The following is a 72,089-nucleotide window of genomic DNA, read 5'->3' as shown; positions in this document are numbered from 1 at the left end:
GAATAGTAATTGAAGACAATGTCTATAAAGATGGTCTAGAGAAGAGGATCCTATATCTAAGCAAACTTGAAGAAGAAAGGAGAGAAATTGTAGACCATATTACACAACATCAGATGCAAGTGAAAGAACTATTTGATAAGAGAACAAGACCGAGGAAATTCATGGTAGGAGATACTGTGCTACTTTGGGACAAGAGAAAGGCTCTGAAAGGAATGCATAAGAAGTTTGATGCTCTATAGAAAGGTCCATTCAGAATTCATCAAACATTTGAGAATAATTCTTTCAAATTGGCTTATGAGGATGGTGAAGTACTTCCCTTGACTTACAATGGTCAGGATTTGAAGCTCTATCAAGTTTCAAATTGAAAATAGGTAACCCCTGTAGTGTGTACTATAGTTAGGTTTAGTGTCTTGTGTGTGCCTTAGTTAGCCTTTTTCCTTATTTTCTCTTTTCCTTGCGCCTTGTTTTGTTTTAGCTTTTGTTGTGTTGCCACCTTTTATATCCTATTGCAAAACTAGAGCTTTTGAGTTCCTGACTTGCGTATACTCTACCTAAGTCCCCAGTCAGAGCTAGCTATTGCCCCACCTTTTACCATAGTCCAATTTTGAAAAGTGGAGGATTTAACTCGTATTGTGTATGGATCAGTCGAGTTAGTTTTTTCTTCCTTCCTCAAAGTGTTAAGTTTCTCCATCGGGTTTCCATCTTTTGTCTTTTCTCGCATTATATAGCCGAGTGGGTATTCCTTATTTTCATGAGTAATACGGGTAGTCTAGATCCTTACTCGATGGATATTCTTGAATAATTCTACATCAGATTAATTTACTTGCAATTCATTTTGATCCAAGTGTAAAGAAATTTGAACTGGCAGAGAATAAAGTTTCTTCTTCTCCGTAGTGGGTTTTCGCACCCTGAAAGTGAAACTCTGCAAGGATCCATAAATGCTATTTGTAGGCTAAAACAAGGAAAGGTAAGCCATATTATTGATGAATAATTCAAATCTTATCATGTTTTCATAGAGGGAATCACTTAGAATTCACCAAGATGATTAGAATAAGCATCGACGGAAAACTCAAAAATAGTTTCTCCTTTGGCGAGTTTCGAACCAAGAAGTAAGTTTTTCGAAAAGGCCCAAATAGAAGGGTAATGTTACTAGTGGTAAGGCCCATGTTTGATCCAAATAGGTATTCTAGGGATGTGATCCAAATTGAAAGCGTCATCAAACATGTAGCTACTATGGAAGATTATTGGGTTGATTGCTGAGATGAGCTAGAGAGTCAGGATCGCACCTTTGCTAGACTTAGAATAGATCAAATCAAGACCTATGGCATCAACTTGGATGTAGAAGGGCTAGAAGATGATGGTAAAAATATGTATAGTAATACATATTTGACCAAATTGAGAAGCATTCCAATCATCTCTAAGCCATGTGTAAATATAGAAGAAGATATTGATGTTATGATGGCCCAGATCATCAAGAGAACTAGAAAATGGGTTGAGTGGATAGCAAAAAAGAGTTAGAGCAAGAGCAAGCCTACTTAAGCTTCTCCAGCTATTGCTAATCCCACTTCCTCTAAAAGTGCCACACCCAATGCTACAACTTTAGCTACTCAAGGGCCGGCTCAATCTGTAGGAGGAGGTGATCAACCCTCGAAGAAGAATATTCCAATAGCTCCCACTTGCCAAGGAGGTTCTCTACCAGTGATTGGAGCTCACGCTAGTACTGAAGAAAAAGGGATAGAAGAACCAAAAGATGGAACCACCACTAAAACTTTGCCTCCTCACACTACCCCAATTCCATCTCCACATGTTACCCAAGTTTCATCTTCTCATCATAGCCCTACTCCATCTGCAGGTGCTTCTCTTTTGAAGCTAACTAATTCTCCTATCTATATAGTAGAAATTGGAGATGATAAGAGTAGCAGCAGCGAGTCCACTGAATCTAATGAAGCTACAAAGAGAACTTGAGAAGAAGAGAGCATCCCAAGTTCATCTCGACTTCTCTTTCAAGATCTGAAGAACCCCTTCTCTACAACAACAGTACCAATGACTCCAATAAAGAAGAAAATGTTCAGCATAGAGTCACTTGGAATGGCTTCTAAGGTGATTGGTGGAGAGTCCTAGCTTGAAGAAACCTTAGAAAGAAAAAGAAAGATCAAAGGTGAAAGTGTCCCTACAAAGGATGTTGTGTCTCAAGTGGTATGCTCTAGGTCAGCCATGATAAAAGCTAAGAAACAGAAAACTTTTTCCATACTTGGGCAGGATCTAGATACTGAACATTTGACTATGGAGATTGAAAAATCAAATAAAGTAGGGAGGATTGAGGATATGACTCCTGAAGACTTCACTCTACATTGAATTGATCTTGGAGAGGCTAGGCATGATACAAAAGTTGGCTTATGGAGATTGGGCAATGAGGTAATAGAAGGTTAGTTAAAAAGCCTCAAATTGTCAAAGATTAAGATGAAAGTTGAGATAGAGGAACTCAAAAGATTCATCTGACAGCTAGTTGTCCCATTGGCAACCATTACTGGTGTGTCTACTACTGAGAATCCTATAGCAAAAGAGGTGGAAGCATTCATCTCATAGCTTCAGAAAGATAGGCATTTTGGTCGAATTGGGAAAGAGTGGATTGATAAACTCAATGCAGATGGAGTTGCTCTGATTGATCAAATTGGGAATGTTATCCTTTGATTAGAGATTGAGAAAGATAATATCTTGTCTAATCAATGCACTTTGATCGCAAAGAAGGTATGATGTGATGAGTGTATTTCTCTCCTGAAAATGATTACCCAGATGAAGGCAAAGGAGGCAATTTCAGTAAAGATTTTGAAGAAAGGAATTGAACCCCTGTTTGAATAGCTCTAGGGTTTGCAATTCAAGCTAGAGATGATTTAGGAAGATGAAAAATGACTCAAAGAAATAGAAGATAAAGTGAAGAGAACTCAATATAGGGCATTTGAAATGATGAAGGGATTACACACTGATCCACAAACTAGTGGTCAAGGGAGAGCCCTTTTTGGAGTAGAGATAATGAAGAACAACTTCTCTATGTATTTAAGTAACCTGTTAGGAATGGCTTCAAGTGTCCAAAATAGGTTGACAAAGCTATAGACACTGGGTGGATGCATACACATAGCTATTGAAGAATTGACAGGACATCTAAATTCTTTGAAATAATTGGCTCGAGAACACTCCAAATGGCTCTTAAGATTCACTAATGTACATGTGCCTAGTCATGAGGAATTAGTTCCCACTATAGTCGCTACCAAGGCATATAGGGTGACAGTTGAAAAGGGGAAGAAGTCTAAATGATTCGATGATGCCTCCTTTTCACTTTCTTTTGTGACTTCTACCAATTTTGGTAAATTTTGTAATATGACAAATTGGCATCTTTCCATTTGTCATCCTCAAAAGATGAACTAATTAAAATTCCTATTGTAACGGTCATCTCTCAACTCTATATGTATGAAGTTGAATGATTAATGAAAAGTCGAAAAAAATTTGGTGTGAAGTACTATTTGTTGTAGAGACAATTGAATGGTATTTTATTTTCAATCATTTTTCATTCCAATACGTATTGTGATTAGTTAGTATTTCCTTTCTGTATTGCAGAGAACTAAGGAAGAATAGAGTTTCATTCCCCTATTTTCCAAACTACCCATGAATGTAATAAGTATTGTTATAATTCATTCGACAAAAGGATTCTGTTAGTTTTTTCCTGATTCATCAATTGTATTTCAGATTTGAGTTTGACTTAGTTTAGCATTAGTTGATTATGCGAATGGATTTATGGATTCATAAGATGTGTGGGGACATGAATTTGTTTCAGTATTGAGAAGTCTTTCTTTCCTAAATTAAGTTCTAGTTAGGCTTAATTTGGTTTGCCTCTTCTGTTCTCAGGTTAAGAGCGTACCCCACATTAGTTTTAGGAACAAAACATAATTCCTTGGACATCATTCACATAGGGAGCTGTACCTACCAATTCAAAGAGAAGCCAGTAATTATAGAGTGGCTTTTCAACAGTTGTATTTAGATATTATTCCTAATTTGAGGCATTAAGAGTCATATTTTCACAAGAAACAAGAAAGTATAAATATGTTTGCCAATAGGATGATAGTATTTGTCGATGATCTAGATAGTTGCAAAGAAAATATTATTTTATGGGTATAACTCTAATAACCCATTTTTTTTGCACTTACAGTTGCTATATTGATGAAATATTAGTCTCTAGCCTATTGAATTTCTTAATGACTTTATATTGGTAGGTATTATCAGAAATCAATCTAGTTTTGGCCAATTACAAGATTAATGTTATTTTGAGAATGGAAAGTAGCATTATTGAAATGGAAATATTAGGAAAGTAAGGTAACAACAATAACAATAGCAAAGATAATAAGGAGTTGGTAGAGAAATATTTAAGAAAGATAGTTCGGCTACCACTACACCTACCACACCATAGTGACATAGGGTCCAGTGACTTTTTGAAAAGGAATCTAGGTGTGTGGAAAAGTATTGAAGGATCTTCCAATAATAAAGCTACTCATGGGCATGATAAAGTGGATTCAAAGTTCAAAATTGCAACTGCAGTTCCAGAAAGATTTAACATAAGTGAATATTTCTGACTCTAGATAAGTGGGATTAATCACATTTTAAATTTACACCACATTAAAAAATTAATTCTTTTTCTTTCAAATTAATTTTTTTGTAGGTGGAGAAGGAAGAAAGTGATATTTTGAAGAATCTATAGCTAAACTTAAAAGAGAGCTCGCACATTCAGGGGAAAATATTTCAGCTACAATTTTGTTAAGCTAAACATGAGAAAATGTGATAATAATGGTTTGAGTAATGTCTTTAATATTTCCCTTAATGTGAAAATATTGCTTCCTTGAATAGATACTCATACATCCCAACAAGGATAAGGACAAATGGAAGAACATGGAGCAGTTGAGATTAAAGTAGGTGAATATATGATTTATATGAACATAGAAATTTAGGTGATGATATGTGCAATGTAAGAATACATAATTTACTATCCATTTTTATTAAAAATCTTTCTTATAAGAAAAAGACATAGGAATTGAAGTAGTAGCAAGTGAGAGTGAAGAGAAACAAGGTGCAAGACTTGAATTTAATAATCTCTATGATTATATTAATTTTGTTTTTTCTAAGTTTTCCAATTATCCATGGTGCTTTTGGTATATGATGCTTCTATTTAAATATCAACAACTATACAAGGTGATTTTGCATTATTCTTGAACTGTCATAGCTTCTTTAAAAAACTTCAAAAAAAACAGGTTGGGGAAAAATATAAAACCCTTTATTCCTTTCTCAATAGCAAACATTTTTAGCACCATTTTCAAATTTTCTACAAGATGAATATAAACTATTTAAGGAAATCTTGCCATCATATTGTACACAATTAACAAGTTTCTTATTGTTATCTTTGTTTAATATAGCATGGTACACAACATTTATGAAATGTACAAATAATTCAACATCCATTTTTATTCAAAATGTTTCTTTGTAAGAAGAAGGCTTTGGAAATGAAGAAGAAAAAATTGAGATAAACAAACAATCGAATAGAACAAATGAAGAAGGTATAGTATTATATCTAATATTTTATTTTTCAACCATGTAAGGAGTTAGTGTATCTAATATTTTATGTTAAATATTTAAATAATGCTTTTCAAATCACTTTCTTCTTCAAGGCCAATGTTGATATATTGGATCCCAGACATATGAGCATGAAAGCATCTATAAAGAATTTGCAAAAAAGGAAAATGATTGGTGTTCAAGTTGTATTGTTGGTGATCTCTTTAAAAAAGGTATAGAACAAGGCCCTCAGATAGGCCATTTTTTGCATAGCTATGAAATTTTGAGTGTCTATTTGCTAAAAAGGATATTGGTAGTCTCAATAAAAATTAGAGGGAGAAAGCTCAAAGCACCAGATTAAGGCCTTATTTTTTTTGTGTAGACTGTGTCTATATAGTTTCAAGATTAATCAAAGTAACTTCATAATATTTTAAAATTGAATTAGTAAGCATCTCATGTTTTGATGTCTTTTCCTTATAAAATTATTGAATGAGGACAATGAAATTGAAGTGTCCTTTTTGCCCTTAAACATATTTCTCTTCACTTCCTCCAGATATTCATCCTTAGCATCTTTGTGTTGCATCTCATCATCCTCTTCCTTTGTTTTCTCTTTTCTCACACCTCTTGTGTGTGACGTATATGTGTAGTCCTTAACGATTTGATGGTAGAAGAGTGAAAATTTCTTATTTGCATTTTCTAGAAACTTGATTTGTTGGTGTGCCTATGGGTGAATTATATTTTTTTTGAGTCTATCAAAATGTTCTTGGTAATAAGAGTGTTTATATTAGTCAATGAGCTCAATCCTTTTTGAGTTGTATTCAATTCACTATGATAATCCATATTCTCCTCCTTGATCAGGCTTTCCTCCTCAATAGAAAAACCACACTGACCAAGTTTTGTAACCACATTTCTTTTCATTAAAGATGTCCTTTCAATTTGAAATTTGTCCATGCCAATTAGCCCCTTCTAAAAAGAGAACTCTGAGACATGCATTAAAAGTAATAAAAAAATTTAATAACTCAACTATCCATTGCAATTGTGATGCCCTTTTCTGACTGCTAGATGTCACTTGCATAGCACAATCATCGCCATTATGATGGAAATTCCCAATGGCTGATCATTCCTTCTATAGCATAGTTATTGCATTGATGTCACAATTGCAATGACTAATTAGAAGCTTATAAAATCATAATTACAATGGCATATTTTGACAATTGTGATGTCCTAAACATGACCTCTTATTTCTTTCATCTTCCAAATTGTGACAATGTTAGCCATATTCACCATTACAACAAATCCCCTCACTATCATAATTTGCAATAGAAAAAGTTGGACACCTGTCCAAGCTATTTCATGATTTTATTGATAGGGAGATGATAAGACATTGCAATTGCGATGACCTACTATTACAATTCAAGTCCAAATGTAGTAGTGTGGGTATCCTTCTATATCAAGAGGGAGGTTGGCATTTCATTAGAGGCAAAATTTGATAAAGTGGAATGCTTTTGACATAGGGAGTAGATAGATTATATATTTAGTTGATTTTTTAAGATCTTGATCATATATATTCAAAGGGGGTAGACCATGTTGAGATGGATTCTGCAGTGATCAAGAAACTATAGAAGTAAAAGGACTGTGAATCATGGATGTTATTGATGAAGTTTTTGGGCTTTGTACACATCGTGAGGAAGTGAGAATATCTAAATGATTATCACTTGTATTTATTAATTATATTGGAAGGAAATGATCTTACAATAACTTAATCTTCTATTATGGTCGATATTTTATGGTGTCTAAGAATCCTCTCAATGTTATTTATTTTCTTCATAGGGTAATCCAATCTACCTTTCATCTTTTCATCTGATCCAAAATACTCAAAGACATCTACAATGTTGAATATAGGAAAAATATCCATGTGTTCAAGTAATTCAATTTCAAAGACATTTCCACTGTCAAACTTCCTTAGAGTCTTACAAGGACCAAGCTTCTTCTTTTTCAACTTATTTTTGGTACCAACTAGAATTCTATTTTTCTTCAAGTGAATCATCACCTTATCACCATCTTCAAAACATTTAGGCCTCTTCTTCGTATCTTCTCTCTATTTATATCCTAGATTACTATCTTTTAGATTCCTTTTAACTTCCTCATATAGATTTTTCATTAAATTTGTAATTTCTTCAACTTCATCTCTTCTCTTTGTCTCAAGGTTCAGATCCCTCATTTCAGTAGTTCCTTTAGGACTCATTCTAGTAAATATCTCAAAAGGTGTCTTCCCAGTGCTTCTATTTATAGAATTATTGTATGTGGTTTCTACTTGTGCCAAAATAAAATCCCAATTAGTAAGCTTATCTCCAACCAAACATCTCAATAGGTTACTCATAATTTTGTTCACAAATTTAGTTTGTCCACCTGTTTGTTGATGGAATGTATAACTAAACTTTAACTCTGTATTTAGCTTCCTCCACAATGTCCTCTCAAAGTAACCAATGAATTTAGTATCTCTATTTGAAACAATAGTTCTTGGCAATCCATGCAATATTACCACTTCCTTAAAGAACAACTTAGCCACATGTATAGTATCAAATGTCCTCTTACAAGGTATTAAATTAGTTATCTTCAAAAATTTGTCAACTACCACTAAAATAGAATCATTCCCTCTCTGAGTTCTAGGGAAACTAAGAACAAAATCCATATTGGTATCTTCCCAACACTTATTAGGTATAGGAAATGGTGAATATAATCTCAAATTCTAACTAGTATCTTTCATTCTTTTGATAAATTCTACCATTTCTTACTATTTTCTATACATCTTTATATATCTGCAGCCAAAAGAATATGTTAGCAATCATCTTTTTTGTTTTATCAATCCCAAAGTGTCGAGCAAGTCCATCACTATTCTTTTATTCTATGGCGTTCTCTCTCATAGATCCTCTAGGTATGCACAATTGAATTTCCTTAAACAACATTTATTCCTAAATGAAATAATCAGTCCACTTGTCCCTCATCATATGTTCTTTACAAGCTTTCCAAGTTTTTATGAAATCAAGATCAGTTTCATACAAATAATTCAAATCATTAAAACCAAGAAACTCAATTTTCATTTATATTAACAAAAAAATTCTTTGGCTCAAAGCATCAGCAACTTTCTTTGACTATCCACTCTTGTGTTTCAAAGAAATGGAAAGGTTCTACAAAAACTCAAGCCATTTCATATGTCTCTAATTCAACTTATTCCAATTTCCTAAATAATGCAAAGCTTTATGATTAGCATACAACACAAAATCCTTAGGCATTAGGTAGTGTCTCCATTTCTTGTAAGCTTGAATAATAGCATAGAATTCTTGATCATGAATTGAGTATTTTCTCTTGGCATCATTCAACTTCTCACTAAAGAGTGCTATGAATCTTCCTTCTTGATTAAAAATAGCTCCAATAGCACTTTCACTAGCATTACATTCAACTTGAAAAACTTTATTTAAATCGAGCAAAGCTAGGTTAGAAAATTTTGCAATCTTTTATTTCAATGTTTCAAAACTCTTTTGTACTCCATGTATCCATTTGAAATCCTTTTTATCTCCTTTCATATTTTTAGTCATAGCATTACAAAAATATTTGAAATTTCTAATGGTGTTCAAACCATCAGCTAAAATAACATACTCAAGTGTAGACCAATCAAGAATAACTTTCAGGATCCATCTTCAAACCATCAGTTGAAATAACAAAACCAAGATACCCAATTTATTCCTTAATAAATGAACACTTCTTTAGGTTAATCAAAAATATCTCCTCTTTCAATCTCTCCAATACTTTTCTAACATGCTCAAGATGCTTTTCCTTAGTCTTAATAAATTTCAAAATGGCATTTGAATATATAATTAAAATTTTACACAAGAATCTCTTCAAAACCTCATTCATCAATCTCATTAAAGTACCAGGTGCATTAGTTAAACCAAAGGGCATAACCAACCACTCATACAAGCCTTCATTAGTCTTAAAATAAGTTTTCCATTCATCCCCTTCTCTAACTATGATTTGATGAGCCACTTTTCAAATAAATTTTGGTAAAAAACTTTGCTCCACTCAAACTATCCATTATGTCATCCATCCTAAAAAAAAGTGAATCTATATTTCAATGTTATCTTGTTTGGCTCTAGAATTGTTGTACATTCTACATTACCCATTCTTCTTAGGTGTTAACACAAAAATTATTTCACAAGGACTTAAACTTTCCCTAATCAAACCCTTCTCAAGAAATTCTTACACTTGCCTATTCAATTATGTCTTTTCATCAGGTGTCAATCTATATTGTGCTTTATTAGGGAAACTAGCTCTAGGTATCAAATCCATACAATGACTTATACTTCTCACGGGTGGTAAACCATTAGGTACATTATCATAAATTATATCTTGAAATTTCTCTAGCAAGGATTTGATCTCAGGTGCATACTCTAACTCATCATGTTTCTCAGTCTTTCTAGGAACCAAAGCAAAACAAACATTTTGTTCTTTCATCTCTAGCAAATTGACTTCCTTCAACAAACATACTTTCACTGTGGTATAGTGATTCTCCTTGGGTTTATCTACCAATGGAAACAATATTTGTTTATTTTCATCTACCCAAATAGTATATTGATTCAATCTACCATGATGTAAAGCTTGTCTATCATGGTGCCAAGGTCTACCCAAAATAATATGGCAACAATCCATAGGAATAATATCATGCAATACTTCTTAATGATAATTCCCAATTTTTTTATTCAACAATGAATTTGTCACTTACAAGTAACTTATGTTCCTTCAGGATCCACACAACATTATAAGGCGTGGGATGTCCCAATCTCTATAACTACAACTTCTTAACCAACTCCTTAGATGCCAAATTATCAAAATTTTCACTATCAATGATTATCTTGCAACATTTTTCAGCTACCTTACATCTAGTTTTGAACAAACTTCTCAAAATAGGTTCTCCATCAATCTCCTCATTCCACAAGATTCTTCTTAGCATCATATTCTCACCATTTTCAAGTTCATTAGGTATTTCAACTTCTTCACAAGCTAAAGAGCTTTTGTTATTACCTCCAATCTTCTTTCCAGATTTAGTACATTCAAAGGCCCTATGTCCTTCCTATATGCATTAATAAAAAACACCTTTAGACCAAGATATTTCTTATATTTTCACAATTATTATTCTGAGTGTAACAAGTATAGCTACCTCCAGTGTAGTTTCTTCTTCTTTGAGGAGGTTCTTCTTTCCATTCTAATTTTCATTTATCTTACACTTCATTGTTAGATCCTTTACCTTGTCCATATGTTCTACCTCTTCTTCTCTAAAATCTATCATGTCTTCCTCTTTGTCTCTAATCATGTTTCTACACTAATATTTCTTTAGCCTTCAAAGTGTAAGGAAACTTGCAAAAAAGAATATAACTATTTCCACATAACTCATAATAGATCTAAAATTAATATAGAATTAAAAATCAACATACAAGAGAATAGGCAACATACCCACAAAAATTGTGACATAATATATACCCTAGGAAACCCTCATTTAGGGAAAAAACTAGCCTCCAAAAGCATCCATCACCATGTATTATTCATCAAAAAAATACCATTGCAATACAACCATGGAAGCCTTCAAAGCCATAGCCACCACCAAGCAATCCATGTGAACAATAATGAATCAACACATCCCATCCCATGCTTCCAACCTTCACAAATTTCCTCTTGGCTAACTTGTCAAACCTTGTCCTGCTCAACTCTTTTTCCGTTTTTGCCTTCTTCTTCTCACTCTCTCACACCAACAACTACCCTTGTGGATGCTTATATAGTAGCAAGTCCCACAAAACTACCAAGTGGTATTACATAAACCATGTGCTAAAACCATGTGCTGCCTAACTCATTCACCCTACATTTAATATTGAAAATTTAATTCTTTTCCCCAATATGAAATAATTACATGAAATATTATCACAATGTTACAATACAACTGATCGAGTATATCCCATGGAAATCTTTATATGTTGCATGTTCATCTAGGTGCTCCTAGATACAAAATTACTAATAAAATAATACAATATAATAATATTATGCAATGTGTGCAACACTCATTATCTCAACAATCTCCCACTTCTTGTACACATTGCATAGGGTCAATCTATAGCCACATAAATAAACAAGGGAACAATCCCTCCTAGCACATCCACCATCATGGATAAAAGTACATGAAGTGCTCCAATATAGTACCCACAACAAAATCAAAGTATCTAGCATCTCAAACATGAATGATCTCACCTCCTATTATGCCACTACCACTAGACATACATAGGAGCCATCCAAAGAGAAAGCCATCAAACCTATCGCATTAGAAGATCATAAAATATTGTACCAACTGAAATGCCAAGCACAAAAAAACCAATCCAAAGGTAATAACATGTATATGTAGTTGTCAAAATATCCATAGCTGAAATATCACCCACAACAAGTTCCAAACCCATACAACTATCCATATCTCCAAAGATATACCAAGTGAATCTAACATCATCAACATATCCAATCTGTAACCTGCAATCACAAGTCTCGAGTGCAATACCTACCACATATATACCAAGAAGCTCTCATTGCAAAATATAATGTCAAATCTATAACCAATCCACTCACAACATCTCAAAGAAGTGAATCCATGTAGTCTCAAGGACATCCACAATACATAAACCAATAACCTACAAGAACAACTCTCATAACCAATCTCCAATGTTCTCCCAAGTTCTCCACAACCAACAAAAGAAAGAGATAAAAGAATAACCATGTCATCTCTCACATGACACACATGAGCACAAACCAATGATCACAATCTCTAACCAATCTCAAATCCAATGTAAGAAAAATTGAACATCCAAGAAGATAACCAAGACCAAAGAGAAAATCATGAAAATCACAACCTATATCATGTCATTCTACACACATCTCCAAATGTAATCTGTACAAGTTTGATCTCCTCCATAAAACCCCAACCATGAAACCTCAACAAAACCCAAACCATACCATATAACTAATCATGGATGTAAGCCTCTCACAAGAAGATCAAACTCATAAATCATTCCTAATCCAAGGAATATGTCGAATATAAAAAAATCTCTCAAACTCAACCAACATAACAATATATGCACATGGAGATAACCAATGCTAATCCATCTCTCAAATGAACCCTCTAGAACTAACTCATGCACCATAGCTCAATATCTATATCCATGAAAGACAAGCATAAGTATAATGCACTTGAGAAAACAATGGGCTATCCCTCTCAAGTAGCAAATTGCTGAGTAGACCAAGAGTGGGGTATGACCAAGAAGTTCTCACTGCAAAAGATAATGTCAAATATATAACCAATCCACTCACAACATCTCAAGGAAGTGAATCCATGTAGTCTCAAGGACATCCACAATACATAAACCAATAACTTGCAAGAACAACTATCATAACCAATCTCCAAGAGAAAAAGGAATAACCATGTCATCTCTCACATGTCATACATGAGCACAAACCTATGATCACAATCTCTAACCAATCTCAAATCCAATGTAAGCAAAATTGAACATCCAGGAAGATAACCAAGACCAAAGAGAAAATCATGAAAATTATAACCTGTATCATGTCATTCTACATACATCTCCAAATGTAAACTATACAAGTATGATATCTTCCATCAAACCCCAACCAAGAAACCTAAACAACACCCAAACCATACCGTATAACTAATCATGGATGTAAGCCTCTCACAAGAAGATGTGTAATGCCCCGCCCGGAGATCTTTGGAAACAAGGATTCAAATCAAGCCAAGATTTTTTTTTACAAGTATGAATGCATAAGACAACATCATACAGGGATCACAAAGATCACAACAAAAGACTTCAACACAATCTCGGCAACCAACAAATCTCCAAACGCTACTACCAAACTGACACACCCAAACAAAGCCAACAACCAACACAAACAAGATGAGGGCACAATAAATGACCACTCATCAACAAAACACCAAGCTGGGGTAAAATATAGAATCCTGAAATTTGACTAAGCCTAAAATCCTGAAGCCCTGAAAATTGGCTAAGTCTGGATTTCTGAAGCCCTAAAATTTTCTAAAATCTATAACTTATCTCCGAGAGGTCTGAAACTTATCTCAAAAGATTTTTCGCATATATTTAAATATATCTTAAGTATAAGGAATTAAATATATTTCAACTTATGCTTAAATGATATATTTTAAACCCCAAGAGACAACAATAGAACATGACAAATTGCATTGAACGAAAACCACCAAAATACAAAATGCAACAACATAGGGTCGAAGAATGCCCAAAAGGGTATCCAAAACCACTCTCAAAAAGATCGGATCACGAAGAAAAGTGCTCGCTAATAGCACGCGCAATTTTTTCACAAAAACCATGTGACACTTTTTACTAAGGGAGGGCGACACTTCTCCTTAAGGCGTGCGACACTCTTCCAATGTCATACGACATTTCTCAAGAAGGCATGTGACACTTTTCAGCATTGTATGAAATTTCTTCAGAAGGCGTGCAACACTCTTTCAGTGTTGTATGACATTTCTCAAGAAGTCATGCGATACTTTACAGTGTCGTACGACATAGTTTGCATGGACGTGTGATACTTTTTAAAGTGTCACACCATGCTGAACAAATGTTTCCCATAGAAAACAAAGGCACTTCCAAAACTCAGAAAGGGGAAAAAGAGACCAAAGAACCTCCACACCAAGGAGTACTAAAACCACATCTTGAGGCATGAACACTCGAGTGAAAGAACAAAACAAAATGAAGAGCATCTATCCATCTAAACTATAGCAGCAAAGAACACACTAAAATAAACATCACAGTGAACATAAGCAACATCGCAATTAACTGAACAACCAAACTAAGTATGTGAATCCTCCCAACCGTCAATAGCATCATAAGACCATCATGGATCCTAGCCATCCCCTGTGCGTAACATCCCAAGCCACCGACCAGATCGTCGATACTGTCGTATAGGGACGTCACTACTAAACATGCAACAATATAAGCATAAGGAAATCTAACATGCTAGTAGTAAAGCATAAGATATTCCTATAGTAGATAACATCACCTATCACATGCTAAACAGCAATAAGCAACAGATATGCTAATACAACAATTCACAGCATCTAATCATATGCTAAACATCATAATAAGGGAATGTGTCAAATAAAATAACATCATCTAAATATGATATACAAGCATCCCAAAGAAAGCGTAAATCACAAGAAAGCCTACTCTGGAACTCGAAGTACCAAGTCAAAACATCCAGCAAGGGTTGCACTAGGACAAGATCATCTTTGTACACCAGTCCCTAGTAGTGGTGAAGGTAGCTACACCTTCCAACCACGTGGCACCCATAGGTCCACACCCGCCATGCTGATGGAGATAAAGATCCAACCACAAACACACATAAAGCACAACATCCAAAGCTAACATTCATGCCAAACAATATGATGGCTGCAACCAAGAACCTAAGACAATGCAAGGAGTTCAGGTTCTGGTCAGACACTCAATAGGCTACTATGTAGGGACTAGCATCATGGAGAGTTGCTTGGCATTAAAAAGCCCAAGCTTGGATCATGCGTTTCAACTCCCCAACGGAGGGCCCCGCACACACATTTTATTATCTTAAGTTTTACTACCAGTCACTCATTTTTTTTAATTATCACTTATTTAAAACTTCCTATCCTCCACCAACCCTATGGGACTAAGGTCACCAGGTTGTGAGATAGAAGCCCCCTCCATATGCTACCCTACCCTACCCATGCTCATCCTACAGCAAGTTCCTATGGGCATGCATACTCCCATCCCAACACCAATGATCATAACTTTCAAAAGTACCACGGAAGATCAAGCCTCGCAAGTCACTCGACAAATGTACACGGACGTACTCGTGTGTGGTGCACCACCATCACAAAGATCATAACACAAGGACAGGAATGAGAACACAATGCAAAGAAAACACCCAACTAAAAGCAACATGGGAAGGATGGATTATACACAAATCCCAAAGCCAATAAAACCATACATCATGAAATCACTCAACCGGCCTCAATCCAAGAGTATGGATTCTACGCGAATCTCAATGATGCAACAAGACCAAAAGTCATGAACTTACTCAACCGGCCTCAATCCGAGAGTATGGATTCTACACGAATCCTAGTGCTCATGAAACAAAAGCAAAGGTCCAATAGAAACCATAACAGGTATAAAATCACTCAACCGAACACAACGTCGGGAGTACGGATGCAACATGCATCCCAATGCAACATAAAAGTGCAGAAGTGGTCTGACTGATATCCAAACAGATCATCCAAGTCCACGACCCACATTGTGCCAAGAAAACTCAAGAAAATAGGGCAGCACACAAAATGAGGTTAAAAACCCAAATTTTAGAAAAATTCAAAATTAAAACCCATTTGGCCTTTGAGTTCAAAAACCTTTAAAATCCAAAAATAAATGAAACCAAACACTGTATGCAAAAACGACCATCATAACGATGTAAAATCTCAAACCCTCATCCCAAAAAATAGAGAAATTTTCATACCCGCCCAACCGGGTAGAACTAGCATACAAAAATGGAGGGGAACACTAGTTCTCATCCTCCAAACAAACGACTACCAAAAAGAGAAGCAAAAATGGAGCAAAAACAATAAAATAGGAAAGCCCTACCTCACAGCCAAAAGGGCAAAATGAGAATCTGAACCATAAGATAAATATCCCACAGAAGTAGCTGAAAATAGCGGCAATCCAAGGTTTCTCCGAGCTAGATCCAACAAGCTCAACCTCGTGATGATCCCATGCCCATAGCTCCCACAACGAACAAAATAATGAATCCTCATGAAGAGGATTTTGGGTTTTACTCTCCAACTTTCCAATTTGAAAGTGAAAAGTGAGGAATTAAATTTCTCTCTGGATACTTATTCACTTTTCGAGTGAATAATCGATTAGGGCAAATAACCAGCCAACCCAGTTAAACCCCGAATCAACCCAAATGAAAATAGGCTATTCCTATAAATAGGAATTCATCTATGGAAAAGCTGCCAGAAATTAAAATAAATTAATTCAAAAGTTCAAAAACCCAAAAACACATAAATCTCCTTAACAACTTTTGCGACAATGTGAACCTCTAAATGCACAGACAGGCTTACTGGTCTAATCACATAATGCAAGTGAGTTCAGATTTAATAATCACTGAAAGGTTTAAATTAAACATTTAATTAAAGATACGTTGACCATATATGGATGACATTGGTAAATATGAAAGGCTGAATCACTAACTCCACGTGCCACTGCCAGGGATATAAATCCTACACACTAAACAACATGATCAAGTGCAATTGCATATAATAACATAGCCGAAGCAATAAATGCATTAAATCACCTAATTTAACCATTTATTTAATTATATTAAAATAATCTATTTACATCACTCATGTTTGCATAAGGCATAGCAACACAAGAATGAAGTAAATAACCATAGCATTAAATCCATCACATAATAAAATCAAAGGTATGTCCAAATGCCAGATAACCAGATATCATCATAAAACACACTGTCATCTCAAAATGGCATCATCATCCAATATGATTAACTGAATAGCATAGTAGTCTAAAATCCATGATACTGGAATCAAAGTGTAACATCTAACCTTCAGGTCCTCTCAAATGTAAACATAACATGAGTAACAAATATCTCTCTAATCAGAAATATAACAAGGTAAATGTCTGCAACACATAACCAAATAATATCACATGAACAATCCATTCAATTACTTATGCATTTAATAATGATTGATTACTCTACATTAAAAAGGCACTTAAAACACATAAGCAAACACAGTCAAAAAACATGACTAACCACTACTACAAGAACTTAGTCCAATGTAGCATGGTAATAGTACACAGTGCAATCTCTGCACACATCTTAGGGTAATCACAAAACAACCTCATGATACCACCTTGATCTTGGTAACCACTAGCACAAACCTCAGTGAACCAAAAATCACATCATAGTCTCAAAGATTAGTCAAAAGCATAATCAAAGCAATTAATAAAGAAACATAAATCCAAACACCTCAACGATGTAGACCACTCAGGGTCACAATCATGATCCCATCACAAAAAAAGATCATCAAGGTTGCATCCATCAGGACAATTTACAAAAGTCAAATGGGAGAGGCACTACAAGATGAAACTCATAAACCATTCCTAACTCAAGAAATAACCATTCCTAATCCAAGGAATATGTCAAATATAAAACCATCTCCCAAACTCAACCAGCATAACAACATATGCACATGGAGATAACCAATGCTAATCCATCTCTCAAATGAACCCTCCAGAACTAACTCATGTGACATAGCTCAAGATCTATATCCATGAAAGACAAGCATAAATATAATGCACTTGAGAAAACAATGGGCTATCCCTCTCAAGTAGAAAATCGCCGAGTAGACCAAGAGTGGGGAATGGGAATGCTCATCAAAATATACAAGTCTTCAACCAAGACTCATATAATAATAATCTCCTCTTAGGTCCATATCAGGTGAATGCCCCTCAAACTTCTGGCTGAAATCATCAACCGTTCCAACAAATACTTCTCTAATCCAAGAGAAAGTCAGCATCACCATTATTTCTAAGTATCCATGAGCGCTTATAGCCAATCAATCCACGCCAACTTTAAATTAAACATAGAAATATCATGAAGTATCCAACTTATGATCAACTGAATACCAAGAAACTAAACTAAGATCATTGTCAAAGTTCCAACCATGGCCTCAGGAACATAAACATGACAACATGATCTAAATCATCTCAATCAAAAAGATAACATGCTCCATATAACCATACTATAACATGTCACAACTCTAAATGCGTATCAAGAGTATATTATGACATAAATATTTAACCATCCTAACACCAAGGATAGTATGTCAAATGAAAGAATAAACAACATCTTTACCGAGAACCCTATGAGTCCTCAAGATGCAACCATCTTCATACACCATGAAGAAAACCATCTCCACATATCATGAAGAACCATCTCCACACACCATGAAGATAACCAAGAACTCCATAAGTCTTCAAGATCTAACCATCTTCACACACCATGAAGTTAACAAGTGCACCGTACAAATATCAAAGATGCTTCTGCAGCAACAAGATCTAAGACAAATCTCCAACATCTACAAAAACTCAATAAATATATCAACACCAACAACTCCCAGTCAACTGTGGTACCGCATCACCCATAACATCATAAATCCATCTCCTACATGAAGATCCTTTAGATCTACACTCACAACCAAAGTGTTATTTTCAAGTGAAACCAAGATCTCCAATCCCAAGAAGATACACACCAAACTGGGAACTAATCCTATATTGTCACCTCATCACTACCAGAAGCTCCCACTAAACCATGTATCCATCTATCCATGAAATCATGATGAAAAAACCATCCTCTAACCATGAGAATCAACCAAGGCATCAAACCATCAAATAACTCAAAGTGCACATCATGAGCTCCTCAAAAAAAACCAAATAACCATAATCCTCGACCAAGAAGATATACCACCATAACCAAATCAAGAGTCCAAACCAATGAATATCAAGGATGTACTTGTATTTCCAATCATGTTATGCCAAAATCCATAGCACCATGATCACATCCATGAATTGAGCAACTAACTCTCCAAGTGTCCAACCTATCAGCATAAAATAGTCAACCACAATCCTCCACCATGACTAAACCTAGTAACAACTTCTCATCCCTTCTACATGAAGAAATAATAGCAAATCATGTGACTTAGGGCATATGATGAAGGGTGCTCCCCTTAAAACCATAAACTCATAACAAAAACAAAGAAATAACCGCCAATGCAAGAAAAAAATATGGGGTTCTTATTTGTGCCACAAATGCGAAATTATAGAATTCTCAAGTACAATATGCTAACCCACATGGGTGCCTTCATTACAATAATCTTTAAGACAAGCTATGAACTATCACCCACATCTCTTCTAGACAATGTTTAGGCCTTTCTTAAATAGGCAATTTTATGTCACTCCGGAAGGTTATAGGCATTAAAACTTAATACCTAGTGCTGAAAAACCCTTAAAATATATATAGAGTTGACCAAATACATCTTCGGCAATTATTTTAGATATTTTAGGTAGCCCAACTTTGAAAGGCCATAACTCATGAACCGTTGCTTCAATTGGCTATTATAACCACTTTTCAAAAATGTCAGCTCCTAATCTACAAGCTTAGAACCACCCTAGTGCCCTTCTATTGAGTTTTTGGACCTCATCTAGGCACTCTAAAGCCTCCAACTATGAGTCTGAAGATTTTTCTACAAATTTTTCCACCAAAAATCTATAATAACTTCTTTGATACTTATGCTTGAGCAATGAGACTTTTATGGTAGGTTTACAACTCTAAAATGAACCTTTCTATAGAAAATGAGAACATTTTGAGCTCATATGATGTACTTACTAAAAATAGCAAGTTCCCATAAATAGTAACCACCATATCTACTAGTCCTTATTAAAACAAAAAAGACTAAAATACAAATATTTTTGGGGTGATGCAAGATTGCTCTTACACCCAAGATGCTCCTTCATCATACACCCCAGGTAATTTGAGAAGTGACTTTGTCACGTCTTAGGGGTTCAAAAGAAAACCAAAATAGTTAACCTCCTCCTTTGCTATCCATGATGAATCCTCTACTAGCCTCCCTTTTCATTTCACTAGGTATTCCTCATCAGTTATGTTCCTTGTTTCCAACATGATTGTCCAGTATCTCCTTAATCTCCTTTGTAGCCAAAGTAGTTGCTAGAATACTCTATTGCGCTTCTACAACTTCATCACCATCACCTCCTTCATAGTACTCTATCAAATCTAAAATATTAAATAATGGTGAAATATTCAATTCAGCAGGCAACTCCACTTCATAAGTATTTCCATAATCATGCTTTTGCACTATCTTGCACAGGCCAAACTTCTTCATCTTCAGCTTATTCTATGTACCCACTGAAAAATGTGCCTTCTTCAAATGAACTATGACTTCATATCTAATCTAAAAAAATTTATAATTCCTCTTCACATCTGCCTTAGCCTTATAGTGTGTATTCATCTTTATAATATGTTTCCTCACCTCCTCATGGATGTTCTTTAGATGTTTAGCAAAATTTTATGCTTCAACACTACTAATCTCTCATTTATCCAACTACCTTAATTCGAAAGCATTTCTAAGACTACTCCCATATACAATCTAGAATGGTGATTTACCAATACAACTATTATTAAAATTATTATATGCAAATTCTATCTATGGTAAAATCAAATCCCATCCTTTGGGCCTTTCTCCAACCAAACATCTCAGCAAGTTTCCCAAACTATGATTCACAACTTCTATCTATCCATAAATTTGTAGATGATGTGATGAACTTCACTTCAAATTTGTCTTCTACTTCTTCCATAATGTATGTCAAAAATACCCAATAAATTTAGTATCTCAATCTGAAACTATACTCTTTGGTAGGCCATGTAGTCTCACCATTTCTTTGAAAAAAAAATTTGCTACATGAACAGCATCATTAGTCTTCTTACAAGGAATAAAATGTGCCATCTTTTAAAACTTGTCAACCACCACAAAAATAGAACCATGCCCACATTGAGTCCTCAGTATGCCAACAACAAAATCCATCCTAACATCCTCCCATGACTTTTTTGGTACAGGTAATGACTGATACAATCTTGTATTCTGCTTCACTCTTTTCGCCATCTGACATACTTTGCAACTCTTTCCAAACTTTTTGAAATCTTATTGCAACTATGGCCAATAATAATTCTCAGCAACCAAAGCTATGGTTTTATCCCTATCAAAATGTCTAGCCAATCCTCCACTATGCTTCTCCTTGATGAGATTCTCTCTCATTGAACTTCTAGGAATGCACAATTGGCTTCCTTTGAACAACATACTATCTTGGATCATGAAATCCAACCACCTTGTCTTGTCAAGTGTAACTAGCTCTATACAAGCCTTCCACACTTCACCAAAATCAAGATCATCTGGATATAAAGTACTAAGTTCCTTGACCCCAATCACCTCTATCTGCATTTTGTTCATCAAAAGTTATCTTCTACTAAGAACATCTGCAACTTTGTTAGACTTTCCACTCTTATGTTTCAAATTAAATGTATAACTCTACAAAAACTCAACCCACTTTAAATGCCTTTGGTTCAATATTCCTTGACCATTCAAATATTGCAAAGCTTGATGATCAATATACAAAACAAACTCCTTAGGAAGAGGATGGTGTCTCCATTTCTTCAATGTTTGAACTATAGCATAAAATTTTTGATCATAAATATTTTTTGCATCATTTAACTTGTCATTAAAATAAGCAATAGTTCTACCATCTTGGCTCAAAACAACTCCTATTGCAGTACCACTAGCATCAGAGTCTACTTGAAAAACCTTGTTAAAATTAGAAAGTGCTAAAATAGGCTGCTTAGTAACTTTTTGTTTCAACAGATTAAAACTCTTATCTACTCATATAGTCCACTTAAACCCTTTCCCATCACCTCTCATTATTTTAGTCAAAGGTACACAAATACTACTAAAAATTTTTATGAACTTTCTATAAAATGTAGCTAGTTCATGAAAAGATCTTACCTCTATCACACTCCTTGGAGTAGGCCATTCAAGGATAGCCTTCACTTTCTCTAGATCTATTTTTAGACCTTCTACTGAGACAACAAATCCCATGTACACCAACTCCTTTAGAAAACTACTCTTCTTTAGGTTTATCAATAACTTTTTTTCCCTCAACTTATTAAACACCTTGCGAATATGGATCCCTCCAATGTCTTACTAAAGATCAATATATCATCTAAGTAAACAATGACAAACTTACCCAAAAATTCCTTCAGTACCTCAGTCATGAGCCTTATGAAAGTGCTTGGTGCATTGGTTGGCCCAAAAGGCATGACTAACCACTCATACAGTTCTTCTCTTATCTTGAAAGCAATCTTCCATTCATCACCTTCTCTAATACAAATTTGAGGGTATCCACTCTTTATATCTATCTTTTTGAAATACTTAGCTCCACTCAAACAGTCCATAATATCATCCATCCTTGGCAATGGAAATCTATATTTGATTGTGATCTTGTTGATAGTGTAAGAATTTTGCACATCCTCCATTCTCCATTTTTCTTTGGTGCTAATACTGCTATTACATCACATGGACTTGGACTCTCTTGAATCAACCCCTTCCGCAACAAGTCATGAACTTCTCTGTTTAACTCTTCACTTTTTGTTGGTGTCATTCTATGCACTACTTAATTCAAAAAATTGGCTCCTAGAACTAAATTCTTTTGGTGATTGATCTTCCTGATTAGGGGCAATCTATTAGGTACATTATCTGATACAATATTATAAAATTATCCCAACATATCTGTAATGTCCGCAATACCTCCTCTACTTCTTCTTTACTATCTTTTAGAATTATAGAAAAATACGCATGCTCACACTTCATACCTTTGAGAAACTCTTTTCCATCAAAAAAACATATTCTGACAGCACTACATACCTTTTCTTCTTTATCCTTCAATAGTTTCAACTTATATTTCACTCCATCCTTGGTTAGAGTGTAGGTATAATTTACATGTCCATCATATGCATCATGCATGTGCATCATGTGCATTATGCCATATCTTCCACTATGACCTCTTCCACTATTCTTATTGTCAAAATTCTTGCTCACTTTCTCCTCAACTCTTAGGAAAAATTGTTATGCCTCCTCAATATTGTTCATTCAAACTAGACTCAGCTTGTCCTAAATGCTTGGCCTTAACCCATTAAGATAATGGGCGACATTCTCCTTATCAGCTTCTGCATGGCAATTCTGATGAGAACTTGGTAGAACTCTTTGGTATACTCTTGAATAGATTTTTCCACTTGCTTCATTCCTTACATCTTCTTCAATAGATCAAGCTCATAATCCATAGCAATGAATTCTTACTTCATTTTAGCTATCATCCAATCCCATCTGGTGATTTTTTCCTTTCCCATTCTATTTTACTCCAACTAAACCTCTTGTTGCCAGATCTTTGCATGTCCCTTCAATTTTGCCTTCGTAAAATTTACCCTATCTGAATCCTCAATATATTCATACTCAAAGTACTTCTCTAATCCATTGATCCAATTGATCAGTTATTCTAGGTTAAGATTCTTGAAAATGTGGGAACCTCAAACTTAGGTCTTTTTCCAATCTTGGAGATGGTCCTAAAAAGCCTCTCTTCCTCTAGGTTTAGAATTGCCTCTGCTCTGGCATTTTCTTCTACTTCGTCCTCATCCTTACTTTCATCTCTCATAGGAAGGTCTATTCCTCTTCACATTTGTTCTTCCAATGCTTGTATTTTTCTTTGGAGGGATCAAAAACCCTCAAGTGTAACACCTATAGCTCTTTCACCATGCTCTCTTTGTGGAGGCATTTTCATGCTTTAGCTGAAACCCTAGTGCAAATTGCCTCACAATTGGCAATCCATCTACACACTCATTCCAAACCACATTCCTAGTATGAACTGCCTCACAATTGACGATCTATCCACACACTCAAGAACTCTAGCTTTGGTACCACTTGATGAAAGGTGATCCCCTTAAAACCATAAACTCATAATAGAAACAAAGAAACAACCACCAATGTGAGAACAAAATATGAACTTCTTATTTGCACCACAAATGTAGAATTACAAAATTCTTAAGTATAATATGCTAACCCACATGGGTGCCTTCATTATAATAATCTGTAAGACAAGTTGAAAACTATCACCTAGAGTTGCTCTAGAAAATGTTCAGGCCTTTCTTAAATAGGCAATTTTATGTTGCCCAGGAAGGTTCTAAACATTGAAACTTAATACCTAGGGCTGATAGGCCCTAACAATACATATATAGTTGGTCAAATACATTTTTGACAATTATTTTAGATATTTCAAGTAGCTCAACTTTGAAAGGCCATAACTCACGAACCATTGCTCTAATTGGTTATTATAACCACTTTTCAAAATGCCAGCGCTTGATCTATAGATACAAAATTATGCTATAGCCCTTTGATCAATTTTTTAGACCTCATTTGGGCACTCTAAGGCCTCCAATAGTGAGTTTGAAGATTTTTCTACAAATTTTTTACAAAAAATCTATAATAACTTCTCCAATACTTATGCTTGAGCAATGAGATTTTTATGGTAGGTTTAAACTCTAAAATGAACCTTCCTATAGAAAATGAGAACATTTCGAGCTCATATGACAAACTTACTAAAAATAGCAAGTTTACATAAATAGTAACCACCCTGTCTACTAGTCCTTATTAAAATAGAAAAGACTGAAATAAAAATAGTTTTGGGGTGATGCAAGAATTTTTTTACACCCAGGATGCTCCTGCATCAACATAGACAATCCAAATCCAAACCACCAATTTGAATATGCATCAATAATGAAAGATCAATGGGCAAAGATAGCCCATAACCAAGCCATAAATGTAACTTGTAAATATAGACCACTTACAACACTGCACAACTTGTAAACCCAACAAGTCATCATACATATCCAAACCAAATATTAAAAACCATATCATCATGAGACCAATCTGAAATATGAACTGTGTATACAATGACGTCAAATTTTAAATCTCCAAAACATACAATGTCATAAACTCACAATGTTATCATAATCAATAAATATCATAAATTGTTCAGATCAATATATCACCAAAAAATTATGCCAAACATATCCCAAAAAATTAAAAACAAAAGACGTATCCAAGGGTGAAAACCTCTCTGAGGTGCCTGTGGATGAGATATTTGATGTCCTTCCCAGTCACTTTCAGGAGAGATCATCAATGTTAATAGAGCCAACACACCCAATTAACCTGGGCATAGAACAACATCCTCATGTGATACATCTGGCACAGTCATTGTCACCTAAAGAGAAGGAACAATTCATTGCCTTTTTCAAAGAAAAGAAAATAAATTTTTCCTGGACATATTTTGACATGCCAGGATTGGATCCTGATCTTATCATGCATCACTTATCCATAGCACCAGGCATCAAACCAGTTAAACAGAAGCTTCGAAAAATGCACCCTCATGTTGCATTTCTCATCAAAGCCGAATTGGAGAAACTTCTAAAGGTTGGTTTCATCCATACAATTGATTATGCTGAATGGATATCCAATATTGTTCCTTTTTCCAAGCATGATAAATCTATCAGAGTTTGTACATACTTTCGTGATCTTAACTTGGCATGTCCTAAAGATGACTTTCCGCTCCCTAATATTGATATGATTATTGACATGACGAATGGATATGAGATGTACTCACTTATGGATGGTTTTTCTAGATACAATCAGATAAAAATTGTGCTAGAAGACTAGGAGAAAATGGCTTTCACATGTGCATGGGGAACCTTTTGTTGGAATGTGATGCCATTTGGTTTAAAGAATGCTGGTCCTACATATCAATGGGCTATTACTAAAATTTTCCATGACATGATGCATAGAACCATGGAGGACTGTGTTGATGATACCTTGGTCAAAAGTGTTAAACACAATACTCATCTACAAGATTTGGGTCCCATCCTAGATCGTATGGAAAAATTCAATCTTCAACTCAATCCTAAAAAATGTGCATTTGGTGTCACATCGGGGAAATGTTGGGATATATTCTTTTTACAAAGGGAATTGAAGTAGATCAAGAAAAACTACAAGCAATAATGGACATGCCACCACCTCGAAACATCAGTCAGATGAGAGGACTATAGGGAAGGCTTCAATCTATTCGCAGTTTTATTTCACAATTGGCGGATAGATCACAACCCTTCACAAAGACCTTACATAAGGGTGTGAAATTCAATTGGAGCCAAGATTGTGAGCAAAGCTTAACACAGATCAAACAATATCTTGTCAATCCACCAATCCTGATGCCTCCTATAAATGGGAAGCCTTTGCTTTTATACATTTTAGCCACTAAAACATCTTTGGGAATCCTGTTGGCTCAGGAAAACAATGACAACAAATAAATAGCTATTTATTACTTGAGATAAACATTGGTCTCTTATGAGAAGAACTACAACATTATTGAGAAAGCTTGCTTGGCAGTTTTCTTTGCTTCTCAAAAGTTGAGACACTACATGCTTTCTCACACTACATGGCTTGTGGCTAAAATAGATCCACTAAAGTGCTTGCTCAGTAAGACAGCTCTCAAAGGAAGATTGGCTAAATGGGTCATGATACTAAGTGAGTTTGACATCCAATATGTGAAACGCAAAGCTATAAAGGGATAGGCAATTGCAGACCAGTTGGCCGAAGTACCCATACAAAGTCTTCTACCAATGAACATTGATTTCTCAGATGAGTCAACTCTAACACTCACACACCATACATGGGTTATGTTCTTCGATGGGTCCTTCACACAACAAGGATTAGGTGCTAGATTACTCTTCATTACAACACAGAGATACTCATTGCCCAAAGCGTACAAGATTCTATTTTCTTGTACAAATAATATTGTTGAATATGAAGCTTTGATCAATGGTATGAAAATTGCAGCTGAATGGAGAGTAGATCAGTTGGACATCTTCAGTGACTCTCAGCTTGTTATCAACCAAGTAAATGATGTGTATCAAACAAAGGATGAGAAACTAATTCCTTACAAATGCATGGTTGATGACTTGATGAAGTATTTTGCAAACATCACCTTCCAACAAGTTCCATGCACAGATAATAAAGCAGTTGATGCCATGGCCACTCTGGACTCCCTGCTACAAATGCTAGAAAATGATCTCTAACATGAGTTCTTGGTGGAAGCGTTACACTACCCATCCTATGACACACCTGATTCCAAGATGATCTATTCTATTATAGGACAAGAATCATCCTGCTACCATCACATCTATTCCTACCTTCATAATCAAACCATTCTGGAAGGTCTGACCTGGAATGAGAAATTTTACCTAATCCATAATGCTTGACATTATGTCATTATTGCTGACGGTCTATATAGGAGAGGTCTCGACAGAGCACTCCTTAGGTTTTTAGAACCCAATGAGTCTAAATGTGCACTAATTGATGTTCATGAAGGCATTTGCGGATCTCATTCCAATGGCTTGACACTAGCTCGCAAACTCCTTCGTGCTGGTTACTACTGGCCTAAAATGGAGCAAGAAGCTGTTAAATATGCTAGGTCCTATAAGTAGTGTTAGCTACATGGGAATCTCATTCACGCTCCAACCATAGAGCTGATTCCCTCTACTACAACATGGCCATTTCAACAATGGGCCTTCGACTTGGTGGGGCAGATACACCCAACCTCTTCCAATGGACATAAGTTCATTATCACGGCTATAAATTATTTCATGAAATTGGTAGAGGCAATCCCTCTAACAGTTGTTGATGGCAAAATTATAGCGCTTTTCATCACAAACTACATCATCTGTAGATATGGTGTACCATCCTCAATCATTACTGACAACGGAGGATAGTTCAAGAATAAAGACCTCAAGGAACTGTGCAAGAAATTCAAGATCACACAACATTGGTCTTCCATTTATTACCCCCAGGGTAATGGCCAAGCTGAGGCATCCAATAAGGTGATCCTCAAAATTCTTCATCGCACATTCAGTAAGTCAGGGAGAGACTAGCATCTCCAGATCAACCCAGCCCTATGGGCATATAGGATAAGCATTAGAACTCCAATGGACACGACTCCTTTTGTGTTGGTGTATGGGGCGGATGCTGTGCTTCTAATAGAGGTTGAGATTCCTACCTTGAGAATCTCTATGAAAGGCCTTATCACTGATGATGACTATAGGATAGCTCGACTTCAAGAGATTGTGTTACTGGATGAATGACGACAAGTGGCATGTGATCATCTATGAGCATATCAAAAAAGAATGGCACAAAGCTACAATTGGAAGATCAGGCCACGTGACTTCCAGCTGGGTGACCTCATCCTGAGAGAGAACCCTAAGAATCAACAACAATGAATGCAAAAGTGAAAGTTTGAACCAAACTGGCTAGGTCTGTACATCATCACTGCAGTATATGGATCTAGTGCTTATCAGATTTCCACAACCGAAGGAGAAGTGCTTAAAGAGCCTGTCAAAACTCTCCACCTAAAGCAGTTTTACAGTTAATTTAATCTCAGCAAGCTCTCTATACATATCTATATGTCCTAAAAAAAATCAAAAAATCAAAAAAAGTCCTAAAAAAAATTGTTACCCTAGTGAAAACCTAGCAATAGGCGCCTTGGTAACACCAAAATTAAAAATTAAAAAATCTTGCCAAGAAGGTAAAAACCTGGTAAACAGGCGCCTCTTGTTCCTAATGACTCATCTTGCAGCATACCTTCAAATTTGTTGTACAGTCACTTTCACTTTCCTGCTTTCCTACTTTCTACTCATGTATCCATGGATTGAGTCTTGTCATAGCTCGAGGGCATCCCCCTTAGTGTCACTCTTTTTGAGATTCTCCTCATAGAATCTCCTTCGCGATAGTCACTAGTGGTTCTCACTGCATCTACCTACTGTTGCCAATGTCACTCTCTTTTTGAGATTCTCCTCATAGAATCTCCTTCACGACAGTCACCAGTGGTCCTCATTGTATCTGCCTACTATCGCCAGTGTCAGTCTCTTTTTGAGATTCTCCTCATAGAATCTCCTTCATGATAGTCACTAGTGCTCCTCACTGTGTCTGCTTACTGTTGCAAGTATCACTTTTTTGAGATTCTCCTCATAGAATCTCTTTCGCAATGGTCACCAATTGTTTCAGTTGTGTCTGCCTACTGTTGCTCGGGTTATGTCTCTAGATTTCTTTATGGAAGATCTCTCTCTTGCATCAGCCACCAGTCATCATGGCTATGTTTGTCTACTATCATTCAGTCCTTCTTAGGTTTTTCATTGTGAAGATTCCTCTTTGACCTCAGTCACTAGTCGTTTTGACTGCGTCTGCCTACTGTTGTCACCCTACTGAAGAGATTTCTTTCAAATGTATTCTGGACATTGACACTTGACATCAATCCCAAAACATTGAACTCAAAAAAAGATATACTTGTTTGGATATGCTGAGCATTTTCTTTGTTTTCTTTATTTTTCTTTATCATATCCCCTTGAGCAACTTGATGATGTCATCTTTGACTAGAGAAGTAATGACTAGGGGCATGATCTTTTCTTTTCTTTCTATTTGTGTTTTAGTTCCAATAAATTGATATTTTCCTATAAGAGGGGTGTCCACTATAAGAGCCTCTATCTCATATTGGATGGTCGTGTGTACCTCGACTCCTTTTATATAGATACGTCAATCATGTTGGTTCTTCTCCTTGTTTGTTGGAGTAAACTCTTCATGCTACAGTAAATACTGATACTCGTCCTGCTAAGTGAACATACAGGTCACTGCGAGTATATCTAGCACACTTCTGTCTCAAGTTACAAATGTAAGGGTCGTTGTGGACAAAATGAATACTGAATACAATCCATAAGAGGGATCTCCCATGTGTTTGGTGTGCCTGTCATGCAAGAAACATTCAGGTCATCCTAGCATTTATGCTCTGATGCTTATGTTAACTTGCTACATTAAAAGGGAAAAATGTTCTAGTTATTCTAGCTTCTTGTGCCTCAAATGCTTACATTTAATCTCGACAAACCAATAACATGTGTTATATTCATATTTCCATGATTGCAATGTCAGTGGGAATTGTATGACCTACGAGATTTATTTTATATCCAGTGATGATTAAATATCGAGGCTTGGTAACCAGACCTAGGGTTGCATTTTACAATCTTGCATTACATACTTCATTTGCATAAGCATGCAATTCGATGGTCATTCTGTTCATACTCTATATGTATTAGATTCCTCCATGGCTATACAAGTGTTTGGTTTGTTGATTCACACTCCTTAATAGAATACCTGTCACTATCAAGCAAAAACATGCAACACTACGTGAGATGTCAGTTCATACATATGCATTCTATCTAAGTGCAACATACATCTCATGTACATCAAAGTAAAATAAAATAGATGATGACATGTACACAGGAATACTCGGCTCAAGATCTCATATATATATATATATATATATATATATATATATATATATATATATATATATATATATATCAAAAGAATGGGTCAGTACAAAAATAGGTGCTACTTGAGTGCAATCGATCAAAAATGATACATGTGGTGCTGACACACCAATCGATACATAGCCAGGGATCAAAATCAAAGATCAGGCACAGAGCATCTAACTCTATCCTGAACCCTCACCTCCAGGAGGAGTAGGAGGAGGGGCAGCAGGTGGCAGAGGCGGCGGTGGCATATCTGGCCTAGCAGGAGGTCGTGCGCCCCTAGACTCTCGTGCATACTGAGAATAGAGCTACACCTGGAGTGTCTCATTTGGCATGGCACTGGTATATGCAACATAGTAATACGCTACCTGAGCTGACTGGAAGTGGATCTCATCTTGCGCTAGATCTAATCTCTACTCTATAGTCTCAACACACTCTCTCCAAAGATCAGTGTCCTGTTGTTGCTCTACTAGCTGCGCATCCCTGACTACCACTGCAATCTGTAACTCTCCCAACTATCGGGAGGCCTAACGAACCTGCTCACGATACTGTCGTACCATGTCCTACGCCTGACCTACTGGCTGATCTGGCATATCCTCATCGAGCATCTCTAGTGCCTTCTGCTGTGGTGGTGCCTCTGGTTGTGGTGGTGCCTACTTCTGTGGTATCTCTCGCTCAGGAGCTTGCTCCTCTGTCCTCTGCCTCCTCCGCCAATTGTGTCCTATCCCACTGCCCCCAACACCTGGGTATGATCCCATCTAACGAGGGAGAATAGGCATCTGTTGTACCCGGTGCTGGACCTATGGAAAAATCTGTGGCTGACTTGGTGGTTGTGCCTATGCCTGCTGCTGCTGGGGCACCTGTCTCTATACCTGCCCTCCCATCCCTAGTGAATCTGTGAAGCATGGAAATGGATGGCTAATCAAAAATGCCTCATATGGAGGCGTCATCCCTACATCTACTACCTCTGGTAGGTAGTCCCACTGAACTACAGCTAGATTGCAGATATCTATCATAGATCGCCCTAGATCCTGTTGGGACTGAAAATTGCATGCTTCATTTTTAGTCACATTTTAAAAATTTTGGAAAATCATGTCCTAAAGTGCCTTTTATGCATGTGGTCAGTTGGTAGCTTGAGGCCTAAGAGGTGTTTAATGTTTCTAACACCTTTCATTTAGTGTGTCTATGTGTTCTATGAAGTTAAACTAACATATCAAACCATTCTGCGAAGTCCCATTTTGAGCTAGTGTCAAAATTTGCAATTCTGCCCAAGTGTCAAATAGCAATCAGAGGCCCAGTTTGAATTTGAATATCTTTTACCCAAAAAAATTTCATGGCTCACCACTTTGGAGATGTTTAGTATGCATATCAAAGAACGTATGTTTCAATTTTCAAGTCATTTAGAATCCGTTTGACTAGGTTTTGCACCCCGCAAAGTTAGTCATTTACTGTTTTGTGCATTTAACTAGTTGTTCACAATTCTGGGAAGCCCTGTTCGACCAATCATATCTTTGACCCAGTTGACCCAAATGAAAAAATTCTTTTTGCATTGTGTTCTAGGGGTAAGACACTTCATATGTTCCAATTTTGAGATCATGTCGAATCCATTTGATCAGTTTGCTAACATGATCAAAAACCCAGTTTGCATTGTTTTGTTACGGCTAAGGTATCCAGATTGATCCATACCCCTGTTCGGCATGTTATAACTTTGATCTTGTGATTGGCTAGACTAAATGAATTGTACCATTGTGTTGTGTCCTAGAAATCCTTTAAGTATGCCAGTTCTTAAGTCATGATGAATCCATTTGCATACTTTCTTATGTCCGTACATTTGCCAAAAATCACTTTTTGACACATTTGCCAGTTAAAATTTCCAAGTGCCTGTTTTCGGAAATTCGCCAAATGTGCCCTGTGATTCTTCATGAGCCCAAAACATGGAATTATATTCTCTTCATGGAAAAGAACTTATATCCTAGTTTTCAAAACCCCAAGTGATCAATAACCCAGTTTATAATGTCGAACCCGAGCCCAATTTATGTTTTTTAACATTGTTTGTCTGCAGAGTAATTGAAGTATGGATGTTTGGCAATTAAAATCTCTTGACTGGGAATCCATCATGGGTTGAAAATTTGCAGTGTGATAGAGTATGCAAGATTGAACACTCATGCCGATTTTCGTGGCTTGGTAACTTGATTGGATCAAGTTTTAATTACAACCGGCAGGCCTCCAGACACTAATTCACAATCTGTATAATTGATTAAAAGTGAGTTTAAAATAATGAATTGATGATCATTATGCATATGATTCAATCTTATGACAAAGTAAATGGTGGAAATGGTTTCTTAAAAGCAAAATACAAGGAGCATGTGAAGATTCAAGAAAGAGAGAATTTGGAAAGTGTTCCATTAAAGAGGTTTAGAGGATCACAATATGATGCTGATTTGCTGACAAATTCAAAAGATAGTATTAATCAAGAAATTTCCACATCAATTAAAATCCACGAGCACAATGAAGCTTTTTGTTGTGAGTTTGCATATTGAATTAAGGAAAAGATTGCATAAAGGTTGCTCTCTCCCACATTGTAGTCTCAATTTGAAAGTTGCAGCTGAGAGGTAGTTTTCAACATAGAAGATGTGCTCCATGTCTGGAGAAAACAAAGAGGACAGCAGCAAACATCCACAGAGGAAGAAGCATCCACGTTTTTTAGAGAAATGAACAAATTTGTTGGTGAAACAAAGCTCAAGGCAGCATGTGATTCACGTTTTTGCAGCAAGCAATCAATAAAAGACCATATGTGCATAAAAAAAGGAAGCAAAGAACCTCCATTTTTCAAGCCCATGGCTTCTCTAAAGGTGCAGCCATGTTTTTGAAGGAAGTAGCAGCATTTTAAATGACCATGTGCATAAGAAATGACCATTACAATGAAAAGTCTGTAGATTCATAGCAAAAACGACCAGCAAGATGAAGCTTCACGTTTGGAATAAGAAAACTCATGCATTTAGCAATCACAGCAAACACAAAGAGCAAGAACCATTGAGGAACATTATCCCACATTGAGCAGGTGGGAAGTACTTTTAGTCTTTATATCCTTTTGCACTCAAACATATAGTGTCAACAAGACAAAGCATTTTGAAAAGGCAAGGTAGGTGCACATGGGTCCCAGTCGGCTAGAAGGAATGAAGAAAATTTTGAAAGAAAATGCATGCCCAAATGATGACATCAACAGCATATAGGCGGCCGAAAAAGTCAAAAATCCGGCAGGTCGCTATGTCGCTTGCCGAAAAATCTTGGAAAATCCAGCTAGCGACATAGCGAGGTCGCCGGAAATTCTAAAAGTCTGGCAAGATTCAAAATGCAACGTGGGTCCCGCCTAGAGATAATAGCCAATCAGAAAGTGACACGTGGCATTGGTCAAACCTAGAGTTGACTCAAATTTGGAAGGGCTAGGAAAAATAAAATGATTTTAAAATTTTCATTTTAAAATTATTTTGCCAAGAAACTGACATGCAGGGAACTGTTTTTCAAATGAAGATTTCAGGCATTTCTCAGAGGCTAGATATGCCTTATCATATACCGTTGGAATCATGAGAATCCAAATTTTCCATTTCTCAAGTTAGTTTTTGCATAGGTGCTTCCTGATTTGAGCTATAGCTAGAAACGTGAATTTTGGGTCTTCCTCAATGGAATGGGTAAAAAATTGAAAATTCAGTTAAGGGATCAGTAAAACTTGGTAAGAATGCAGTTGGAGTTCACGTTTCTCACATTCACTCAATTCAACCAAATTTTTACCAAGCTTTTCAATGTGTAAATCAGATATTGTGGTGACTCAGCAATGTTTCATCATTTCAACAGAGATATTGTGCAAATCAGTAACAGAAATGATGAAACAAGATCAAATTAGAATGAGAGATGGAAGAAAGAAGTTTTTCAGTTACAGAGGATTGCTTTTCAAATGGACACTTGTCACGTGAAGATCAGATCCAAGATTCTTTCCTTTGCTATATCTTTCTATCTTTCATTGTTTGATGGGTTCCAGTTTTTGGAGAAAAACCAGTCACTACTGAGATACCAAATTTTGGATCCAGTTTTGATATGTTCCCATACTGTGATACCACATAATTCTTCAGCATTTCTTCTTGTATTGAACAGCATTTTAAGTTTTGCAGATAGTTCTTTTCTGTTGGGTGATCTATGAGTTATTTTCTGTACATTTCATGTATTTGATTTCAAGGAAAACAAATAAAGTGCAGCAAAAGTTTGAAGTTCAATTTGAATCTTGTCTCCTGATTATGGCTTTGTTATTTCTTCTAATTTGTGATCAAAGAGCATGAATTAGGTTGCATTACATTTTGAAATGTATGTGGTTAAAATGTCTTGCTTATGGAACAAAGAACCATGTAATTGCTTGATATTTGTCACAGGGTTTGCAGATTTCATGATAGGATTTTCTAAGTATGAGATTCATTCTGTAGCAGATGTCTATTCACAAGGTGAAAGATAGATCAGGGATCTTAATGTAGAGATACGTTTGAGGTTTCCAGGAGATGTATGGTTATGATTCATTTAATTGCCCAATAGATAAGGCACTGGTCAGAGATAGGATCATTAAGTTCTGTTGTTCATACTTGGGTCTTGCTGTTATCAACATATTAAATCAATTTTCCCTTTTATGTTGAAAGCTACTCAATGTTAACCCACACTTAGCTTGCCAGTTTCATGAGTTATATTCTTAGCTATTTCATGCTTATGATTCTTGGTTGAGTATAGAAGAAATAAGGGTTTTATCTGCTTCATATTAGATTCAGTGTATACTTTTACAACTGGTACCATATAAAGAATCTACAGGTCTACCCGCCTAGGTTTTGCAGAGCCTGAAGTAGAAGAAGGGTCATGCCTTATAGTTGGCCTGGTGTCTAAATGGATGTGTTGATAATGGGAGTTAGCTGGCCCTAGATGCATCTTGTTCTCATTAGGGTAATTGGAAATGGGTAACGTTTTCAAACACCAACAGATCCATCCATGGAGGCCATCCCCGCTCAACATCCTTCTACACCCTGGCATAGGCATGGTACTCATGTGAAATGTCCTGGGGATGGCCATACTACCGCCACACTCATAAAATAGAAAATCTCTCTATAAATGATGTCATCCTGCCTGCCAGAGGTTGAGAACTAAACATCCATGGCAACTCTCTGGGGGCATCATCCCAGTCCTCTGTCTCTCTCCAGAGTCGCCATATAGTGGACACCAGGTCATCAAGATGTATCCACCAGTGCTCAATCTTACCCAGGTGGGCCTAGGTAATATGCCCTTGATATCTGCATATGTATAGCTCCATGGGCTCTCTGGCATCCTCAAAAATTGGCCGACATACGGGAAGATGCTCCCAAGCCCAGATCTGTAAAACATATACCCCTGCTACCATGGTCTTCTTCTCATGAAAGATGACCTTGTGCATCTCATGGAAAAGGTGGGCCAACATGCACTGACCCCACCCAAAGATCTCTCGTGCCTCCAACATCCTGCGAAGCATGGCACCCCATCCACACTCCAACCCATGTTGTCCTCTGTCAGGACATAAGAAGTAGCTCAAAAATATACCCAGTACGAATGCCAACCTATGTGTCAATCCATAGGTATGCATCAGCTCATCCTAGAAAATGGCTCTGCCCCTCAGTAACTCTCTCTTGAACACAATAGATAATGCCTCTATCCCTACTCGGGCCACTGTGTCATAGATGACTTAAGCATCGTGAAAAGGAATCCTCAAAATCCTCCAAATGTCCTCAGAAGTGATGGTCATCTCGCCCATCGGCAAGTGGAAGGTGTTCATATCCGAATGGAAATGCTCCACCAAAGCTATTAGTAGGCTGTGATTCACCATCACGGCTGGAATCTAGCATAGAGAGGACAAACCCAATCGAGCAATGTGAGCCCGATCTACATCATCAAGACTCTACAATAACTCCCCATATGCTAGATAATGAGACCTGAATGAAGTATCACAAAAAGACTCCTACACCAAACAAACAACAAACAAAAAATGAAATGATTAGTATCAAGTCAAAATGATGCAGCAAAACCAATTAAAAAGCAATTTTTGAGTATGAAAATCAAATTTTTAAACAAAACTATCACAGAATTTTGCACGAGATTTGTGAAATCTCATGCGAAGCTCTCTAGTTTTGTGCGAACTCATTATTTCTTTACACAAAGAATCTCACCATCGCATGAAAAAAGAGTTGCTCACGTGAAAAAAGAGCTGCTCACACGAAAAAAAGAGTTGTTCACGTGAGAAAAGAGATTCTCAAGCGAGAAACAAATCGCCTTGCGTGAAGAATCTAAATCTCTTTGCAAAACCTAATGCGTCCCGCGCGAAGATCCTTCGACCACGCGCAAAGAAAAAATGTACCCTATTTTTTCATGCAAAGAAAGAATATCTTCACATGAGAAGAGATAGGCCTCATGCGAAGACCAAATTCACAATCCTAAAACATGCTAAAACATGCAATAAATGACCTCAAAATGCGTGAAAATAAAAGTACGAAGGAAGGGACTCAATAACTCACTGGTGGTCTGTAGTTTGCTGGGTAGTTGTGACATTTGGAGTGCTTGAATCGATGATGTCTCACACTAACTACCATGTCTCTCCCAAAGCTCAAATCAATAGAAGAAAAAAAGCACAAATGAATTGAAAATGACCCATCGAGTCCTTATATAGCTGTTGACCCAAATTTTTCAAAGTGCTCAGATTTGCGCAAAAATCGCACCCCTGGCTAATTGGACCGTTTTGGATCCATTTTCAGGATCAAATTTCAAATCTGACACACTTAAGAGCCTCAAAAATGCATTTTAAAATTTTGGAGACTGACGCGATCGAACGCTTGTGTAGCCCAAATCTTTTTGATACTTTGTGGTTCTTGGAATCCGTTAATCTCTACATTCTCCATATTTTCAAAATTCATTTTGAAAATAGTCAACTCAAGTCAATTGTGGCTAAATCTAGTCAACATTTGGTCAAACTTGGTCTTTGCGACTTCACAATCATTTCAAATCAACCCTAAATCTTCTTTCGATCATTCTGATCTCTTCTATATTCTGTTGAATCTTAGATTTTTCCTATATCTCATGATATACTACTTTAAATCATATTTTTGGTGTGTCATCTTTGGATTTCACTCCCGAGGGGGCAGGATTATTAAACATCATTAAGTACCTATTGCTTGGGGCATATGGTTCCCATCTTATGTCCTTATCACTTGGGGCATCTCATCACTTGGGGCATCTTGTTCCCTTCTATCTAGCATCTTTGCTACCTATCATATCTTTTCATCAATTGATCAACCTTATAACAGCTCTTCTTAGAGTTTGATGGACAGGTATTGGGATAGTCTAAACCCCTTCTCCTGAGGATCATGCCTCATTCTGGGGATGATTCTACGACTCATGTTTGGACCTTGTTATCTTTTATCAATTTTAGGTATCTAGGTGTTCTATCTAGATCCTTGAAGGTTAAACTCCGTTCTGGAGATAATCTTCTAAATGCTTTCAATCTCAGGTATCTAGGTGTTCTATCTAGATCTTTGAAGGTTAAGCTTCGTTCTGGAGATAATCTTCTAAATGCTTTCAATCTCAGGTATCTAGGTGTTCTATCTGGATCCTTGAAGATTACGCTCTATTTTGGAGATAGTCTTCTAAATGATATTACTCTCGAGTATCTAGGTGTTCTATCTGGATCCTTAAAGATTAAACTTTGTTTTGAAAAAATCTTTTAAATGCTTATCAATTTCAGGTATCTAGATGTTCTGTTTGGATCCTTAAAGATTACGCTCTGTTCTGGAGATAGTCTTTTAAATGCTACCAATCTTAGGTATCTCTGTGCTCTACTTGGATTCCTTGGGATTAAGCTCTGTTCTAAAGATAGTCCTTAAAAGCTTATCAATTGGTCTTCGTATCATCAATTTTGGAACCAATCTCATTCTTGATCCTCGCATAATACTTTTTTATTTTCTTTGAATTGAACATGCTGCTTGCACATTCATTCAAAGAGGGGCAAAATGTAATACCCCAAAATTGGCTCATTGTCATGATACCAATTCTGGTCTATTTTTGACCAATCCTAAAGTCCTATTCCATTAAGCAAATTCTTATTCAGCTACTCGCTACTTGACTTAATTTTCAAATGCAAAAAACCCTAATCTTCATTCATCATGCTTATTATTTAATTCTTATAGTATTTACTCATATTAGTCACATTAAACCTATTGATTAATATTTTATTTAATTATTAAGTATTTATACTTTAATTAAATTAAATTATATCCTAAGGCTATTGTACTATGAAATTAAATTTATTTAATTTAATAAATGCGCCTATTTTAATTAATTAAATAAAATTATTTAATTAAATGGAGAACTTACTTCTAATTAATTAAACAAAATTATTTAATTAAATGGGAAGCCACTCCTAATTAATTAAAATAAGTTATTTAATTAAATAAGAAAAGTGTCTCTAATTAATTAAATAGAATTATTTAATTAAATAGAAAAGGTAATTATGAGAGTATAGCTCATTTTATTAAATTAAATATCTCACCAAAATCTCTCTTCAGTTCAAAAAAGGGAAATTCCCAGTTCACTATTGATCAAAAAGGAATTAAATCAGTTAACTCCTTATTTTACTTAAATTAAATCAGTTAACTCCTTATTCTACTCAAATTAAATAAGTTAACTCCCTTAATTTGGGAATCTTCCTTTATGACTAAACTTCACCTTTAATCCTGACCGTTGATTGAAATCGATCTCAACCGTTGATGAATTCCAAGAAAGTCTATTTAAGAGACCCTCATCTCTTCATTTTGAAAGAGGATGAATTAGAATTTGCATCAAATTTTTGTTGGAATTCATACTCACATTTGCTCACATTTTTGCATATATTTTGCATCCTTAGCTTAATATGCGTAGGTTAATCTAGTTTTGTTTCAATTGTTCCTAGATTAGAATGAATTTCTCATTCTAGATTAATCTGAACAATCATATAGATTAATTTCATTTTCTTAAATCCTTCATTCTTAGAGAGTCTGGTTGCTTAACCACCTCAAATCTAAAGATATCTAACAAGCAATTCCCTTTAGATAGAAGGCAACAGGTTGCCTTGCTAGCTGATTTTTGGATGAACAATCCAATGTTCATTCCGGAATGAATCCGCAAATAAAGATCGTGTTGAAGTGTGTGTGTTAGCACAGACTGCATATTCACACATACATTTCTGGCGCCCATCGTGGGGCAAGGAAAATCAATTTTCCTGGCCTCTTTCGGCATTTTTTTGTTCTCTGTCCATACTGTTCCATATAGATTCGAGAATCTTTGCACGAAACTATTCATTTTCGCGCAAGGATCCAGAATCTTCACGTGAAGATTCTTTTCATATCGTGCGAGAAATCGCCTAAGTGCGCGAAACTTTGCACGACACCTATTTCTTTGCGTGGGCTGAATATAATTTCACGCGAGCTAGAAAACTTCTTCGCGTGGACTGTTAGGAATTTTGTGCGAGACTCTGCTGATAGATGCTTTTTTTGCATTGATTTTCGTGTTTTTTGATTTTTTTGCAAACTGCTCACTATTTTTGATTTTTTTGTGTTTTCTAATTTTTTGGAACAGCATAATAGTGGTTTGTGGGATAATTGGAAAAGCATGATAAAGTTGCTAAAAGCAGGTAAAACATCTACTTAGCGCATTGCAAGGATCACCAGGTAACCTTCCTCAACTGATAACACTTCATTTGGATCTAAAATGAACATCTCTCATGTCAATCTTGTGTGTGTTTTCTTCCATGTTCTCATTTTACAACACATGCATAATTTGATACTAGGTTGTGATCTCTATTACTTTCATCTAGTAGGCTTAGTTACTAGTGATAGATCTAATTAGCTATCTTGGGTTATTGGACTCACTAATCCATTAGCCCCTCGTTCCACCCTATAGTTGCAAGATCAGCACCACGTTAAAGGGGAGGGGTCTACTAGAAAGAAGCATTAAATGCTCCACTAGGCAACCCTTTTGTGCTTTCTAGAACTCACTAGTTTTTGAGTTGTGAAATCGTGTTAGCTTGTGTGAGGGGTTAAATGTTCCACATCTTTGGACTCACCTCGCATTAGTTAAAGCATTAAGTGTACCACCTTGTGCTCTTTGATTGCTTTTGGATAGATTTGCTTTTAGGAATTAACATTTGTACACACATAGTAATTAAACCCCCATGAACACTATTCATGAATCTGGAGAGAGTGGGTTCCTAGTGAAACTCCTTTCTATGACGAATTCTTTGTAGGTGGGGAGGATACTTTGAGCATCTCACAAATAGATGAATCTTCAACTTGTTGATTGAGGCATCCTTTCTCTAGAGAGGTTGATAGATCACTGGGAGTTGATTTTATAGATCTTTAAGAGATACTCTTAGTTTAGCATGTCGGATTAATCTGTCTGCTTTAATTGGGCTAAAAGTGAAGAGCTGTCAAAACCTTGAATCTGGAAGCTAATTCCCTTTGTGGTACACTATTGTGAGTCAGTCACCTTTAGAGAGGGTTAACCGTAGTAGACAATCCCTTTACAGGGCAAACTATGTTGATGAAACCTCGGGCAGTAATAGCCATTTTTGACATGGTAGTGACAACCATTATATAAATGTCCTTGTGGAAGAAATCTCCACAAGTGTGGTTCATTATGGGTTGTCAGATCTCCCTAGTGTATATGAGCAATGTTAGTATGCTAATAGAAATCAAATTTAAATAAAGCTTCTACAAACTAAACAAAATTCATAAACTTCAAGATAGACTAAGATGAGCTCTCAATTGAGAATATGAGCCATTAATGGACTCTCTCAATAAGAAGCTGTCTTGTTGAGTAGCTTTATCTAAATGGATAGGGTGTATGCTCAATATGCTTCCAAAGGCTTCAATGGATGATTGTGGATTTTTGGTGTGGATAGATGGCTTTAGTATGGATTTGGCTCTCAAAATAGCATTATAACTTTACTTCATGGATTGTGTTATTTTGCAAAGGGGAAGGATCCAATTTATAGGCAAGAGGCTTGAGAGATTGAAGGCTAAGATGCAAGGATGGGAAAAAGCTCATGGAGGGCTCAGATTGCATGAGAGGAGAGCACATGGATTGTGCTTCCTTACAGCCAATCAAGGAGTGACACATGTCACATGGTGAGAGGATGGAGGAAAGAGGAAGGATGAGTCAACAAAGGAGGCTCAAGGGATAAAATCTTCATAAAAACCCTCATAATGGCTTGTAAGAGCAATAAAAGGGCTTGGAAGAGTCATTTATGGCCTAGTGGGCTTCATAAAGTTTTATGGTTGAGATATTTTGAGGGTGATGAGAGCAATTTCGACTTGGACTTGATTAGGAAGGTTTTAAGCTTGCTTAGGCTTGTGCAAATGATTAGAGGATGGATTAGGATGGTTTAGGATTAGCTTAGGGATAGGCAAGTGGATGGCATTTAATGATGGTGGGTGAAGGAGGAGATATTTGTTAACTTTTGGCTTGGGTTAGTAAGTCTTAACCCATTTTTAGGGAATGTGACAAGGTTAGGAGGGGATTAGGATTAGGTTTAAAGACATCTTCTAGAAGAGTCTAGACTTTGGATGAGGATAAAGACTTTCTAGAATAGTCTAGAATTTCTTAGGATGAGGATGAAGACTTTCTAGAAGAGTCTAGAACTTCTTAGGATGAGGATAAATTAGATTTTTAGAAAATAAATAAAGTTTTATTTATTTCAAGGGTTTGGGTTGAGGAGATATTTATTAAAACTTTTTTTAATAAACATGATTAATATTTAATCTTAATTAAATATTTTGAGTTGGGATTAGGGGTAGGAAATGATGGGATTAGCCTTTAATCAAAATTAAAGAAGGATTAGAAGATTTTGGAAGAGGTTAGTGGTCTTAAGGAAATTGGCCAAGTTTTGGGCAAAAAATAAATTTTTTATTTATTTTAGGATTTTTGGTCAATTTATTAATTAAATAATTAATAAATAAAGAAATAATGTTTAAATAAGATTTAAACATTTTTGGGAGGGATTCCTTAATTAAATATTTTTAATTAAGATAAAGGGATTTAATGGCATAAAAATTAATTAAATAATTAATTAATAAATGATGATGTCATCAAAACTTTTTCAGAAAATAAAAATACTTTATTTTTTAAAGGTTTTTAGGTGTCTACACCTAGTAGCTCTTGAAGATTAAGTTCTCGAACTATGTTAAAACCTTGGTGCACCGAGATTGGAGGTCACCCCTGTGAGTCATAAAAGTTGCAGAGTCAAAACATTACTAAAAACCTTAGAGAGGCCAAACTTTTCATTTTCTAGGAATGTGTGCAATAATTGCAAAACTCTTTGAAAACATACACAAATAGCTCTCTTAGGGATTAGCACAAACTAAGTCACTTGATTGTTCATGTGCAAGGTTGCTTTTTCCCTTGCTCATTATATTCAGACGGGCTTGAAATCACCTGCTTTCTATTCTACATGCCTGTTTATTAGCCTAGTTACTGAAATGATCAAAAAAAATTTCAAAATTAGTTGTTGTTGTAAAACTGGTCTACCTTCTCGCTCGAAATCATTTTGGTCTCGCGCAAAATCATCTGGTCCTCGCACAAAAAATTTTGTTCTCACGTGAAATTAAATTGATGTTATGAGTCTTTGCGCGGCCCTATGAACTTCTTCGCATGAAATTAAACTACTGTCACTGACCTTCGCACGAGAGGAAAATTCTTCGTGCAGCCTATAAAACTTCTTCGCACGACTCGTAAAGGTTTTTTATGTGAGATCTTGTGTCAGCATTGCCAATTTTGGTCTGTTTTAGCTATCTACGGTCTGCACACTATCTTTTTCTATGTCCATTTATTGTTCTCTATCTACAAACAGTCCTAAAACAGTGACACTTCACTTAGCTGAAGACTTGTGTCTTACACCTTGACTAGTCTCGTCTCATAAGTTTTTTTTTTTTTTTTGGTCTTTGTCTTAATGCTTGTCATACTTTGTGTTGCATTGGTCATAATCTCTGGCTATTCTAGCCTTTAAATCAGACCATTTGTGCCATAGTGAACAACATTCTTACTATTATCTTGTCCTTTTTGAGACTCAGTCTTAGTGTAGTCCTTGTCTAGGTTCTAGCTTCTTGTCCTTGTCTATGACTGTCACAACCAGAATTAGCAACGTGTTTTATCCTGATAACCTTAGATGTGTTCGTACTAGGGGTCATAATCACGGAAAAGGTCACTTACCTTTTGTTACAAAATCTATATCCAGTTTGGCTAGTGAGGCATCTTCATGATCTTCCTCACCTGCCAAGTCATCTCGAGTTCAATAAAAAATTTTCAATTTGCAAAAAATTAGGAATCCTTTTTACCAAGAGGATACTGAGATAGGTAGAGGTCCTGCATTCCCAAACATAATGTATGATCCTTTCTCCAAAGACCCTTTTGAAACACAACATACAAAAACTAAACACGTTCCTATAATGACTAGTTGTGAACCTGAACATGGTAGTCATAGTCGATATCAAGAACCACCTAGGGATGACAAAGAGAAAGAGAAAGAATATGATACTGATGAGGAATAGGAAGAGGTGGAAATCCTCCCTATACACATAGCAAAATTTCGAAGAGACAAAAACTTTCAGAAGGTCATGGGAATCCTAATCAACGAAGAGAAAGAAAAATACTTTCTCAAACTTGTCCAAGAGGGAGCAAAGTTACCTTCTCATTTCAATGTAGAAACCATTGTCAAAACTAAAGAAGAAACTGAGACCTCCAAACTCCAAAAACAATTGAAAATTATGCAAGACCAGTTGGCTCAAATGATGCATGAGAAGGAGAAACCCACAAAGACATACACATTGGACACTCTTTGTTCATTTCCATTTGACAAAAGCATAAACATGCCACCTTTCCCATAAGGTGTAGAACTACCCAGATATGACAAGTACTTTGGTACTACTGATCCCCAAAATCACTTGTGGGAATTTGGTGCTTTGTCTATGGAGTTTATACACAATCAAACATACCTCATGCATTTATTCCCTAGAAGCCTAGGTGGTCAGGCTTTGGAGTGGTTCTCACATTTACCTCCTAGTATCAAGACGTTTGACGAAATTTCCAATTCATTTGTTTAGCAATATTCTCATAACATTCAACACCTTGTCAATATTTGAGATCTATGCAACCTTAAACAGAAGGTTGGTGAGCCTTTTCTCACTTTTCTCCAATGGTGGAGACAACTATACACTAAGTATTCTCGTAAAATCCCAGAAACAGAGAAGCTTAACATTTTCACTGATAAACTCTTACCTAATTTTGGGTATAGAGTCCAACTACAAGGTCCACGTACCTTTGAAGACATGATTACACAGGCTATCTGTATCAAAGAATTTATGGTCAAGAAAGGTGAGCTCACTCTTCAGAGAGACACAAAACAAGGTTCCACTTCCAACAGGGATAAAACCAAACATGTCAACAAGAACTAAGAAATTATACATGATGGAGTTGTTGACAATGTCACACCCAAACCTGCTAAAATGGCATTTACTCTTACAGACTGCCTCAAAGAAGCCAAAAATGCTGAGAAGCCTCCCCCTAACAATAAGACATCTGGGAACAAACTGAGAAACTCATGGACAACATGACCCAAGCGAGAGTATACGCCTTTGGGAGAACCTTTGGATGTGGTTTTAAAAACATTGCTACAACACAAGCTTATCTCACCAATGGATAACCCTCATCCCTATGATCCACAACTACGTCCACCATGGTGGAATGAGACCTCATTTTGTGAGTATCACCAAAACAAGGGACACAAAACTAGCAACTGTATAAACTTGCGTCATAAAGTCTAGGACATGATTGATGTTGGTGATCTTGTGGTAGATGGACATAACAAAAACTCAGACCACAAGGCATTCAAAGAGCCTTTCCTAGCTTATGAAAAAGGAGAGACTTCAAAACTAGAACCCTAAAATAAGGTCAACTATACATATTCCAAGGATGACAATGTCATTCACATGGTTGAACCTATAGATTCTGAATACTGTGATGTTATTACCATAAAGGGTAGGCAAGTTAATGACAAACCCAAGACACCATTTGTCTTGAGAGGCCCTACTTCCAATAAGATGTATAATGTGTCTTTGCAACACTGTGCTAATGTTGTTACTCGCTCTCATGCGAAGTTGGTGCTCAAAGGCCCTGCACCTCCTACTTCAAATCTTGAACAACACAAAGACAAAGCCCTTGCTGGTCCATCTGATAAAGGTGCAAAACACACAACGAACTTGACTGCAACCAGTTATAGTGTTCTCGATCAGTTGAAATGAACTAATGCTCAGATTTCCATCTTTGAGCTGCTTAAAATATCGCCTGCTCATAGGAAAATTCTGGACAAAGCCCTCACTGAGGCAAATGTTCCTCAAGATCTTGATCTTGAGTGATTTCAATCCATGGTAGGTCACCTAACCTCACCTTATCTTATGACCTTCTCTGAGGAGGATGATAACTCGTTGAATCATCCACACAATTAGCCTCTACACATTGAGGTTATGATCCACCAGACACGTGTTCATAGAATCTACTTTCTCAAAACCTGCAAAACAACACAAAAATTGAAACCATGGAGGCTCAACTCCCATCTTAGGCTTCTATGAAGCCACCCACCGAGTAGGGGAAACAAATCCCAAACAGGATACACACAAAACATTTGCTAATGCATGAAAATACACAACACAACACATAACAATCTCTTCCATGGCTTGCACATTGATTCACCATTGGAATCATGAATACATTGGGTGAAAGTGGGCTCTTGAAAGAGGATAATTTCATATCCATAACACAAAAATCAAATTACAATTTCATTTTTGCCTCTCAAGGCTGTCATAAAATCTCCTCCTTCTTACACATACACTTATACCTCCAAAACAACAAAATGCATATGGCTTCAATGCAGCCCATACTCCATGAAAGAAAGAACAACTCCTCATCATGAGAAAAATTTTCTCAACTACAATATTGAGCCCAACTAACCCCTTCACCCAAGGCTTCTCTTCCCTCCCAAGGGTGAATGAAACCTTCACACCTTTGAAAAAATTCAACATTCAAACAAATCATGAGATCAAGGAAGAAACTAAGAAAATGCATGAAATACAATGCACAATCACAACACAACACAAAGATTTCAATAACAATACATGATCCCATAACAGCACTCCATACTTGTAGATTCATTATGCAATGCTAAAACAAAATGGTCATGGTTTGAGCACTAACCTTGGTCCAAGCTAAAGGAAATGATAGTTGATGAAGAGCTCCCTTTGCCTCCCTCCAAAACCCTAGCTGTCTCTATACTTAGAGAGTGGGTGAACACCCCACTAGTTTGTCCAAGACTCGCTAAAAGGCTTTCCCACTAACTATTTTGGAAAAAACACCAAGCCACTTCCTCTTAAAAACTTGTCTCCCCCTAAGTTTTCTATATTTAACTTACTAGAAACATGGGGAAGAACTAATGTGTCAACTCCATTTTCGAATTGGTGGAAGAATGCATGGGTAAAGGGCCCCTCTAGGCTACCTAGGCATTAACATGGTCAAAATTAGGTCTCTAACATGTTATAATATCATATGGGTAGCTTATTTTCATACAAAAGACACTTTGGGACCACCTAATGCCCCTTCAAAACCCTAGCCAAGTCTAAATTCGAATTTCCTTTTCATAATGACCCATCCTATCCCTTGTCAAGTGGGTTTACTTAATCATTAACAAGGTAATTATTTTTATGGTGAAATACTACCATGACAAAAACCCTAGGTGACATGTCATTAGCACACAAAAAAATTCACAAGTGTCAAGTGACACATAAAAGCACATTACACATCCTCATGACATGTCCCTAATGCATCTTTGAGATTAAAATTTTTAGACACAAGAAAACTTACAATTATGAACTAAAATACATCACAATGAGGCTTTTGAATCTTCCAAAGATTCACCTTGGCTAAACTATGTTCGCATGAGTTTGAACCTTGTTTCCCCCAATAATTTCCATGGTTCCACTTCTGCACACTAAACTCAAGCATTAGTAGTCCAAGGAGGTCATATATAATACATATAATAAATGCATATAAATTCAAATATTACATAATCCATATTAACATAATTCAATTAAATTCATTTTCTTACTTATTTCAAACAAAACATTCAAAATGTTAAAATATCAAATCTACATATCACATTTAATCATAAATCATCATAATCAATTTAACATTTCACTTCACATCATAATCTATTTCTATTCTACCATGTGTAAAATTACATCCATATTTTTTTGATCATCCCATACATAGTATTAGGTTCTTATTACATATCATAGATGCAAAATAGTACTATAAATGTCAAAATAAATAGATAAAATAAGCTACTATCCATCTAATTCTCGAATAAATATCAAAATATCCAAGTCCTTAATATCAAAATACAAGTAAAATATCTATGTTATGACGGGTCGGGGTGAGGCCTCACAAATAAACCATAGTTCTAGTACCACTTGTAAGGAAACTTGCAACAAAGAATATAACCATTTTCACATAACCCATAATAGATCTAAAATAAATATGGAATAAAAAATCCACATGCAAGAGAATAGACAACATACCCACAAAAATTGTGACACAAGATATACCCTAAGAAACCCTCATTGAGAAAAAAACCCGACCTTCAAAAGCATCCATCAACATGTATTATTCATCAAAAAAATACCATTGCAATACAACCATGGAAGCCTTCAAATCCATAGCCACCACCAAGCAATCCATGTGAACAAGCATGAATCCACACATCCCATGCCATGCTTCCAACCTTCACAAATGCTCCCTTGGCTAACCTGTCAAGCCTTGTCCTGCTCGACTCTTTTTCTCTTTTTGCCTTCTTCTTCTAACTTTCTCACACCAACAACTACTCTTGTGGATGCTTATATAGTAGCAAGACCCACAAAAACACCAAGTGTTATTACATAAACTATGTGCTAAAACAATATGCCACGTAACCCATTGACCCCACATTTAATATTAGAAATTTAATTCTTTTCCCCAATATTAGATAATTACATGAAATATTATTACAATGTTACAATACAATTGATTGAGTATATCCCATGGGAATATTTATATGATGCATGTCTATCTAGGTGTTGCTAGATACAACATTACATAATAAAATAATACAATATAATAATATTATGCAATGTTTGCAACACCTATTATCTCAATACAAAGCATATTAGTATACTTCTTCCTCATTGTCCATCTTAACATAGTTGATCTCATCTTGAATTGATGTCTTCAAACCATTTAGGTACCTTGGAACCTTCTCAACTTCATCATCTACATTTCCATATCTGATAATGAATTTTTAGAATTCCTCAGTGTATTCCTTCACTCATGTCATTTTGCCTCAAATTTTGCATCTTTCTCAAAAAATTAACTTGATAACCAGTAGGTAGAATCTTTTTCTTGATTTTCCCAATCATATTTACCCATGTCTTGATCTTTTGTTTTCCTCTATTTTGTCTCTCAATTTGCAAATGATCCCACCAAAGTGAAGCATGACCCTTCAACTTAGTGAGTTATATATTAACCTTGTTATTATCAAGAGTACCTTCATACTCAAAGTATTTGTGCATCTTAGCAATTCAATCCAACATAGTATTAGTCTCAAGTCTTCTAACATATAAGGCAACTTCAACAATAGGTCTAGCATTCACCCTAGACAAAGCTCTCTGGAATCTTTCTTCATCTTGTTAAACCTCAAGCTTAGGATTAGGATTTGGTATTGCCTCTTCATCACCAGTAACATCTTTAAGATGTACTCCTCTTCTCTATGTTGTCTCCATAGATTCAAGTCTTCCTGCAATCTTCCTCAACATATCCATAATAGCATTATCTATATTTCCTCTTCTTTGAACCATCTTAACAATAGTTCCTCCAAGATTGTAACCTTCTACAAATTATTGGTTAGATTTTAGATTTGTTTCCCTACAACCAAATTCAATAAGGTTCTCCACAATCCAAGTCACAAGAAAGAACTAGCTTTGATACCACTTGACATAGGGAGGAACATGGAGAGCCCTACAACATTATATAGAATAAACTCAACTTGCAACCTTCCACCCTTGCTCAGGATTACACAATACATAAATAAAATAAATCCCTAAAACACATAAGGCTAGATGCAGCATATTTTCGGTGTAACTATTTCACTTCATATATAGAACAACCATAACATTCCTGGGTGTGAGGCCTTCTAGGTTGTGGCCTTAAATAAAACTAGATATATAAAAAATCAGCACCTTATCTCACATATTCTATTCATCCCCTATCTTCTAATCCATTCTGATCTTTTTTCTAGCTCTCCTTATCTCTCCTACATCTAACCAAGATTATTTTATAGCCAGCTAAGACACAAGTTGAATAGTCAAGCATTAATTAAAATGTAGGACCATCCTTGGAAGAGTAAGAAAAAACCCATGCAAATGGTCATATAAAGCCATGTGCACTTCAAGATAGGTTCACATGTGTGTTATGAGTCAGATCCTAACTATGCAAGATGCCACATAGGAAATTGAAATTGCATAAATTAGATCAACATATTATGCAAGGTGGAAATAGCAAGAAAATAGGCCTACAAAGTTTGGCACAGAACTCAAGAAATATCCAACATAAGAATCCGTACACTTGAGACAAGGATCTAGGATAGGTCCTTAACACAATGAAAAATATGCATAACATGAAAAAAAAAAAAGCTAGCAATGACTACTTCACGAATAGCAGACTAGTATAGAAAATTAGAAATATTTTTTGGTCTGATGCAAGATTGGTCAAATACCCAACATTTTCCTACATTATATGCCCAGGGTTAATAAGAACTAATTTCCATGTCAAGCATAACTAATATTCTAACCTGAATCATAGAGATCCAATTCAACTTTTATAATCCATGAACTATCCTCAATTTCTTTTTGTTTCAACTAAACAAGGAATTTCAAGTAGTCTTTTCCTCTAGTACTCTTACTTATTTGACTATTCAACAAGGTTCAATACATGTGCATATACCTTATGAACATTTTTAGTATTTGGTGATATCATGAAAATTGATATTCAAGAGACCATTTACTCAAAGTACTTAGTGAATATCATGTTGTTTAAATTACAATTGAAATAATTGTTGTATTTTCATTGATGTCAAATCTACGGATGATTCATTATGCTATCTAATCTAAATATCATATCTAATTGATTGATGAAGAAGATTTTAGAGATTGCTCATAATAAAAGAACCTAGAGAAAAGGTTAAGTTATGAAAAGGAAGCTACAATGGACAATTGAATAGTAAAAATGTGACAAGACAAAGTGATTGTTTAAATCATGTTGATGTTCAAGTCTTTATAGTACAAGTCAAGATATATCACTTACGTAAGTTCTAACCAATAAAGAGAGTAAAAGATCAAGGAACTTTGATGTTCATGCTGAGTGATGCTAGTGTCAATCGAGTCACAATAAAGGCCAAGAAATTTTAGTTTTGAACAAACATTAGTATCAACTAATCAAACTAGTTGATTTCGAGTTAGAAGTTCTATAATGACTGAGAAATTCAATGATGACCAAGTGTCAGAACTTAGTACCAGTTGAGTGATAGTATTTTGAATGCATATGGGGAATCATAATTTTTATCTGACTTAGTTGATTTCTAGGGATATGGAAATTGTGTTGAAGATAACATTGATGAGTTGGATCATTTAATTTAAGGAGAGGATTAGGTAAAATATCGAATGAACAAATTTAATATGAAGTTTCTAGAAAAGAAGAAGATGGACAGATACAGCAAATCTTTTGGATTAGATCATAAACCCTAATATAAATGGTGATTGTGAAAATGGAAAAGGACCAGAATTACCTATTTAAGGAGGTACAAAGGTGAACTAAAAGTATGGAGAAGAGACACACAAGGTTGAATTCATAAGAACAGAGTGTGTGGAAGAGCGTATAAAGGGGTGATTTAAGTGTGAAGTGTGAGATGCAAAGAGACATAACAAAGAGCTTGTGCGTGTTTCCAATGAGATCGAAAAAAATATTTTGAGGTTGATAAGTGAACCTAAGTAGAAATATTAAGTTTGATGTGAAGAGAAGGATGATTTCTTGAAGGGGTTCCAAGATAATCAAGGATAGAGGCAACACAAAAGGCTTATCAAAGAATCAACACAAGAACTGAATAGAGATCTAAGACTGCAAAGTGAGTTGTAATCATACATATCAAACCCTATTGTTTTCATTCTAATAATTGTAAATAGTTTCTATTAAAATCTTGTTAATCAAAGGTTAACCTAATGGCCATTGAAGGACTTAACATTCTATGTAAATCCTTTAGCAATGTGACATTCTAATTGGAATGATCAAAGTCCTCTAACAAGGCCACTTCTAAGAAGGTGATTAAATCCTCTACCCATGTCACATTTAACAATGTGTATTGTAACCTTTAGTAAGATTGGCTCATAATAGGGCTTATTTCAAAAGAGTAAAAAAGTGGTGACATGTTACTAGTGGTTTTTCCCAATTTGGATTTCCATGTTAAATCCTAGTTTCAAACTTGTGTTGAATTTTTTATGGTGTTTTAAATTTGCATGTTTATATTAAAGAAGTTTGTTATATTAGGAAAATGAATTGCTCATCATTTATTTTATTAGTATATAGTAGAGACCAGCTTACAATAGAATAAGCAGGGTAGATAGTGTTTAAATGTTTGATTATTCAAATGGTACTTATGGATCTTGAGTAACTGATTCACCCCCCCCCCCCCCCCCCCCCCCCCGGTAATTATTTTAAACATTCTAACAATTGGTATCAGAGCATAGTTCTTACAAAGAGAATTTTGAAGGAACTTAAAGCTAAAGACCATGACTCACAAGAGGGAGGTACCAAAGTTGAACAAGGATAACTTTCATGCATGGTGAACATTGATGAGGCTACATATATCCAGTATCATTGATATATCCAAGATAACTTTCTTGAATATGTGAAGATAAATTTTGGTCCAGTGACTACCTAATACTTAAAAGAAAAACAAGAACACAATTAGAAAATTTCGAAGATTACTTTAACCCTAAGCTATGTTGATTTTGATGATATAAAAGAATGTGACAATGCAAAAAAGATCTGGGACAAACTAAAGATCATAAATGGAGGAGATGATAATGTCCTGAGAGGCAAATAAGAGAGTGTAAGAGGTAAGTTTCATGAAATTAGAATGATGAAAGGTGAGAAAATAGTATAGTATTGTACAAGAATCAAGGAAGTTCTCAATGCTATTTGAGGTGCAAATAGAGAAAGCAAAGATGAAACGGTGATAAGAAAGGTATTGAGGACTCTACTTCCTATATATATCATTAGAGTTTCTAGAATACAAGAGTTGAGATGCACTCTAGATAACACTTTGACTTTAGAAGGTATAATTGGTAGACTTACTACTTTTGAGATGTCTAACTTTGATAAATACACACCTTCTACTATTTAAAATGTTTTTAAGTCACAATTAGTTCCTAGCAAAAGAAAAAGAAAACATGTAAAGAGTGATAGTGATACTTCTGATGATGAGCTTGATGAACTTGAAGCACATATTACAAAAATATTTGGAAGAGGAAGTGGTAAATATTGTTGAGTTTTCATTTTTCATGATTCTTAATGTAAGAAATCCTTTTGAATATCTCTCTTTAAAAGTTGATCAATGACCAAATCCAAGGTTCTAGATGGCTATTTTTCAACCTGCTAGGTAACTCAATTAAAGATAAATGTGTATTTTCACAAGGAGGCCTTTGTTGGTACTAACCAATCTGCACAACTCTGTTGAAAATGTCACCACAAAGGAAGATATATTTTTTATTTTCTATTTTATGATGAATTCAATTTATCAATGCAATTATATGAATCCCTATTTTAACCAAGTGTTTGAAAAGCAAACAAAAATATAGAGTAACAAGAGATTTTAAGTAAATTACTAAAAGGGAAATTTCTAATAGACATAAGCCAAAGTAATAACACATCCGCAAATTAAATTATCAAAAGTATCTGGTAGGAAACCAATGAAATTAGGAGTAGTGCTTCCTCAACTCCACTGATGCAATCATTAATGGAACTTCAATAATAACTTTAAAAAATTTCACATTTCATCAAATTGTGAAGCCACAAAAAGTGCACTCACACGAGACAAAATACTATGCAAGAACAAAGATGATCCTTTCTCCAATTTTTCTTAATAGAAAAATTTGTTAACACAAAGAAAATACTAGAACTAAAAGATCATACAATCATAACAACACAATAAAACTATTGGCTCCATTAGTATTCATGGACTTGCATTCACAAAAATAATACACTCTGACAAGAATAACTACACTCAAAATGAGAGCACCAATAGCATATGTTATTGCATCAAAATAATATCCTAGAGTACATATTACATCCATATATTTAAAATAAATCATCTCCTCCCTTTGTGTTAGCAATGAGAGCTCTTTTAATGCAAACTCATGATAAAAACTAATAAAACAAAGCTAATTATATACAAACTAACTCTCTAAATGGTGTTAATTAGATCTCCACCCTTATTTATATCAATTCATGGGTTCACGAGCCTTTAAATGAAATTAAAAAATAAATTAATGGAAATATAAGAAGATAGAATCCATAATATCTAGGAGTCTCTAAGAGCTCTAAAAATGGAAGCTCGACCTTCTCTAGGTGTCTCTAAGAGTTGAGTAATCATCAAAATGTGTTTTTGATGCATGGAATGCTCTAAATTAGCAATCGACATTTAACTATTAGTGAACTACTTCAAAAATCTTAGTGCACCTCTGAGAAAAGTGTACCTACACACCTTGGTGACAGGGACCAAAAATCTAAGTGTTAAAAATTGAATTTCTAGCATCTAGGTTTTCTTCCCCTTTATACCAAAATAATGTTTGGATGTTTTCTTTTGAACTTCTATATTATCTTGGTCATTTCATTCACCTCTAGTAAATCCAATGAATCATACTTATTATTAACTACTTGATGGTAGTTGCTTACTTCTATTCTTGTATCTGCAAAATCCTCAAGCTTGGTATCTAGTTCCAATAATCTTTCTTTAGTTTTAAATGCTTATCTTATATCATCTTTTGTCAAATCATTTTTGAATGTATCTCTAAATTATTGAACCATTGTTTGCACTGAGGAAATCTTGTTCTTTGACTCATCTTAAATAATCTCAAGGCTAGCAGTATTGTAGTACTTATTTGCTTCCAAAAATTCATCGTGAACTTTATTCTTAATATGTTGAATATATTCATGTAATCCCTCCATAACTTTTTTATGCTAAAGAAATTGACCTATTAGAAGCAAGAGTTAACAAACAAACATTAGTTGATGTGCATGCATTAAATATTCAACAATGAAAAAAAACTAACATTTGCTTGAGTTTTGCAACTCAAAGCAACCAAAAACTCAAGTCCTCAAGAAACTTCAAAAAACTCAACAAAACCACTAATGAGAGGCCTTGTTGGTGTGTTTAGATAAGAGGGATAGTTGGTATGCTCTCCCAAACACAACTATGTTTGAATCGCTTGATGTGAAGGTGCAAGTGTGATTGATGAAACTATGAAACTATGCTATATGAGATGAAGAACACCTCAAACAATGGCTATGGAGGAAGTCATGTTTGAAAGAATTCAAGGATGTAGAGGTGGAATGTAATAAAGAAAACTAAGCTAATGTGCAAACTAAGCTAGTATGCAAGTGAAATGAAGATCTAAATACATGAATAAGCTAAATCTAACAATAAAAATGCAATCTAAAATCAGCTACCAAGGGTTAGTATGCAACATGAAAATCACTATGAAAGCTCTAAACTCAAACTAGCATGAAATCACTATGAAAGCTCAAAACTCAAACTAACATGATAATAATGCATGTGGAGGAGATGAAAATGCTCGAGACAAGGGCTCTATTTATAGACTTGAGAGAAGCCCTGGTGAGGTGGCATCTATGTGGCATTCACATAGTGCCACAAGGAGACATGTAAGCAAGCCATGCAAGTGGTCAACATTCAAAGTTTGCTCACACATGTGTGAGCAAACTTGGAGAGAGGAGTGGGGGACAAAGCTTGTAAGAGGTGTGAGAAGTGGGAGTGGTCTCACACATATGTGAGCACACACTTAGGCTTAAGAAGGGTTTAGCAAGATGATTAAGGTAATTAAGTGGGATAAAATGGTGGATAGGCTTAGGAGGATGAAAGTGATGGGTGCAGACTAGGTTTTTAGGCTAGGTTTAAGATTAAATTAAATAAAATTAAAGTTAATCATAGGTTTAGAGGAATTAATGAGATGGAGGGATTTAAATAAATAGAATTTAAATTTAAAAAGGAAGATTTATGGAGGATCATGTATTAAATAAATTTAACACATTAAGGCTGGAGGTTTTTTAATTAAATTTAAATACCTTAAGAAAATGAACCTACTTAATTAAATAAATTTAATTAAATAGGTAGAAGAATATGACAAATATAATTAATTAATAAATAAATAATTATAATGTCAAGGGCAATATTAAATAAATTAATATAATCTTTTGGGATGATTTTAAGTGTCTACATTTTGCCCCTCTTTGATGTGATATTAGGACAACATCATATCAAAAAAATATATATAGGTTGCCCCAGAGAAGGTAGGAGTCCTAAGAGTGATGACAGAGGAGGAAGGTGCCCCCTTGCAGAAATTGCACAAAAAATAAATTTTGGGAAATTTTCATGAAAAGGTCTTCGGAACAAAGGAAATAAGGAGAAAAAGGAAATAAATGAAAAAATTACATGACTTGCGAGTAGACAGGGGACGGACATCGCTTAGGGAAGACAGGCTCAAAAGGGGGCCTTGGAGGGCCTATATAAGCCTCCAAGGGGCTCAAAAAAGGTCATTTGCACACCTAGAGAGCAAAGCATCAAGAGAAAAGATGGAAGTGATTGATTGCTTATAGCTTGGTGAGTGCATTTAGGAGTATGAGCGAGCAACCGAGATGGGCCCACCGGTAAGTCATCTGATCTTTGTTGTAAGTTTGGTTGATTAAGCTAGGGTAGGTACATTTATTGCACCCTAAATGAGGTGAAAACATGGTCACGGTAGAGATGACAGTCTCCACCTTGTCATCTACGTAGACGAAAAATTGGAGACCACGTCATCTGTAGAGACAATAGGACCTATCCTGTCATTTGTGTAGAAGACAAATTGGGGAATGGGGGTCTGCGAAGACAACAGGGTTCAAACATCTATGTGGATAAAAAAAGGGGCTAAAGGGCAGCAAAGACAATGATCCATTGTTTTTTGTCTCCACAGACGATAAAAATGTAATCACCGATAGAAAACTGGCATCTATGAAGATTGATTTCTATGTTGATCGGTGTCTATGCAGATCAGCATCTTCACAAATTGACGTTTATGCCGATCAGCGTCTATGCATATCAGTGGCTATGTCAATTAGCATCTATGCCAATTGAGAAAAATTGGTGAAGGACAAGGTAGGATGCCCCATTTTGGGAATGGCATGGGCTAAAGAGATTGACCCTTTGCATGTCTATACTATAGGAGGAGACGATGGTTTTTAGGTCGCGAGAGCACTATCCTCTGACCATGGCGCTAGAGGAGTAGCTAACAGAGGTGGACTGGGAGCACATCTTTTTCTGCTAGTTGGAGCATGTTCACAAGTGGCCATACTTGAGGGCACACTCAGCATACCTATTGGCACTCATTGAGCAATGGTACATACCTACTGGGAGCTTCCATCTTCCTATGAGAGAGGTGACAATCACATTGCTGGATGTGTGGCATATTCTATGAGTTTTGATCCACGGGGTGTATCTGGAGTATGTTTTGGAGGGGTCAAATCTATTTTTTTAAGAGTTCTTTGGCAAGCGATGGCAAAGGCTATCGATCTAGTGATCGTGGCTGACACGGAGAGGAGCCTTGGAGTAGCCTTGGAGTAGAGACTACCTAGACTAGTGGTGTATCTGGCATCTCTGATCTAGTGGATGCTACCAGACCATGTTGGGCATGGCTTTCCTATTGGTTGGGCATAGGTACTGAGCACCCTATTACAGGATGATGGTGAGGTATATTGTTGGGGCCAAACTATCCTAACAGAGCTCTATCATGATTTTCACATGTGTGCATATAGGACACTAATGACCATGGGAACTGGACTAGCACTACTGATGGTATGGTCCTGGGAGCACATCAGAGTGACATGGTCAATCACTAGATGGGAGACCAGACATCCTGGTGAGTCGTTCACCTACAGATATTAGCCACCCATTCAGTGCACCTCCATAGAGTATGTGAGATTTTACTAACAGTGTTTGGATGAGATCATCATTATTCGATTGGACTCTGTATAATGGGGTAGAGTGATGGAGTGTAGTTTTGGTAGTTGGTGGAGAGGATGACTCTAAGGACTAGATGTACCTACCATACACATAGATTGACTACTGGCTAATTGGACACTTGATGCATGTCATCATGTGATACATGTCATCTAGGTTGCGACAGCAATTTGGGAGAGTTTAGGATGTTGTGCCATATAGATTTTTGTACCTTATCATGTCTCAAGAGTATGGTAGTCTATGGGGTCATGGGACCAACCTTTAGTTGGCCCAAATTTTATGGGTGTCGATGGCACCGGTGCCCTAGGTACATGGGCAGGGTTGAGGAGATGCGGGAGTGACACTGGCTTATGTGCAGTGGTGGGCAGCACATCAATAGGTTAGATTGACAGTGCCTAGGGCACCTCCTCCCATAGAGTAGGCACATGGGAATAAGGATGGAGTAGGGGATGGAGGTTAGGTAGCGATGATGCCACCACCAACATAGGGTGCACAGTAGGGATCGCACGGGTGCAGAACCTGTGCAAGGAGAGCTCTAGGGTTGGTACTAGCACAAGCACTAGTACAAGGGCCATAGGTGTAGGTACAAGAAGAGGGATAGGGATAGGAGCAGGTAGAGGACCTAGACATAGTCAAGGCTCAATGACATAGTATTCGTGTAGATGTAGCCCAACTACAAGGTGTAGCACAGACAGAGCAGGCACGAGCTAACAATGCACAACAGCCCTTGGCGGCTGTACAAGTAGAGATACAAGTGTAGAGGGTGAGAGAAAATAGTGCACAAGAGGCTTTAGCAACCTTACAGGCATAGGTGGATGCCAATGATTTTGTTGATATGGAGTTCCACATAGATGCTAAGGAGCTCGCAAATTTAGAGAGACTTTGAGGAGAGGTGGCCACATTGTGAGCCGAGCGAGCTACCCATCAGGTGTAGTTGGATGAGTACCGCAGGTAGAGGGACATAGCCAAATAGATGCTATAGCCTAGGGTAGCCATCATAGTCATGTAGGAAGCCATTTCAACCAGCCAAGCAAAGGCACAAGATATACGAGAGGCGACCTATTACAAGTCACTATATCATGAGGTCGTGCCTGTCAATTAGCAGCAGCCAGATTTCCAGAGAGACTTGAGCTCATGGATGATAGGGGGTAGGGCCAAATCAAAGAAATTCATAGGATAACACAGACCTCTCCAAGGGGGTGACATAGGAGGGCTAGGCCCTCATAGCCAGCAGCTTAATTTTGTATAGTGACCAGTTTTGAAAAATATGTGCAGATGCAGCAAGTTTTTGAGTATGCATTTGTACTACATGATACTACATGATTTTGTATACTAACTATACAGACATTATTTTGATATATACATGACATGATTTGATGGCCCTATGTGTGTATGGATTATGTGATGCATATGATATCTATAATGTAGATATTGATGCTTTTGATGCAGGATGTGTGTGATGTTTATGATGTATATATATGTATATGATGCCTAACATGTGGATGATGCAGGTTTGCTAACGATGATGAGATATGTGCATTATGTTATTTTACATGTATGGATGCATTGATGAGATGTTTTTATGATGTATATGCCCCTAGATGTGATGTTTAGAATGGATGTATGTAATTAACTAATTAATTAATGATGCAATCTAATTATATGAGCAAAATGCTTAATTAAATGATAATTAAATGTATCCTAACAAGACACTAATGAATGCAACTAAAATTAAAATGTAATATGAATGAACCTAAGGAATGATTATCTTTCAAAACCCTACACTCATAGAAACCAAGTGGCGTAGCATAGGAGGGAGGAAATAAATATGACCCTTGTCTCAAGCATGGCTTAATGGCACCCTATACTACATGAACCCTAACTGCATGATATCAAGAGATTTTGTTGTGTTTATATGAAAGAGCACACCTTAGTTTGATTTTTCAAATGAGTTTATGCATTATATGCTATAGAAGCATAAATGACACAACTCTTTTGCATAGACTAGAGACTTTAAAAAAATCGGTGTAGTTTTCATAGTCATGATGGAACAAATTTCATATACGCCCTGGAGAGGTCTAGGTACATCCAAACTCTTTTTAGGGATCTTCGATAGAACATGTACTAACCCGCTGCCCCTAGTGCACAATGCATTAACATAACCTGAAATTGACACATATGTATTAAAGCCTTAAAAATAGATCATACCACAAACAACATGTGTAGTCAATAAGAGACATTTAGGTACAACCAAAATATGGAAGATCAAGGCACAGCATAAAAGGCTTCCACTAACACACAAAATGAAATAAACCAAAAAGAGACCTCATGACCAAGTGCTCATTCAATCCACAGTTCTTGCCAAGAACCTTTGGTCTAGAAGTGAATATCATAATGCCACCTATAGGAAGGATTCATCCTATGAAAGTTTTTTGGTGTTTGTCATTAGTTATTACAAATCATTTGTTTGTTTTTGGAAAATGCTATGAAAAGAACAAGTTTCTCAAATTGTTAAGTCTCAAAGGTGATTTTGTTCAAGTCCCGTTGTGGTCAGTATTGTAGAAAAAGCTTAGTGTAATGGGATTGGAACAAACACTCAACAAAAAAATGCATCGTAGACTAGAGGTCTTTCAAAAGATGGAGGTGAAGTGGAGCCTTGTGAATAAGAGGTATTTTATTGGATGCATGACAAGCATAAGCTAGATAAGACTTTGCACAAAGGAAATGGAATGGTGGAATGAAGGGAAACAAGCCTTTATAGATAATGGATCAAAATTCTTTTTTCAAGAACTTTTTCTTCTTTTTAGTCATTTTTCAAGAACATTTTATGAATTTTTTTGGATTTTTGCAGGATTGTAAGAACACTATACAGGAACTGCAAAACTCAAGCATAGAACCACTTGAGATGTTGGATATTTAAAGACTCAAGGAGAGGATCTCCCTCTAGAGTGGCAATCTGATATGCCCAAGAACCATATCTGGCTGTAATGATAAACGGACCAAGCCAATTAGCTTCAAATTTTCCTTTCTTTTCACGGTTCTAGAGATTTTTCATGTTATGCTACAAAACTAAGTCGCCCACCTCAAATTCTCGCGGCTTGAATTTTTTGTGATATTAAAGCTGAAGGTGATTTTGATACACATGGAGGTGGTTTAATGCATTAAGGCATCTCTCACCAAGGAGTTGCAGCTCTTGCAAGTGAGCAACTCTATATTCTTCTTCAGACAGTAGATTCTTGAGAGAGATTCTAAGGGAAGGGAGCTCAATTTTGATGGGTAAGACAGCCTTGAAACCATAAACAAGGAAAAATGGAGTGGCTCCTATGGGGGTATAGATGGAGGTATGGTAGGCCCAAAGGGTGGGAGCAAGATGGAGGTGTCAATCACAGCTAGCTGCATCAACAATTTTCTTTAGGATTTTCAAAATGGTCTTATTAGTGGCTTCAGCTTAGCCATTGCCTTGGGGGTAGTATTTGGTGGAAAAATGCTAGGTGATTTCAAATTTCCTACACAATGTGGCAACTTCCTAATTTTTAAAAGTTGTTCCATTGTGAGTCATGATGTCTTGGGGTATACCAAAATGATAGATAATATAATTCAAGATGAACTTCAAAATTTGTTTTCCAGTGATGTAGGTTAATGGAATAGCTTTGACCCACTTTATGAAGTACTCAATGGCAGAAATAATGTACTTGTGGCCATTTAAGGAATTTAGGTATACTTGACCAACAAGATCGAATCCCTAGTGGGAAAAGGGCCATGGAGTGATGGTGGGTTAGAGGTCTTGGGTGGGAGTGTGTATCAAATCACCATGCTGCTAACAAGGGACACATCTCTTCACAAAATGATAAGCATCCGCTTCCATAGTAGGCCAATAGTAACCCATTCTAAGAAGCTTTTTCACTAATGTAAGGCCACTAGAATGGGCACCACAAATTCCTTGGTGGTTCTCTTCTAATGTTGTTCTGGCTTCATCTAAATTGAGACATCGAAGGAGGGTTCCATCAAAGTGTTTTCAAAAAAGTGTGTCACCTAGGATGGTATATTGGATAGTGCAATGCATGAAGGTCTTACTTTGATTTAGAGTGAGGTCTATGGGAATGGTTTTGTGAAATAAATAGGCAAAAAATTTAGTGTACCATGGAGACTCGGGACCAACAATCACACACACCAACTCTAAATTGGTTTTCTCATAAGCAAGAGTAAAAATATTCTCAATAAGAAACTCACATTTAGGACTATATTGTGGCATGGAAATCATGAAGGCAATAGTAGCCATAGCATCTGCTACTTTTTTATTGGCCCTTAGGATTTGATGAAAAACTAGCTTTGTGAAATATTGTTTAAGATCCTCAACTATCTTGCAGTATGGCAACAACTTCTCATCCTTTGTGTGGTATTCATATGTAACTTTTTTAATGACCAATTGTGAGTCTCCAAAGACAAGAAGGTTTTTGATATTCCATCTAATAGCTTGATGTAACCCTATGACTAAACCTTCATACTCAATTATATTGTTTGTGCAAAGGAATGATATCTTATAAGACTTAGGAATGAGATCTCTTTGCGGTGTAAAAAACAAAATTTGTGCCCCCGATCCCTTTTGTGTGAAGGAACCACCAAAGAATTAATTCCAAGGTGTAGTAGGGGTAATAGTCATAATGGTATCATCTAGAAAATCTACTACTATGGGATGGTCTCCTCGAAGAGGAGCTTCTCCAAGCTGATTTACAATTACTTGTCCCTTAATGGCTTTGTGTTCTTTATAAACATTGTCGAACTCACTCAAAATCAAGACCCATTTTGCAGCTCGACCAGTGAGGGAGGCTTTTGAAGCAAATATTTGAGTGGATCTATCTTGGCAATGAAATGTGTAGTATGATTAAGCATGTAATGGCGTAGCTTCTTAGTGCAAAATACTACTGCCAAACAAGCTCTCTCAATAGTAGTGTAGTTCAACTCATAACCAACTAATGTTCGACTGAGATAGTATATAGCTTGCTCATTACCATTGTCATTTAGTTGTGCCAAAAGAGCACCTAAGGCAACTAAAGTGGTTGAAATGTATAGGATGAATGGTCATCCTACAACTGAAGGGACTAGAACTAGAGGACTAGCCAAGTATGCTTTAATTTTTTCAAATGTTTTCTGACATAGACAATCCCACTAAAACTTAGTGTCCTTATGAAGAAAATGTTGAAGTGGATGGACCTTATCTGCTAACTATGCCACAAATCATCTAATGGACTGTAACTTTCCTTGAAAATTGTGGAGTTGTTTCAATGTGGTAGGTGGAGGCATTACCATGATGGCTTTTACTTTAGTAGGATCTAGCCCAATACCTCTTCTTGACACAATGTAGCCTAGCAACTTGCCTGATTTGACCCCGAACACAAATTTCTTAGGATTTAGTTGCACTTTATATTTCTCCAATCTTTCAAAAATGGTGGTGAGTACATCAATGTGGGACTCACATGTCTTTGATTTTCCTAGGACATCATTAACATAGTCCTCCATTATGACATGTAGAAGATCATGAAATATTGTGGTCATTGCCATTGATAAGTGGTGCTGGCATTTTTCAAGCCAAAAGGCATGACTTGATAGCAAAAGGTTCCCCATGGGGTGGTAAATGCCATTTTATGTTGATCTTCTTCTACAATTTTAATTTGGTTGTAACCGGAGAAACCATCCATCAAAGACAACATCTCATGTCCAACCATCAAATCCACTATGATGTCTATGTTAGAAAGTGGAAAATCATCCTTAGGAAATGCGAGATTTAAATCTCAAAATTTTGAACAAACACAGATGCCCCTAGATGCTTTCCCTATAGGAACAATGTTGGAGACCCATTTAGGATAATCAATAGGGTGGATGAAATTTTCCTCTAACATTTTTTGCAACTTTGCTTTGACTAAAAGTGTTACCTTAGGATGCATTTTGCACAACTTTTGTTTCACTAGTTTAATCTTGGGATCTACTATTAAGTGATGCACAACCAAATTTGTGTCTAAACCAAGCATATCTCTATATGTCCATGCAAAATTGATTTTACCCTTTTTCAAGAATTTAGTCATTGCCTTTTGTTCTTTTGGACTAAGGGTAGCTACAATGTAGGTGATTTGTGGATTATCCTCTGTACCCAAGTTGACTGGAATTGTGTCCTAATTCAAAATACATGACTTTTCTAGTAGTAAAGATATGAATGGCAAGTCAACTTCTCCCTCTTCTGGCGCCTCTAGGAGGTTTTCACCAGAAGATGCATCCTTTATTTTACCTTTTTCTTCATCCAAAAGTTCCCTAGAAGAGTTTTCACTAAAGGATGTTTCTTTTATTTTTCCATTTTTATTTTCTTTTTCACTTTTGTGACTAAGAGAGTTGACTTGGCTACCAAAGTAGGCTTCCTCATTGTATTGGATCTCATGTTCATAATCTTGGAGATTCTTAAGGCCAAAGAGTATCATCATTGTCTCATCAAACTTATAGATATCGAGAGCTAGTGGTGTGTCCTAAAGGTCTTAGTCTATCATGTCAGGGTTGGTGAGAGGTAGGTTGGTGGATGAAAGTTTGGTTGTGGTAATGGCATGGACCTAGTTATCTAGGTCATCCTCAATGTATTGGAAGGGTATTTCGAATAATTCCTCCTCTTCAGTCTTACAATCAGATTCAACCATATAATAGTTGTCAGCAAAGGATACCTTAGGTTTAATAGATCTCAAACCACATCCTTTAGGATAGATATTAGCCTCAAGGGGTTGTCTAATTCCATCTTCTTTAGTTCCAAGGCCGGTACCATGATATCCCATATTTTTGATAATGGGAGGGGCCTTAACATACTTATCCTTGGAAAATTCCACAAGTTCATCTTTTCCATCATAGTATAGCCAATCTAGAATATTATATTCCATATGCTCATCACTAAGTGAACCCCAATATTCAAATATGGTCTTGTTAATATGCACAGTCTCTTTGTTGTCAGGAGGTGGTAATTGTGAAGGTTTTCCAAAGGAACGAGGGGAGAGTGGTAGCTGTCCAACACATAAGGCATTTTCAAATTTATACTCTCCCATTCCTAAATGAGTAAAAGTAACCTTCTTCCCTATAGTATTAACCTTAGTATCCTCCACCTTTTCTTTTCCTTTGTGGGAATTGGATCATTATTGGATAACTCTAGCGCTATTATGGAAGGTGGTTCTGTTATTGTGAGAGGCTTAGGTATAACTTTAGTAAACTCACTGATTGGAAAAAAATTTGTGGGTGCACCTTCCAATCTTTTACAAAAGGCAAAAGGTGTGGGATCTCCCAGAATCATGACCTCTCTTCCTTGGTGGGGAAATTTCAGGCATTGATTATAGGTAGACGGTACAAGCTTTAGTGTATGTATCCAAGGTTGGCCAAGAAAAATGTTATATGGCAAATCCAAGTCTAGGACATGGCATTCAGTATTGATGAGGGCTGGTCCAACCTTTAGTGGTAACATGATGACTCCTTTTGATTATCTTTCCCTTTCATCATATGCTTTGATTTTTATCCTCTTATTGACATCTAGGAGGTCTTCTAGAAGTCCCAAGAAACGAATCATCTTCAATGTACATAGGTTCAAACCAGATCCATTATCTATTAAGACTATTTTAATCTTATGTCTTTGTATAAAGACTTCAATGTGGAGCAAAAAATTATGGTGGGGATCAAGACCTTGGAAATCTTTATATGTCAAGACAAGGTGTTGTTGTGCAGCAAGGTTTCCAATCATGGCGGTGAACTGGGAGGCATTAATATTTTTAGGAATGCGAGACTCTAAAAGAGCCTTCTCCAAAATTTCTTTGTGGATGGGTGATGTGGTTAGGAACTCAAGAATGGATATTTGTGTAGGAGTCTTACCTAATTGGGGCAACACATCATAGTGAGAAGCAAGGTCTTTGTGAAGTGGATGGCACAGCAAGTGCATGTGGAAATGATGGATTAGTGTGATTGGGAGTGGTAGCTTACAAAGTAAGTCTTCCTCATTGAGTGGTTGCATCACAATCAACTACTTGTAGGAAAAGGGTATTCACATGAGTGTCTAACTCTTCAATGCGACCACACATGGATTCAAATCCACATATATCGTTGGTTTCTATTTTACCACACAAGGAGTCAAACCCTAATATGAGATTAGTAGAATAGTCATATGGTAATGCATTTGATGTGGAAGCTTGATTTGCATTATTTTTATTTTTGTTTCCATTGTTTTTATTGTCATTGTTGTTATTGTCATTTTTGTGATTAGGAAATGGTTTTTGCAATATCTTCAGCTTAGCATTTTTAGAGGATAGTCCTCCTTCTACCTCAATTTCTCCATCATCGACAAGATTTTGGATGAAGACTTTTAGTTTTATAAACTTGTTTATGTCGTGTCCTTTGATGCAGTGGTATTTACAATATTCACTTTCTCTATACCATTTTGATTTGGGTTGATTTTCATTAAAGGGTTGTGTGTTGGTAAATACCATCAAATTGTGATCCATTAGTTTTTGGAATATGGTCTCCAAGGGCTCATGAAAGTTAGTGAACTTCCTATTCCAATCATAGTCATGATTGTAATTGTTATTATTGTGAGGGAAAAATTATGTTTGATTGTGAGAGTGTTGATTATCGTTGTTTGAATTTTTGTTGTTGTTCTTTCCTCCTTGAAGGTTTTGCACATTTTTTACATCAGTAACACCGTCATGTGTGACACCTTTATTTTTGGACCAAAATTTGAGTTTTCTATTGTTGTTTGTGTCATTGTTTGAGGATGATGAGCTATAATGTTTAATGACACCTTTGTCTAAAAGCCCATTTTTAATGCTCTTGCCCCTCTTGACTAATGTAGCAAAATCTTCAAGGCTAGCCATCTTCATGTGAAAGGACATCTCAGGTATCAATTTTTTGACAAATATATCCACAAGGTGAGAATCCTCAATTTTTTAGGGCATGTGGTTAGCTAGATGCCTCCATTGTTGTATAAAATTAGCAAATGTTTCATCATTTCATTGTTTTGTGTTACACAAATCACTTAATGAGGCATGGTGTTCAATGTTGTAAGAGTATTGTGCTATAAATTTTTCTATTAAATCATTGATGGAGGTAATGGAACCCTTGGGTAAGTTCATTAGCCACTCTAGTATAGGGCCTCCAAGGGTTCGTGTGAAGAGCCCCTTAAGATAATCTTCATTATAGGCTACTTCTTGACACAAAACTGAGAATTCTTTGAGATGTGTGATAGGACATGTTTCTCTTGTATATTTGTCAAATTTAGGAATCTCAAAGTTTGGTGGGAATAGTATCATGCTAATGGACCTATCAAATGGAAAGGGACAAACCTCCTAAAAATAGAAATCTTCCACCCCTTTGTTGGTCATGCTATGTACCAAGTTTCAAAGTTCATGCAATTTTTGTACTAAATCTTTGTTTGGTTGCACTTGTGATTGTTGAGTATTTGTAAATCCACCTCCCAAGCTATAAGGAGTTCCACATGTATTATGAGGTGGTGGAAGTGCTCCACTTTGGCCGATGTATTAATATGCAGTTGTTGGAATTGGAAAAGATGTTTTCACCACACTTGTTGGAATTTGTGAATAAGAAAAATGCATTGGTTGTGTTGGAATTGCCATCTATTGAGTAGACATTTTCCCAATGTTTAAGCATCCCATAGTTGGACCTGTTAAAGTGGACTATGGAATACTAACATGAATAGTAGTGTTGGGTATGGCAATAATGATTTGTTGGATATGTTTTGCACTTAATTAGAATGTTGGTTGAGTGGTGCCACTTGATGTAGATGTAGTACTAGTTGTCACTGTTGGCCCTTGGCTAGATGTTTGGGTTGTATTTGGCAATACGGGAGCACCACCCTTTGTAATCTATCTAAACAAGGTGGTCTCATCAAAGCTTGTAGGGACATTAACACCATCTTTAACCAAGTTTAGGAAAATCCCAGTTTTGTTTTCCCTAATAGATTTTTCCATCATTTCGACATTGTATGGATCTACAAGGAATTTCCTGACATCATTAGGGATATTGTTGTTATCAATAGGGTTTTCCTCTTGGTATACTTCATCATCATCATTTTGCAAAGTTGTGTTATGAAAAGGATCTTTTGGTTCTTGTGTGGATGTTAAGGTAGGCATACCAAAGTTTTAACTAGAGGGAAATCCTCCCCCTAATGATGTTACATGTGGAGGAAAAGGATTCTCCATCTCTTTTTGCCTTAATGATTCCAATAAGCGAGACATGGGATTAAATGTAAATCTGTCAAATTGTGTATGTACCATACAATAGTGACCAAATCAATGGATGGAAGACTATGTAAGAAAGTGAGGAATGTGGGAGAAGATTGTTGAACCTTACGCACTGAAAGGGACCAACAACCTAAATGTAAACAAAAGACCTTGGTTAAAAGTATCTTTCTCCTACCAAAGATGGTCAAATGATCTTTAGGCAAGATAGGATACCAAATTGACTACTCACTATTTGGTGATGGACTTGTGATCCCAAATAAGTGATAGGTGTTTGCTTGTCGATAAAAGGTCTAGTGTTGTGATCTCGGTAGTGTCCTTATGCCAAAGTTTTTAGGTTCAAATGACTAAGTTCTATAGAGGAAATTTGTGACTAGAAATGTGGAAAAATAAAATGGTATGTGAAAAATGTAGGTGTGGTGGTCACTTATATGGTTAACTTAATCCTCCCTCACTAGGAACAAAAACCTAGGATTTACTCCTGGGAAGGTAGACCAATTTCAAAGTTTTGCATTGTACTCAATTCTATCATAGTAGTCTTGTTTTGCTTCTTCTTTTTAGATGTCTTTGATAGCATATCAGAATTGTTTGTCACCATGTGCTAGGTTCTTCATTTCCTTGTAGACAAATGGTTTTGACAATTTCACCTTCTTATGTTTGACTTTACCGGTCATGGTAGAAACAAAACAAGACTCATTTTCAAGCACAAACTATGACTCAATCAACTTCAAACACTAGACCAAATTAACATTCTTGAAAATAACCATGAGTCAAGAGGACCCACTTACCACTATATCACTCACTTGAAGTTCAGCTCACAATTTCATTCATTTTACACTTGTTTGATGTTCTGGTGTTGGTTTTGAATGTTTAAACAATCAGGCACACAAAACACAACAACAATCCTAATAAAGCAGCAACTAGGATATACAAGGCATATTTAAAGGGCATCCTCAATATACGCAAGGTAGGTGAGGGCCAAATCTGTAGATGAAAGAAAATAATGCCACACAACTAAGGGGAGACAGTAACCCAAATCTCCTCCTTCACTTCCCAAAGGTATAAATTTCTTTAGGGCTTAGCTAAGAGTGACAAGATTTTACTTCCAAAAGAGGTTTCTTTCGATTCACCTTCAGATTTTTATACTCTGCCAGAACACTGGAGGTGAGGTCATCCCAAGGAGTGATGAAATCCCCAAGTAGGCCTCCTAAAAAAGAAAAACAAGACCACTTATTTCAAGTGCACCCAAGATCACCCGAAGGCACGAGAGGAGAGAATACATAAGTGGCCTTGGGGTTTAAAAGACATGCATTCTTTCCTAATGAAGATTTAGGTTTTGTAATCTACTTTGAAGACACAAGTGTGTTGGTGTTTGAAAATGTTGGAGGGTTTTCAATTACCTTGATGAAAACAAAACACATCTAGGGGCAGCTAACTCCCATTTTCAACATGCCCATTCAAACACGAATCCAACTATAAGGCTAGACCCTTCTTCTTCTTCAGGCTCTGCAAAACCTAGGCTGGTAGATCTATAGATTCTTTATATGGTACCAGTTATCAAAGCATACACTGAATCTAATATGAAGCAGATAAAACCTTTATTTCTCTCGATAACTCATGAAATAACATCAATCTACAGTAGCTAAATGTAGATCTAAGAACCTCATAAGCTAAGTGAGGGCATTCTATTATAGCTTTTCAACATGAAAAGGGAAAAGTGTTTGATTATTGATGTTGATTTTCAACAAATCCTCAAACATGCAGCAATATAACGAGTGATCCTATAACTGATCAGTGCCTAATCCATTAGGCAATCCCATGAATCCAAAACATACATCTGTGACATCAGGACATATTCTGTATACCCAGACATCAAATCTATCTAATCACCTTGTTATTCAGACATCAGTGTTCATTTAGATCTCATTCTCACAAAATATCCTTCTCAACATAACTAGTAACCCTGTCAAACACATCAAGCATTTATTTGGCACTTTGTTCCAACAGCAAAAAATATATCAGACATACAACTTGAAGGGGAAGCAAATGGATCTCAGCTCTTTGTTCCAAGACCACATAAGACTACAGATTATTGAGACAGGAGACGAGAACCAGAATGAAACTAATGAAATGCTTGCTCATATGTATTCATTTTATTTGAAAATATACATTCAGATGCATGAAATCAAAACATGAAACAATCTAACATCTTAGAACTATCTATATTATCTTTACACTTGTTGTTTACATAAGAGAAAAATGTTGAAGAATGAAGGTGGAATCATAGATCTAGATCCAACAAAGTGGTCTCCCAGAAGGATTGAAGATTTTCCACCCACAATGGTTTCACAGTAACAAAAAATTGGAACCCTTACCATGGAAGAAAGATAGAAAGATATAGACAAAGGTGAATTCTCGAATTGAATCTGCAATCAACATCTATCCTCTTGAAATTCCCTCTTTTGCAACTAAAAAGACTCTCTCTAACCTCTCTCTTCCATATAATCTGATTTGGCTTCATCATTCTTATAACTGATTTGCAAATATCTTTGTGAAATGGTGAAAACTTATTGAGTCACCAAAAGTATCTGATTTACCCCATGAAATGCCAGTGAAATTTTAGTTTTTACGGAGTGAATGTGTTCAAATTTTGACCCATACTACATTTCAACTATTTTTTAACCATATTCAAATCAATATCATGTCAAAAAATCACATCTGAACTTCCTGGTCTAAATACAGTTGCAATTCAAGTACCTGAGACAAATCCCCCTATAACATGAACCAGCTACTTCCTGTGCAAAAACTAACCTCGGAATCAAAAAACTCAGACTCCCATGATTCCGTCAGTATATGATAAGGCATATCTGGCCTTTAGGAAACGCTTGAAATCTTTGTTTGAAAAAGTCTCCCTTGGTAGAAAAATTATGTCTGCACATCCTTGATTTTAAATTGTCAAAAATTTAAATGAACCTAAAGTTTGGACTTCATATTAAAACCTTTTTTGAATTTAAAACCTGTGGCATGCATTAAAAAATAATAATAAAATATTATTATTTTTATCCTTCAATATTGCCATTACCCTATACTTTGGGTCAATTTGACCAACTGCCACGTGTCACTGTTTGATTGGCCCACCTTTGGATCATCCGCTATGTCAATGCCACTGGGACCCATGCCACTTGTCACAATCCTTCTTTCTCACATTTTTTAAATCCCTCGCATCTCCATAATGCGAGATTGCACCGTTCATTAGATCGTGACACATGTCACGATCTGGCGCATCCTCTCAAGTTGCTCCTAATCTTTGCCAACTCATCGCCCACTGGGACCTGTGGCGACAACCTGCTTTCCCACAATATTTATCTTGTGTGCATCTTATTAATGTAGGGAAGTAGGCACCGTTTGATCTACCAAATGTCTTCATCTCCTCGCATCTAGGCATCTACGTGCATGCGCATCTTATTCATGCGGGGAAGTGGGCACCGTTCGATCCACCATGTGTCTTCATCTCCTCACATCTGGGCATCTTTGCC

The sequence above is a fragment of the Cupressus sempervirens genome, chromosome 3, assembly GCF_028749045.1.
Source record: "Cupressus sempervirens isolate cs-2001-9-10 chromosome 3, ASM2874904v1, whole genome shotgun sequence".
NCBI lineage: Eukaryota > Viridiplantae > Streptophyta > Pinopsida > Cupressales > Cupressaceae > Cupressus > Cupressus sempervirens.
Note: the sequence above shows the minus strand (reverse complement) of the source record.